Source organism: Salvelinus namaycush, chromosome 26 (genome assembly GCF_016432855.1).
Source record: "Salvelinus namaycush isolate Seneca chromosome 26, SaNama_1.0, whole genome shotgun sequence".
Classification (NCBI taxonomy): domain Eukaryota; kingdom Metazoa; phylum Chordata; class Actinopteri; order Salmoniformes; family Salmonidae; genus Salvelinus; species Salvelinus namaycush.
In genome coordinates this window covers 1933144-2005232 of record NC_052332.1, presented here as the reverse complement: position 1 = coordinate 2005232, position 72089 = coordinate 1933144, and the positions used below count along the sequence as shown (strand labels likewise).

Below are 72089 nucleotides of genomic sequence, written 5' to 3'. Positions count from 1 at the left end.
GGAATGACAATTTTAGGAACTTTTATTCAAAAGTTATTATTATTTTTCGCTTATTCGATTAATTAAATACTTTGGCAAAACATTTCAGAAATTTCCTTTTGGAACAATATACTAGTATATTCAAGCGCTCCCAAAATAATTGGAATAAAGATTTTAGGAACTCTTTCCCAAAAGTTATTATTAATTTTAACTTTTTCGATTAATTAAATACTTTGGCAAAACATTTCAGAAATTTCCTTTTGGAACAATATACTAGTATATTCAAGCGCTCCCAAAATAATTGGAATAAAGATTTTAGGAACTCTTTCCCAAAAGTTATTATTAATTTTAACTTTTTCGATTAATTAAATACTTTGCCAAAACATTTCAGAAATATCCTTTTGGGACAATATACTAGTATATTCTAGCGCTTCTAAAATAATTGTCAAATTAATTCTAGCCCTTAAGGAATTACCAACAGCACAAGAGGGAAAAATCAGGTCAACTTTCAGCGCGGCGGCTGGACAACGACCTAAGCTTTTTGACTCGGCGGTCACTTTCAACACAGTCTCAATTTAGCGTATCAGTAATTAGTAGCAATCAGTCTCGTGGAACGTTCAATCACTCACATTAATTTGGAGAGTTTCAGGTTTAATACCTTCTACCATTAATCTCGAAATGTCAAGCTCAGACTTATTGCTTCTGCTTCTAGTGGGATGCCATTCCCGCTAGGCCCAGATTTGCTAATACAACTTGAACATACAATAACAATTTAGATTCCTCACGGTAACACCTAGCTGATCAACTATTGCCCGACTATATGAATCTTATAATTATGGATTCCTCACGGTAACCCCTAGCTGATCAACTATGGCCCGACTATATGAATCCTTATAAATATGGATTCCTCACGGTAACCCCTAGCCGATCAACTATGGCCCGACTATATGAATCCTTATAAAGCTTATTCCTCACTGTACATCTAGTCGATCAAATCGACTAGTGCCAGACTATGTGAACAAGTCTTGACCTATTATTACTCAGATATCCTTACACAATGCCTTCGGTTATTTACAGTTTTCACATAAAATTTAACAGTAATCCAATACTCACACTCAGAAACACTGATCTTAATTTGGGTATTTGACTATAATATAATATGCAGATTTCGATTTAAGAGGTTCTGCTTACCTTTTATTTGTCGAGCTCTTTGATCAGTACCCTGAGGCGAGTTGAATCACCGAATTTCTCCTGATTACCAGTCACCCCTCCTTCTCGAATCTTTCTCCAACCCGTCTCCTCTCTCATCACTTTCTATGGACCGAATTCCAAGATTTTAACAAACCATCCTCTGCTACCAAGTTTGTTGATAAAACAGTTACTGGAGACAGGAGATCAAGTTGAGACATAGGACTAGGTGGATATGGTATAATAAGGCAGTTTATTCAAGTGTAAAGATATCTGGCAATTCGTGCAGCACGGCCCCGTTCTGTCTGATTCATATGGAATCGTCGGAGAAGAGGCCGCTAAACATATTGTACAGATTATATATGCGGTAAATGATGTAGGTTGATCTGGTAGTCTGGCCTTCTGATTGGTCGCTCTGGGTCGTGGGTAGTCCTGTTCGGGCCTGATGTCGACGTTCCATTGGCTCTTATCATAGTTCTTTGTCTTGAGTCCCAACCTTGAATATAGTGTGTGTGGGGTTGTTTTAGCAGGGGCCTGTTCATGGGGGAGGGGAGTTGTGTGTGTCTGTGGTTGGTGTCTAATGAGACCAGCATGTGTCCAAGGGAAAGAGGGGGTGTGTGCATTTTGTATAAAAGATAGCTTATGTTGAGAAGTTGTTATAACAAGTTTCCAGTATCTATTACAATTTCTTACACTGATAATATCTTAAAATGTTCATAGTGATGTAGAATACACAACCAAATGAGCTAGATATAAAGATATTAAATGATTCACAAAATTGATGTAAGAATGTGCCCAAAAAGCTGTCTGAATCGCTGATTTCTGAAGATGTCATGATGTCTTCAAACATATAAAATGGATATGTACAAGTGAATAGCCGTGGATATAAGCTGATTAAGATGATATACAATGTTATCCTTTCAACTGTTTTCATAAAATACAGGACTAGAACTTTTAAAATTCCATAATGCCAATATGCTTTAACCTACCATGGTCATGTGTAAATGCGGGCTAATATTTGGGTGCTGAAATCCGTAGTTTTTTATAAAAACGACTTCGGAGCTCCAATCCTCCTGCACTAATCGCCACTCAACTCCATCGTAAATCGTGGAGTTGAGTTGGCTATTTTAACTGAAGAAGCGCAATTCTTTTCGGCACCTGAACAGATAAAATCATTTGTGTACTGGACACTTCATGAGTCGGATTTAGCACATTTTCGATCAGACATACGAGGATGAATATTAAAATATCTATGATTGACATATCATTTAAGGATATCTATTGGAATTCTGATTTTCTTTAGAAATACACATACTTAAATGATCTGGTAATGACTACAGATCAAATCTGACCCTGTGTCAGTGGTTAGGGGTGTAACTTCTGCCATACTTCTCTTTTTCGAAGATAGGGGTGAGGACGAGGTCTCAACAACGAGTCTTCGAAGAAGGATCTTCGCCTCAGAGAGTCCGGCTAACGTTTGGCTATCGTCTGGCTAACATGGTGCTAACGCCACAGAGAGAGAGACAAGCGAGGGGGGGTAGATAGGAGGATAGCTTGAGTAGCATGCGAGACAGTCAGTCAGACAACAACTGCTTTCCCTCTATCATCCCAGAACTGGGTTAGCTAGCCAGGGAGGTAAGAGGCTATCTTGTAAGTGTAATAATAAACTAGAGCTATTCTTCTTTTCTTTCTCTTTTTTTCAGTTTAAATTTTAAAGCAGAGGTTGTTTTTCCACCTCCAGATTTGTGGTGCGGTATTGGTACGGTCTTTTGGCAGCTCTGCGCCTGCCTGCAGTCCTATAGTGCAGAATGCTAGTGTGATGGTGTACTGCAGGAGGCTGCTAAGGGGAGAGTTTGCCTCTCTGCAATATTAATGAGAAAATGGGCCATGCATTTTTAACCATGCACCATCCACCATTGGGGCCCCAGAGTTCTCCCTCTCTCTCTCACTTATTATTTTATTTTGTTTACTCTCTCTCTCTCTCTCTCTCTCTCTCTCTCTCTCTCTCTCTCTCTCTCTCTCTCTCTCTCTCTCTCTCTCTCTCTCTCTCTCTCTCTCTCTACTTATCTTCCTTTCTCTGCGGAACAAAGAATGGAGATGCTGTAAAATATAACTTTTAAATATAGAGATCCCTGGACCCTCCCTGAACCATTTCCCTTTGGTAGAGAGAGAGGGGTCTGGCATGGGGTCTGGCAGGGATCAATTAGCACAAGGAGACCTTGCACCCCACCCCATCCTCTTCTCTGTTTCTTTCCATCTCTTTCCTTCTCTCATTCCCTTGCTTCTCCCACCCCTCTCATTCCCAGCTTTCTGTATCACTCCCTTACTACTCTCTTCCCATCGACTAGCTTCATTATTTTTCTCTCACATTTTGTCCTCTTCTTCGGCCATCAATCCCTTTATTTATCGTCTTCCTCCAATGCCAGTCCAGTCCCAGGTTTAGCTCTTTCATATTCTCTTTCACTCTGTTTTCCTCTGCATATCCTTACTCTGGGGTCTATCTTTCCACCACTCCTCTCTACTTTATCTTAGCCCCCCTTCTCTCTGTCTCTCTCGCTCGCGCTCTCTCCCTCTCTATCTCTCCCTCCCTCCCTCCTTTCCTTTTATGGCCTTTACACAGTCAGTCATCTTCATGACTTTGAACAATCCATTGACTTTAACCTTCCACTGACTTTGGGAGGTAAACTCAGGCGTAGCACATTGCATTCTGTTGACGAGCACACAATTTCAGGAGATTGTTTGTATTGGGTGCATTGGTGTCATTCAGAGATTACATGCAGTCCAATGGTCACTCAAAATTGTTAATACAGACCTTTATGTCGGGAAAGTGACAATATTTGATGTAGTGAATTCCCTACTTCCAGTTCCACGTGGATGATAACAGGCAGCCTACGGTTCTGATGGTTCTATGGGTTCCATGATAACATGACAATAAAACATTTAAAGAATGCTATTGAGGGATGATATGTGAATATTTTGGTTTATGCATGTTCCACCATTTAACTCTGGTAAGTCAACCTAGGTTGAACCAGGGGATAATGACTGCCCCTTCTCATTGATGCCATGGAAGTTCAAGGCCGACCGCAGTACTGCAGGCATTGTTAGCAGAAGACAGGATTCCCCATTACAGTGAATGGAAAATTGCAATCTTCCTGCTCAATCTGCCTGTAAATAAAAAAATATTTGAAGACAATCATGATTTAATTACTTCTAATACACCAGATGTATGTCCTTGCACCGATTATTTTTGAAATCACACACAGAAGAAGTTATTAATAATTTAGTTGCTAATGGCAGCCTGCAGTACCCCTGGTCGGCCTCCAACCTAAGTTACTCAATGAGAGGGGGCAGCATTGAGCTAGCCTGCAACATCACTTCCTGGAGTAGCTCAAACTGCGTGTGTTATGTCTCCATGGGACTACATCTTAACCAACCTCATTTGGTTTCAATGCGCTGTTGAGTCTTCACATAGGAACGAATGGTGTCACGTGATCGATGGCTTTGTCCATTCATTTATACAGTCATCGGGTTGAACATCTTGTTGGCCTGTTAGGGAGAGAAAGATGACAATGAAAAAATACTAGCATGTTTGCCCCATTGTCACTATTTGGATTGTAAGAAAATACAAGAGAGGCTTCCTACACGGACCAGCCGCCACTGAGCTCTACTTAAAAATACATTACAAAAAAACATGAGATCCTTGTAAGTGAAGTTCTATGCATTTAATGCTCAAAGGGTCCAGTCCTACACCCAATAACTGGAAATTGAAACCCACATTAGGACTCTCTCTGTAGCGACCTAGTCTCCTTTTTCTCTCTCTCCCTTCCCCACCCCTATTTTGTCCTCTCTGTCTCCCTGTCTCCTTTTCTTGTCTCCCACTCTCTCCGTCTTCGCCTTCACTTGATTTCTCTCTCCATGATCCTGTCTCCTCCTCTTGTCCACCATTCTCACCCTGACCGTCTCTGTCTCTCTCTCTCTCGTGCGCTCTCTCCATCCCTCTCTTCTCTCTCTCTCTCTGTTTCTCTCCATCCCTCTCCTCTCTCTCTCTCCGCACCTCTCCTCGCTCTCCATCTCTCCCCTTCCCTCTCATTGTTTGGGCTGTAATCAGAGTGTGCTAGGAAGATTAGAGCAGACAGGAGAGTCGAGCACTTGCTCAAGCCATCAGGCAAATCTGGCAGATGCCAATTGGGCTGGACCATTTTTTAGGAGGATGGGCTGATCGACATTGAACAAAAAATATATTATTTATTTGGGGTAGCCCCATAATATTTTTTATAGTAGCCTAGGCTATACCTCTTTCTCGGTTGACATAATCATGTTTCTCTATTGGGCCGATGCAGTGGGGAGCGACCCCCCCAAACAGGATGGGCCAGCCCAGTTAAATTCAAAGTCAAACGTGCCATTAGTTAGCCAGTCTGTTCCTACTGAAGTTGACGCAATGACTAGTAAAAAATGAAAAGGTGGTGCGGAGAACAACAACAAATAAAGCTTTCGAGGTCGGTGCAGCCAAATGTGGGGTACCAAATGAATGGATGATGAGGACCAAGAACGTGATTCTAGGCGCACAGACAGTTCAACCGCAGTAAGACAATGCATTCGAGGTAGAAAACAGAGAGACACACACTGACATATGCTATGTATACTCCGTTCCCTGATGTTTTGCCTGCATATGTTAATTAATAATAGGCCTGATGAATCCTTAGGGTGGGGGGAGGGACATATCAGGCACTGAATTACAATCGATGTTGCCGAGTTAGGCTAGAAAATGTATTAGCAAAATGTAGGCCTACTGAATTTATTATAATTCATTAATTAGCACGACTTGTAAATAATTCATTAGTGATTTATATTTCCTGCAACTTTCTGAAGAAGCAACAGCATGGGTCTTTGTGTGTGTGTGTGTGTGTGTGTGTGTGTGTGTGTGTGTGTGTGTGTGTGTGTGTGTGTGTGTGTGTGTGTGTGTGTGTGTGTGTGTGTGTGTGTGTGTGTGTGTGTGTGTGTGTGCGCGCGCGTGTGTGCAGGCACACATGTTTATCTATCACTTGGTGTTGTCAGTTAGAAAAAGGCTACTAATGATACTGCAAATGTCTTAAGACTAAATAGAATGGCTTTCCCAAAAACATTCTCAAATAACTGTTAACTACAAAGTATGTCTACCTGGCAGAATGATAGGCTATCGTGATTATTACTTGTTTCAATCGGGTGGGGTTTTGTTTTGCAAACTCTGCCATTGCAGTAGCGTACAGAAACATCGCTCGACAACCAGTCCTCTCTCTCTAGGTGAACAATTAAAGGGGATGTCACGCCCTGACCTTAGTTATCTATGTTTTCTTTATTATTTTGGTTAGGTCAGGGTGTGACGAGGGTGGGTATGCTTGTTTTTGTATTGTCTAGGGTTTTTTGTATATCTAGGGGTGTTGGTATGTCTAGGTATATGTAGGTCTATGGTGGCCTGAATTGGTTCCCAATCAGAGGCAGCTGTTTATCGTTGTCTCTGATTGGGGATCATATTTAGGTTGCCATTTTCCCTTTTGGTTTTGTGGGTTCTTGTCTATGTGTAGTTGTCTGTTCAGCACTCTTTGTATAGCTTCACGGTTCGTTTTGTTGTTTTGTTAGTTTTGTTCAGTGTTCATTCTTATAATAAAGAGAATGTACGCATACGAGACGAGAGGGATTTAATCCAGACACCCGACGAGGCCCTCATCTCCGTCATTTGCAGGAGAAAGAGACAGAGATATTGAGGATGAAGGAAGGAGTGGCCGGGAACTTGAATCCAGGGAAATCTAAATCCGTTCTACCTCATTTCTACCAGCATGTTGAATGTGCAACCAGATGGGAAAAAAACTCTAGAGCACCTTTACTCCACACACAGAGACGCGTACTGTACAAAGCTCTCCCTTGCCCTACATTTGGCCAATCAGACCATAATTCTATCCTCCTGATTCTTGATTACAAGCAAAAACTAAAGCAGGAAGCACCATTGATTCGGTCAATAAAAAAGTGGTCAGATGAGGCAGATGCTAAGCTACAAGACTGTTTTGCTAGAACAGACTGGAATATGTTCCGCGATTCTTCCAATGGCAATGAGGAGTACACCACATCAGTCATTGGCTTCATCAATAAGTGCATCGATGACCCCACAGTGACTGTACGTACATACCCCAACCAGAAGCCATGGATTACAGGCAACATCCGCACTGAGATAAAGATTAGAGCTGCCGCTTCCAAGGAGCTTATAAGAAATCCCGCTAATACCTCAGACGAACCATCAAACAGGCAAAGCGTCAATACAGGACTAAGATCAAATCGTACTACACCGGCTCCGATGCTAGTCAGATGTGGCAGGGCTTGCAAACTATAATAGACTACAAAGGGAAGCACAGCCGCGAGCTGCCCAGTGACACGAGCCTACCAGACGAGCTAAATTACTTCTATGCTAGCTTTGAGGCAAGTAACACTGAAACATGCATGTGAGCATCAGCTGTTCCGGACGACTGTGTGATCATGCTCTCCGTAGCCGATGTAAGACCTTTAAACAGATCAACATTCACAAGGCCGCAGGGCCAGATGGATTACCGGGATGTATACTCTGAGCATGCGCTGACCACCTGGCAAAAAAAAAGAAGTAAATAACAAATGACCACCGACCTGTAGCACTCACGTCTGTAGCCATGAAGTGCTTTGAAAGGCTGGTCATGGCTTATATCATCCTAGAAACCCTAGACCCACTCCAATTTGCCGACCGCCCCAACAGATCCACAGATGATGCAATCTCTATTGCACTCCACACTGCCCTTTCCCACCTGGACAAAAGGAACACCTATGTGAGAATGCTATTCATTGACTACAGCTCAGCATTCAACACCATAGTCCCCTCAAAGCTCATTACTAAGCTAAGGACCCTGGGACAAAACATCTCCCTCAACAACTGGATCTTGGAATTCCCGGCGGTCAGCCTCCAGTTGGTAAAGGTAGTTAACAACACGTCTGCCACGTTGATCCTCAACACGGGGGCCTCTCAGGGGTGCGTGCTCAGTCCCTTCCTGTACTCCCTGTTCACTCATGACTGCGTGGCCAGGCACGACTCCAAAACCTTCATTAAGTTTGCTGATGACACGACGGTGGTAGGCCTGATCACCGACAACGATGAGTCAGCCTATAGGGAGGAGATCAGAGACCTGGCCGTCTGGTGTCAGGACAACAACCTCTCCCTCAAGGTGATCAAGACAAAGGAGATGATTGTGGACTACAGGAAAAAGAGGACCAAGCACACCCCCATTCTCATCAATGGGGCTATAGTGGAGCAGGTAGAGAGCTTCAAGTTCCTTGGGGTCCACATCACCAACAAACTATCATGGTCCAAGCACACCAAGACAGTCGTGAAGAGGGCACGATAAAACCTATTACCCCGCAGGAGACTGAAAAGATTTGGCATTGGTCCTCAGATCCTGAAAAATTTCTACAGCTGCACAATCGAGAGCATCCTGACTGGTTGCATCACTGCCTGCTATGGCAACTGCTCGGCCTCCAACCGCAAGGCACTACAGAAGGTAGTGCGTATGGCCCAGTACATCACTGGGGCCAAGCTTCCTGCCATCCAGGACCTCTATACCAGGCGGTGTCAGATACCGGAGCGCCAAGTCTATTTCCAAAAGGCTATTTTTTACTTAACACATATTTTTCTTAAAACTGCATTTTTGGTTAAGGGCTTGTAAGTAAGCTTTTCACTGTAAGGTATTCGGCGCATCTGACAAATAAAATGTGATTTGGATTTGAACAAAACACATTTCATTATCACTAAATATCATTTGAATTTGAAATCATCCAAAGCTTGAAACCCTAGGCCTTATGTATTGTCCATTTTTTGTTGAATTCTGGGTTGAATTGAAACAATACCTGTTGATTACTTTGCAAAAGTTTACAATTGGCTCATTCATCCCCCCCTCCTCTCCCCTGTAACTTTTCCCCAGGTCGTTGCTTTAATTTAGAATGTGTTCTCAGTCAACTTTTTTTAAATATAAAAATATGCTTTATAAGACTAAATAGAATAATTGATGACATATGAGTGATGAAGTATGGTCACATTTATGTTGCTCTGTTAAACCTACCCATTGGAAAGACTTCAATAGCAACAGTGAATCTATTTAGTTTTTAACTGGAAATCTCTCAATAATCATTCTCATGATTCACATTGGTAATAGTCAGTGATCAATATCATAGCTCAGCAGGACTTGGTTAAGTCCCTGGATAGGAGACCAAAGAGTAGCTGTAGAGATATCAATTCTCCAGTACGAGGCTACCAGCAACAGTGTGTGAAAACCTTGTGAAGACTTACAGAAAACGTTTGACCTCTGTCATTGCCAACAAAGGGTATATAACAAAGTATTGAGATAAACTTTTGTTATTGACCAAATACTTATTTTCCACCATAATTTGCAAATAAATTCATTAAAAATCCTACAATGTGATTTTCTGGATTTTCTTTTCTCATTTTGTCTGTCATAGTTGAAGTGTACCTATGATGAAAATTACAGGCCTCTCATCTTTTTAAGTGGCAGAACTTGCACAATTGGTGGCTGACTAAATACTTTTTTGCTGATAGTGGATATAATAGTGAAGATCTGACATTGTTCTAAAGGTACAAATTCAACATATTTTATACAAGGTTTGTCTGTGTTGAAATGTGGTTACCATGATGACATAATCCTGTTATTGAAATTTCATCCTCAGTTTTGAGGAATCCAATGTATTTTTCACAATACGTTGGCAAATGACATTTAAATAACATTGATTCAACCAGTTTGCGTCCAGTAATCACAAGGTGTTTGTAGTGTTATTGTCATAAGGCTGGGATGGGAGAGGACGGGCGGCTGTGGGAGGGTGCTGTTTCCGGTGTGGTACAGCAATAGTGGGCCGGTGTGGCTGAAATTTCAGAGCCTAATTTGGTTCCCAGTCCGCCACTGTGACCTAGAAAACACATATATATAAATATGAGAGAGAGAGAGAGAGAGAGAGAGAGAGAGAGAGCGAGAGAGAGAGAGAGAGAGAGAGAGCGAGAGCGAGAGAGAGAGTGAGAGTGAGAGAGAGAGAGACAGAGAGAGAGAGAGAGATCCAACATAAAGCAGCACATTTCTGAATGTCCTCTACATCAAGGTTGACAACTCCACCGCGTCCCCCTCCCAGAGTGCAAAGAACCTTGGCGGGACCCTGGTAAACACCCTGTCGTTCTCTGCAAACATCAAACCAGTGACTCGTTCATGCTCTACAAAATCCGTAGAGTACGACCTTTCCTCACACAGAAAACGGCGCAGGTCCTAATCCAGGCACTCGTCATATCCGGTCTGGACTACTGCAAGTGTCTGTGGGCTGGGCTCCCCGCTTGTGCCAACAAAACCCTTGCAACTTATCCAGAACACTGCAACTCGTCTGGTGTCAAACCTTCCCAAGTTCTCCCATGTCACCCCGCTCCTCGGTACACTCCACTTGCTTCCAGTCGATGCTCGCATCAACTATACCCAACAGTACACATTTTTATTGTAACCCTGAACAAGCACACCTAGTAGTGTGGTGCCGGAGCAACAACGTCTCCCTCAATGTCAGCAAGACCAAGGAGCTGATGGTGGACTACAGGAAACGGGGCACGCCGCCATCCACATCAACGGGGCGGCAGTGGAGCAGGTAGACAGTTCCTCGGTGTCCAAATCACTAAAGACGTGAAATGGTCCACACATGCACAGTCGTGAAGAAGGCGCGATTATGCCTCTTCCCCCTCGGGAGGTCGAAAAAGTTTAGCATGGTCCCTGAAATCCTCAAAAGGTTCAACAGCTGCACCATTGAGAGCATATTGACTGGTTGCGTCACTGCTTGGTATGGCAATAGCACCGCCCTCGATCGCATGGCGCTGCAGAGGGTTGTGCGGACCGTCCAGTACGTCAATGGGGCCAAGCTCCCTGCCATCCAGAACATTTATATCAGGCGGTGTGAAAAAAATCATCAAATTCTCCAACCACCCAAGCCATAGACTATTTTCTCTGCTGCCGCATGGCAAGAGGTACCGGTGCATCACGTCTGACACCAACTGGCTCTTGAACAGCTTCTAATCCCAAGAAATACAACTGATAAATAGCTAACCAAATAGCTACACGGACTATCTGAGTTAACCTTGTTTCTTTATTGACCCTTTATTTCAATCTTTGCACATTCTCCATGCACATTCGCAGGGCCCTACACACTCACACCTACTGTCACTCCAACACACAAACCCTCACTCCATCATTTGCTCACTCACACATAATATGCACATACATTTATACTGACTCTACAGTACACACCCACACACACACCCACTCACAATGCAAGCTGCTGCTACTCTGTTTATCTTATATCCTGTTGCCTAGTCACCTTACCCCTATACATATCTACCTCCATCACTCCAGTATCCCTTCACATGTAAATGTGGTATTAGAACTGACTTTTTAAATATTTCCACTGTATAGTGTGCTTACTTACGTACTTACTTCATTATATATTTCATATTTCCTATTCTTATTTCTCATGTTTTTTTTTCTCCAGTAATACATTGTTATTGATTATTGCATTGTTGGGTTTTCAGTTTGAAAGATAGGCATTTGACATTAAATTAAAACTTCAAACTGACACACTAAACGACAAGACCTGGGCGCTTGCCTACGGAGCAGCAAGAGGAACTGCCCCTCCCTACCTTCAGGCTATACTCAAACCCTACAACCCAACCAGAGCACTCCGTTCTGCCACCTCTGGTCTCTTGGCCCTCCCACCCCTACCTCCCGCTCAGCACAGTCCAAGCTCTTCTCTGTCCTGGCACCCCAATGGTAGAACCAACTTCCCCCTGAAGCTAGGACAGCCCATCTTACGAAAACATCTGAAACCCTAACCTCCTTAATAAAGAGTATTTTAAATGAAAAAAAAATAAACGTGCACAACTTCTTTATTGAGTAAAAATGTACTTACTACGACTGTGGTATGTGGTTGTCTCATCTAGTTATCTTAAGATGAATGCAAGTCCCTCTGGTTAAGAGCAACTGCTAAATGACTAAAACGTAAAAAGGTAATCTGTAATTCAGTAGACCCTGACTGTAAATCTGACCTAAACTATAAACTAACTTTAGATTGTCCTCCTGGCAATAACACAGAGCTAAACAAATTACAAACTAAATATGTATAGACAAAATACATGATAAATTCTATAAACATTGATCAATTTCAATTCAAGTAAGTGTGAACTATATGCCTACTGAACTTTAGAGTGAGAGCTGTATATATTTATAGAGACACAGAGTGAGAGTGTAAGAACAAAACATGAGAGACAGACGGAGAGAGAGGGACAGAGAGCAAGAGACAGAGAAGGAGTGTGTATGTGAGAGAGAAATGGGTTAGACAAGCACGCTGGTTTGAGGGTGGGGTTGGAGATGGTGTAACACTGTCTGTCTTATTTAATCCTGTAAACACACAGACAAACACAAATTGGACCAGACACCGGTCGTACACACACACGCAACTAAGGCTGGGCTCAGTAGGGTAAAACAAAGCAGATTGACTTCCTCACATAGAAAGCAAATGTTTCCTCTAGATGTAACATGTATAACCGAACCGTTAGAAATAGCACTAAATGAAATCCAATGCAACTCATTTAAAAGTCTTAAGAGCAGAGCAGAAGACACATTTCACTCTGACAGAGCGCCAGAGTTCCACTGTGGAGATGGGAGAACCTTCCAGAAGGACAACCATCACTGCAGTACTTCACCAATCAGAAATGTATGGTGGAGTGGCCAGACGGAAGCAACTCCTCAATAAAAGGCACATGACAGCCTGCTTGGAGTTTGCCAAAAGGCACCTAAAGGACTCTCAGACCATGAGAAACAAGATTCTCTGGTCTGATGAAACCAAGATTAAATGATTTGTCTTGAATGCCAAGAGTCATGTCTGGAAGAAAACCTTGCATCATCCCTACGGTGAAGCATGACAGTGGTAGCATCATGCTGTGGCAATGTTTTTCCATGGCAGGGACTGGGAGACTAGTCAGGATCAAGGGAAAGATAAACGTAGCAAAGTACTGAGAGATCCTTGAAGAAAACCTGCTCCAAAGCACTCAGGACCTCAGACTGGGTCGAAGGTTCACCTTGCAACAGGACAACAACCCTAAGCACACAGCCAAGACAACGCAGGAGTGGCTTCGGAACAAGTCTCTGAATGATCTTGAGTGTCACGCCCTGGCCATAGAGAGGCTTTTATTCTCTATTTTGGTTAGGCCAGGGTGTGACTAGGGTGGGCATTCTAGTTTCTTTATTTCTATGTTTTCTATTTCTATTCTTTGTGTTTGGCCGGGTGTGGTTCTCAATCAGAGGCAGCTGTCTATCGTTGTCTCTGATTGAGAACCATACTTAGGAAGCCCTTTTTTCCACCTGTGTTTGTGGGAAGTTGACTTTGTTTAGGGCACATAGCCTTTAGCTTCACGGTTTGTTTTTGTAGTGTTTATTGTTTTGTTCGGCGTCATTTGTATTAATACAAGGAAAATGCACGCTCACCTTGGTCCTCTTCTTTTAACGGCCGTGACATTGAGTGGCTCACCCATAGCCCAGACTTGAACCCAATCGAACATCTCTAGAGAGACCTGAAAATAGCTGTGCAGCGATGCTCCCCGTCCAATCCGACAAAGCTTGAGAGGATCTGCAGAGAAGAATGGGACAAATTCCCCAAATTGTAAGGACAGACGCTGGGAGATGAAAAGCAAGTACAGGGAGTGAACAATTAATAAACAACAGACAAGAACCAAACAAGGACAGCGTCTGGACAGGGGAAAACACAACGACAATAATGCTGACACAGGGAACAAACTGAGGCACAAACAGATATAGATGGGACAATCAACAAAGTGGTGACAGGTGTGCGTAATGATGGGCAGACTGGCGCGCATGAGCGCCAGAGAGGGGGAGCGGGAGCAGGCGTGACAGTCCCCCCCCCCTCTCTAGGGGCGCCACCCGGCGTCCCACCTGGGAGGGCCTGACGGGCCGGCCGAGGCACTTTTTGGGTTACTACATGATTCCATATGTGTTATATCATAGATGGATTCAATATTATCCTACAATGTAGAAAATAGTAAAAAATAAAGAAAAACCCTTGAATGAGTAAGTGTGTCCAAACTTTGACTGGCACTTTATATGACTAGTATGTATTTTTGTTGTCTCTTGGGGTGTGTTGGTAAATTCACTCTGGAGTGCCAGAATGCTCTCTGGACATTTGTAAATTCAGAGCTTTGTCAGATTGTCCTTTCACTCTCGGAGCGTTCAGAGCGCACACTGGACGCTCTGGCCAAGTAGTAGGGTTTTTTGGAGCGTCCTGGCCTCACAACGGCAGTCAAGTGTCCAAGCTAACTGGCTAACATTAGCTAGCTTGCTTGTTACTTCCAGACACAATGAGAGAACACCTCACTCTGACCATTTTACTCACCCTAACAGAGCTGGTTTGGCTGTTTCCGTGTTATCCAGAGCATTGGTGACTAACTGTGCTGCAACAATTTAATTGCGCTTTTTTGCCGACGTTTACTGGCATCGGCCATAATCAACTGGTTTTGAGAGTTCGTAAATTCTTCAGTTATTCTGAATTTACAAACGTACCCTTGGTGTCAATCCAACTGAGTGTACAAAACATTAAGAACACCTGCTCTTTCCATGACATAGACTGAAAAGGTGAATCCAGGTGAAAGCTATGATCCCTTATTGATGTCAATCAGTGGACTGTATATGAAGCGGAGGAGACAGGTTATGCCTTGAGACAATTGAAACATGGATTGTGTATGTGTACCATTCAGAGGGTGAATGGGCAGGACAAAATATTGAAGTGCCTTTGAAAGGGGCATGGTAGTGGGTGCCAAGCGCATGGGTTTATGTAAAGAATGGCAACGCTGCTGGGTTTTTCACATGTATCAAAAATTGTCCACCACCCAAAGGACGTCCAGCCAACTTGACACAACTGTGGGAAGCACTGAAGTCAACATGGGCCATCAACCCCTCGTAGAGTCCATACCCTGACGAATCGAGGCTGTTCTGAGGACAAAAGGGGGGGGTGCAACTCAATTTTAGGAAGGTGTTCCTGACATTTTTTATAGTCAGTGTATAACTTCATAACTTTTTCCTTTTGAATTTCATGTAATATCTTATGTTCTTCTTGTCTATTACTGTTCTGTACTTTGTCATGTATTTGTACGTTTTATGTGGACCCCACAAAGAGTAGTTGCTTGATGTGCAAGTAGCTAATGAGGATCCTAATAAACTAAATTAAAGTCACGCACTTACCCCTCAAACAGACACACACAGACATTGTTCCATTCATATCTTTCCCCTCCACCAAGCGAACTACTACAAATCCCCCTCTCTCCTCTCCGGTCTCACATTCCTTACCTGTTATTCCCATACCACAGCACCAAGGCCAGGTGCCCCCCCCTCCACTCAAACATGATGTAATCCCATGGTAATGCTGCAGATCAAACAAGCGGCAAGGCACTGCAGACTTGCCCAGACACGCGCCGGAAGACCTGAGACTCTCACACACACACACAGGCGGAAACACAAAGTGCACACACACAAACACACACACACACACTTACACAGGTAGAACACACACACACTTTCAAAGGCAGAACACAAACACACACATCAAATACCCTCTACTCCTGTGGTATACTGTCGTATTTACTGTAGAGTTTTTGCGTACATTACTGTAGTATTTGATGTAGTGTTTTTCTGGACATGTCTGTAGTATATTGTAGTAACACTTGCTGACTGGGGTTAACTAAAGTAGCACATCTACTAGACTATTACTGTTTAACGTAGAGTCGTTTGACGCACCAGTGCGTCAATCTGAGTAGCATAATAAATCAAAAATCCCCATTACAATCGATCAGTTTAAGCTAGAGACATCTGTTATTTTGCATTGGATGCTTCTCAATCCACCGCATCCAATGATGTCCTACTTCCGCATCTTCTATTTGTATTTATTTTGTTATTTAACCTTTATTTAACTAGGCAAGTCAGTTAAGAACAAATTCTTATTTACAATGACGGCCTACCCCGGTCAAACCTGGATTACGCTGGGCCAATTGTGCTCCGCCCTATAGGACTCCCAATCACAGCCGGATGTGATGCAGCCTGGATTTGAACCAGGGACTACAGTGACACGTCTTGCACTGAGATGCAGGGCCTTAGACTGCTGCGCCACTCAGGTGAAAGGTTGCAGAGCTACAGCTGTGTATGTCAGACCATAAGACATCATGACGTCATTTCTACATCTGTAGAAACCGAACGGTACAGTGTTTTTCTGGACATAACTGTAGTATGTATTATCGTTTATCTGAAGCTAAAAGGAACGACCAGTTGGATGGGCCTCGCCATAACCCTCACCTAAACTTCAATCAGTTACAATCTCGTGGCTGTAGAATGCTGTTTGACAGGCTAGGAACCACAGTTTTTGGTCAGTGATCCCCTGTGCTCCCTTATTAGGGGAGGACATGCAGGAAATGTATAAAAGCACCCCGTGGTCATGTTCAGATGAGAGCGTTGTTCTGGGAAGGTCCTTTTGTGTGGTTAGGCTGTATGGTGTTGCTGTTGGTTTATTTCTGTGAGCAACCATTTTGTGACCATGTTGTCTTGAAGAAATGTTTAGGGTGTGGTCAATTGTTCTCAATGGTATGTGTGGAGTTTGACCATCAGTGAGTTTATTCACGTGGCAACATTCAAGGCGTTCATTATGTAAAGCCACTGAAATAAATGTCCTTTTTGTTTTCAGTTTGTTTGGATAGGCTTGCTGGTTTGAGATCCAGGTAGTCCATTGGCAGCACCCTCCAATAAGGTGACAGTCTTAAAGCGGAGTAATATTGTATTTCTAAAATATATTGTTTGTGTAAATGCAGTGCTTAACTGTTCTTTCTTTTATACCATCAGAATTACAGGATTCTTTGTCACTGTTTTGAGTCATCTTGTGAACTTGGTCAGCTGAAATCTCTGTGAATGCCCTGCATTTCAGAAATCCATCTCGTGAAAGTAACAGATCTAAGAAGTCATTTTAGAGTAGTCTTCCTACTGTGTGTTATTTATCTGTCAAACCAGCAAACCTAATCCTCTAAGCTTTAATACATGTTGCTTGTTCTTGATACAATGAGTGCACAAAACATTAGGAACACTTTCCTAATAATGAGTTGCACCCCCTTTTGCCCTCAGAACAACCTCAATTCGTCGGGGCATGGACTCAAAAGCGTTCGACAGGGATGCTGGCCCATGTTGACTCCAAAGCTTCCCACAGTTGTCAAGTTGGGTGGATGTTATTATTTATACACATGGAAAACTGTTGAGCGTGAAAAACCCATCAGCCTTGCAGTTCTTGACGCACTGAAACTGGTGTGCCTGGCATCTACTACCATACCCATTCAAAGGCACTGAAATATTTTGTCTTGCCCATTCACCCTCTAAATGGCACACATACACAATCCATGTCTAAATTCTCTCGAGGCTTAAAAATCCTTCTTTAACCCGTCTCCTCCCCTTCATCTACACTGACTGAAGTGGATTTAACAAGTGACATCAACAAGGGATCAATATTAGGAAGGTGTTTTTAATGTTTTGTATTCCACAGTATACCACAAAATGATATAGTAAGCACTAAAGGGTCGAGGGTGATACTACAGTATGTACTATGGTATTCTACAGTATACTACTCAATATTATAGTAAGCACTACACAATCGAGGGATAGTACAGTGTGTGGCATAGAATTCTCCTGTATACTACAACAGTCTATAGTAAGCATTACACGGTCGAGGGATACTACAGTGCATAGTATTCTCCAGGATACTACACAATTGTAAAGTAAACTACATGATTGAAGGATACCACAGTGTGTAGTATAGTATGTAGAGTATACTATAAAATCCTAATGTAAGTACGCCACATGATCAAGGGATAGCGGCACTTAGCCTAGTGGTTAAGAGCATTGGGCCAGAACTATTTTTTTATTATGTGGGTGACCCCATACTCGTCCTCTTTTGTCATATGAGGAGTGCATACACTCCCCCCTCCACACACGCATGCTCTTACAGCACACACACACAGCAATACATTTCTACTGGCTGGGCAGGCATAGTTGAAGAGTTTCATTCCAAAACGCTATACATACATTTTGTGAAATGTTGGTCAATTTGATTTTATTGTTTAAATAACTTATAAAAAAGATTGGTGTGTTTTTTCACCATTTAATCATGGAATGGGGTCGTTCAGAGAGACAAATAATCATGTTTTGCTGCAAAACGCTGTATATCCGCCTCACTCTAAGAGGAATAAGTAGTACTACTAGGTTTTACACAGTCAAATGTAATAAATAAGTGCATATTTAATACAGAATTGTAGAAATTATACATTTGTGACATTAATATTAATATAAAAATAATAATATAAATAATTAATCAATACAGTAATATGAGATCTGTATGTAAAATATATTATACTTGACATTAGTCATTTAGCAGAGCTACTTACTTAGTGCATACATCTTAAAAGAAAGCTAGGTGAGACAACATATCACAGTCAAATATAAGGAATATGAACATTCCATTCCAGCTAAACAAGTGTTTTGCATCAAATCCCATTTAATACAAAATCTATTGATAAAAGATCTGAGAACGGTAATATTGTACACACACGATGGTACCCATGAGCAATCATTTCTGATGAAAATATAACTGAAAAATTGGTGGATATAGCGTTTTGGAATGAAACATCTGGGAGCAAACACATATACACACACACACACACACACACACACACACACACACACACACACACACACACACACACACACACACACACACACACACACCGGAAGTATGGGTGCTGGGGGTGTGGCCCAGCCTCTGTGGTGAAATGGCAAATACGGCAGCACCCCCATAGAAGACGTAAACATGTGTGATGTTGCATTAAAACAAAAACAAAAATCTGTTGCATTACCGATATAAATGATAATGGGACTGGGGTAGGTGAGAGAAAAAAAACATGGGATATTTATATACTGAACAAAAATATAATCGCAACATAAAGTGTTGTTCCCATGCCTGGTTAAATGAAGGTTAAATAAAAATTAAATAAAAAATGTGTTGCTGAAATAAAAGATCACAGAAAAGTTTGGGGCAGCAGGTAGCCTAGTGGTTAGAGCACTGTGCCAGTAACCAAAAGATGGCTACATCGAATCCCTGACCTGACAAGGTAAAAATCTGTCGTTCTGCCCCTGATCAGGGTAGTTAACCCACTGTTCCTAGGCTGTCATTGTAAATAAGAATGTGTTAACTGACTTGCCTGGTTAAATATATATATTTTTTCTTCCATATGCACAAAAAGCTTATTTCTCTCAAATACATCCCTGTTAGTGAGCATTTCTCCTTTGCCAAGATAATCCATCCATCTGACAGGTGTGGCATATCAAGAAGCTGATTAAACAGCATGACCATTACACAGATGCACCTTGTGCTGTGGATAATAAAAGGCCATTCTAACATGTGCAGTTTTGTCACACAACACAATGCCAAAGATTTGAGGGAATGTGCAATTGGCATGCTGAGTGCAGGGATGTCCACCAGAGCTGTTGCCAGAAAATGTCATGTTCATTTTTCTACCATATGCCGACTTCAACGTCGTTTTGGCAGTATTTCCAACCGGCCTGAAAACCGCAGACCACGTGTAACCACGACAGCCCAGGACCTCCACATCCAGATTCTTCACCTGCGGGATTGTCTGAGACCAGCAACCCGGATAACTGTGGGTTTGTACAACCGAAAAAAATCTGCAAAAACTGTCAGAAACTGTCTCAGGGAAGCTCATCTGCGTGCTCGTCATCCTCACCAGGGTCTTGACCTGACTGCAGTTCGGCGCATAATCTACTTCAGTGGGCAAATGCTCACCTTCGATGGCCACTGGCACGTTGAGAGAAGTGTGCTCTTCACGGATGAATCACGGTTTCAATTGTACCAGGCAGATGGCAGACAGCGTGTACGCCGTTGTGCGTGCGAGCGGTTTGCTGATGTCAACATTGTGGACAGAGTGCTCCATGGTGGTGGTGGGGTTATGGTATGGGCAGACATATGCTACGGACAAAGAACACAATTGCATTTTATCGACGGGAATTTGAATGCACAGAGATTCCGTAATGAGATCCTGAGGCCCATTGTTGTGCCATTCATCCGCCACCATCGGATAATAATGCATGGCCCCATGTCTAAATCACGTCCAAATAACTTAATTAGCCACAGGTGGACTCCAATCAAGAAGTAGTGAAATCTCAAGGATGATCAAAGGAAATTGAAAGCACCTGGGCAAAATGTTGAGCATCATTGCAAAGGGCTGTGAATACTTACAGTACCAGTCCAAAGTTTGGACACACCTACTCATTCAAGGGTTTTTCTTTATTTTTACTATTTTCTACATTGTGGAATAATAGTGAAGACATCAACACTACGAAATAACACATAGAGAATCATGTAGTAACCAAAAAAGTGTTAAACAAATAGTAACCACCCTTTGCCTTGATGACAGCTTTGCACACTCTTGGCATTCTCTCAACCAGCCTCCACAATCCCCCGACCTCAACCAAATTGAGATGGTTTGGGAAGAGTCGGACCGCAGAGTGAAGGAAAAGCAGCCAACAAGTGTACAGCATATGTGGGAAGTCCTTCAAGACTGTTGTAAAAGCATTCCAGGTGAAGCTGGTTGAGAGAATGCCAACAGTGTGCAAAGCTGTCTTCAAGGCAAAGGGTGGCTATTTGAAGAATCTCAAATATAAAATATATTTCGATTTTTTTTGAACACTTTTTTGGTTACTACATGATTCCATATGTGTTATTTCATAGTTTTGATGCATTCACTATTATTCTACAATGTAGAAAATAGTAAAAATAAAGAAAAACTCATGAATGAGTAGGTGTTGTAAAACTTTTGACCGGTAGTGTACAATATGTTTGTCATTGAACAACCCCATGCCATGATTAGATTGTGTTTTTTCACTATCTATTTAATAATTTATTTAAACAATAGAAGCTAATTTAGCAACATTTCTGAAAGTGGATATAAAGCATTTTGGAATTTGTTTTTCCCTCACCGGTGACTTTTTCACAATAGCCCTACAGCTGCCTAGGTGCAAAGCACCACATTAATTTGTCATTAACCAGAACAAGACAGATTAATATAAACTCAATGAACCATGGGAAACTTCTGATGGTGTAGGCCTATGTATGCCATCTAATGATTATTCTGTGGGCACATATTTTTGTTGTAAAAAGGTTGAACATTTAAAATGATTGCAGCATGCCAGATAACAAAAAAACACACTTCTTAACTTGTTTGTAGACTTTTCTACCTTTTTGTGGGAAGTTTCACTCACCAAATGCATGCAAATCGACACACTTTGTAAAAATACTCTAAAAAAAAGTCGGTCTCTCTCTAAAATCAGTGAAAATATTCTTAAAACCTACTTGACACAGAGGTGTGTGTACTGTGCCTTCAGAAAGTAATAACACCCCTTGACTTTTCCACATTTTGTTGTGTTACAGTCTGAATTTAGTCTACATTTTCAGTCGTAGACTAAAGTGATTTTTAGATGTCCACAATAAATGCTTCAGTCCTTCTTCTTTTTCAGTGTGACAAGCCAGTTTGACTAATTGTGACAAGTTGTGAGTTCCAAATTTTACATTCAATGCACTAACAGTAGATTCGGCTCTGACAGACTACACTAAGGCAATGCAGAGCATACAGACTGCATACAGCACAACATTGCCATCTAGTGGTAGCCTTAAAGAATGGATAGGTTGTTATTGTCTATGCTCTCAAAGTATAGCCCTATAGTAGACCCTGGGCTACTTCATGACATTGTGTTCTCAAAATAACTCCTCCCTGGTCATAGCCGTGGGAAGTAGGGGTGCTGACGGTAAAAAATATATGTATATTTTTTCTCACAAAGTAGTGCACTAGGCCTTGACTAGCGGACCAATATAGATGTCTGTACCGGGGGCAAAAACATGTTTTCAGCATCTCTGGTAGTTGTATAATTAAGAACAGTATCTTGCAGGATTCAATAGTTGGAATTGTAAGAGTTGTTGCCCTGTCCCTTTGCTCTGCAATTGTCATTCTAATGGAATCCAGAAAGAACAAAACCCTGTCCTCAAACATTCATATCAAAATGTGCAAAGTCATTGGCAAAGACACAAAACATCCACATGAAATTAAATCTTTTTCTTGATCAAATAACATGGAAAATAACCACTTTTTGTGCAGTATTAATATACCATCCTTACAAACTACTTCATGTAAATGTACTGTAGATCCTGGGTTATGATAGGATAAGACAGTTGTACTATGTTCATAAGGCATTCATAAGTTATATTCTTCAAGAATCAATGTGCATATATTACTAATTGAAATGATCATTGAACAGCAGGAAATCTTGCAGATTGTGGATTTAATTTAGCTAGCCTTGTTGGTTCACAAAATTGCTTCATAGAATATTGACATGACATTGTACATCAAATGGAAGCTAGGAAGGACACAGTTATGTTCTACAACCACAACATTGCCAGAACAGTTCTAAAACGTTCATGAGTTCAATATTAGGTCATAACCTTATTACAACGTTAAGAGAACATTATTGTAGGAACCAGTGGAGGCTCCTCAGAGGAGGAAGGGAAGGACCATCCTCAGTGAATTTTTATGTATTTATAGTGAAACATTAAAGTCATCATTTTAGATAAAACCATAATACATATAGTCACAGCACTCTGTAGGGTAGCACCATCTACGTCTACAACTTAATGTAACCATCATGAAAACAACCGTAATTCACAATAGCGATACACCGAAATAATGTTACTGTAAAGGTTTTGAAAGAACAATGAAGCTTTTCAATGTTTTTTCAATGTCTCTTTGTATTTATAGTTGTTCTTTACAGGTACAGTCTGACAACCAGACCTGGTAAGTAACCGTCCTTGACGGCAGCCTGGTGTCACTTGAAGTAGGTGAAACAGTCTCTTGTTGAGCATTGTCTGGCAGTAGACTGCTTTCTCTTCTTTCAGGAGAGGCAGGCGTAGTGCCTTTTGTTAGGGTAGGCACTGCTTGGAGGTGGCAACGGTTGTGTCGTAGTGTTCCTCCCTTCTGCGTCTCGATGATGTAAGACCTGGGTGTGGTTCTTTCACCTCTTACCACTGCAGGTGGCATCCACTCCTTTTGGTGATAGAGCTTGGAGAGCAAGATCTTTTGTCTTGCTGCTTTTTGTTCTATGTTGCTCTGTCTGTATGCTACGTCTTGTTCCATGCTGCTATTGTCTATATTGTAATTGTTTTTAATAACCTGCCCAGGGACTGCGGTTGAAAATTAGCCGGCTGGCTAAAACCGGCACTTTTACTGAAACGTTGATTAATGTGCACTGTCCCTGTAAAAATAAAATAAACTCAATCTCTCCCAGTAGTAGCAACTGTAAAGGTCTCGACGTTGGTTGTAGTAGAAGGTTTGTTTCCTCTTTACCTTGATGTGTTTTTTGTTGGGCAACTTCAGTTGCAGGTTTCTCTCCAAGGTCGGGAGTGTCGTTCGGATTCTTCTACCCATGAGGATCTCGGCTGGGCTCGCTCCTGTTGTTGTGCACGGGGTTGACCTGTAGCACATGAGAGTAACCAGAGGGTCTTTCTGCTTCAGAATTCGGTCTGCACTGCCCTTTCTGTGTGACCATTACACTGAGGGTTGTGGGGGCTGGAGGTAATGTGCTTATAGTCAAGCTGCTTTGCCATTTCCTGGAACTCGGAACTCGATAATCGGTAACTCTAATGATCTCATCTCTAATGCCGTACCTTACCAAGGTCCGTTTCAGCTTTAGGAAGACGTGTGCTTGAGGTTGTAGGCATACTGTATGTCATGTCTCTATGAACCTTGAGTAGTAGTCTGATGTGATCAGATAGTTCTGTTGCTGTCATACAACGTCAGGACTGGGGAAGTCGTCAGAAGCTCTTTGAGGGGCTGGCACGCTGCCTGCTGTGCGTGATCCCATGTCCACGCCATCTTTGACTTCAGGAGATCATGCAGTGGTGGAAAGGTTGGGGGTATAATTCCCTAGGTAGTTAACCATCCCAAGAGCTCTGTTCAGCTCCTGCATGTTATCTGGTTGGGAAAGCTGCCTGATGGCCTCCACTTTCTCTTGATCAGACCTGACTCCTATATGGTTGAGGTGTTCCAGGAAGTGTAATTGTGTTTGCCTGAGGACACACTTTTCTCTGTTCAACTTTAGTCCGATTGACTCGATCTTCTGCAGGACCCTCTTTAGTCGCTCGTTGTGCTCCTCCATGGTATTTGCATATACAGTACCAAAATATCATAAAGAAAAATGGTAACTCCCTCTAGACCTTGCATTGTCTCCGCGCTCGAGATTCTAAACGACAAGCAGCGGAAACAGTACCTGCCAAAAGGTGTAATGAAGGCTGCCAACTTTCTGCTGTCGCTCTGTAGGGGTATTTGCCAGAACACACTTGCCACATCCAATGATGAGAATACTTTGGCTCCGCTCAGCTTTGCGATTATCTCTTCAGAGGTGGGTATGATGAACCGTTCCCTTTTCACGCTTCATTAAGATTTTTCAAACCCACACATATACACACTAACATTTTTCTTCAGGACAGGCACCATGGGTGCACACCAATCTGTTGGCTGTGACACCTTCTCTTTCACCTTCTGCATCAGTGGCATTGGGACCCTGTGTGCTATGTGCACTGCATATGGCTGTGTGTTCTCTTTCAGTTGTATTTTCACTAGCATCTGCTCTAGTGTCAAACCTTTTATTTCACAGGTATTGCACCAATGAGAAATTGCACTGTCCATTGGTCATCACTCCTATCAGCATTGCTAACGGATCCCAAGAAATAACATCTGGTCATCACTTTCTGTAACACTAACTGATTTTGTGTGACATTCTTTTCCAATGTCCTGTTTTATGACACTGGTTGGATATCGACTTGAAAGCTGGACATCTTTCCTGCTTTTTATGTTGCATTTTCCCACACTGGCTGCATTTTCCTTCTGCACGCTCCGTGTCCCTTGAATCTCTGTTCGCATTGCATTTTGTGTGCCATTTTGCATTCTTGTTATGCCCCTGTGCAATCTCCTGCACAGCCACACAGCTTCTCCCTGCTGGCTTACTTGCATTCTAACCTTCTCTGAATGACGAAATGTCTGTATAGTAGTTGCCAATGTGAGATCTGCCATTAACTGCAGTTTGCGAGACAGTCCTTTATCCAGTATGCCAACTACAATTAGGTCTCAAATATGCTCATCTCTACTCACACCAAAGTCACAATGCCCTGAGAGCTTGTAAAGTGCTCTGATAAATGTCTCTGCCTTTTACCATGCCGCTGCACTCTTTTGTGAAAACAGGCACGTTCGTGAATAACATTCAGTTTGGGAAAAAAAGGTTTTGTTATATGTCCACATGACAATATCAAAGTCCGCTTTCTCGCCCTCTGATGCATGTTGAACGATCTGAAAATGTCCCTCACCTTTACAAGGTGTCGAAAGCATTCCATAGGAATGTTGTCCCATGTTGACTCCAATGCGTCCCACATTTGCGTCTAGTTGGCTAGATGTCCTTTGGGTGGTGGACCATTCTTGTTGAGCATGAAAAACTTGTTGAGCATGAAAAACTCCAGTTTTGACACATAAATCGGTACGCCTGGCACCTACTACCATACCCCGTTTAAAGATTAACAATTAAGATTGAATCCTACTACACCGGCTCTGATGCTCGTCTGATGTGGCAGGGCTTTAAAACTATTACGGACTACAAATGGAAACCCAGACGTGAGCTGTCCAGTGACGCGATTCTATCAGACAAGTTAAATGCCTTTAATGCTCGCTTCGAGGCAAGCAACACTGAAGCATGCACAAGAGCACCAGCTGTTCTGGATGACTGTGTGATAACGCTCTCGGTAGCCAATGTGAGCAAGAACTTTAAACAGATCAACATTCACAAAGTCGCGGGGCCAGATGGATTACCAGGACTCCAAGCACACGCCGGCCAACAGGCAAGTGTCTACACTGACATTTTCAACCTCTCCCTGACTGAGACTGTAATACCTACATGTTTCAAGCAGACAACCATAATGCCTGTGCCCAAGGAAGCGTAGGTAACCTGCCTAAATGATTACCGCCCCGTAGCATTCACGTCGGTAGCCATGAAGTGCTTTGAAAGGCTGGTCATGGCTCACATCAACAGCGTCCTCCCAGATACCCTAGACCCACTCCAATTCGCATACCGCCCCAACAGATCCACAGATGATGCAATCTCAATCGAACTCCACACTGCCCTTTCCCATCTGGACAAAAGGAACACCTATGTGAGAATGCTGTTCATTGACTACAGCTCAGAGTTCAACACCATAGGGCCCACAAAGCTCATCATTAGCTAAGGACCCTGGGACTAAACACCTCCCTCTGCAACTGGATCTTGGACCTCCTGACGGGCCGTCCCCAGATGGTAAGGGTAGGCAACAACACGTTTGCCACGCTGATTCTCAACACTGGGGCCCCTCAGGGGTGTGTACTTAGTCCCCTCCTGTACTCCCTGTTCACCCATGACTGCGTGGCCAAACACGACTCCAACACTATCATTAAGTTTACTGACGACACAACCGTGGTAGGCCTGATCACCGACAACGATGAGACGGCCTATAGGGAGGAGGTCAGAGAACTGGCAGTGTGGTGCCAGGACAACAATCTTTCCCTCAATGTGAGCAAGACAAAGGAGCTGATTGTGGACTACAGGAAAAGGCGGGCCGAACAGGCCCCAATTAACATCAACGGTGCTGTAGTGGAGCGGGTTGAGAGTTTCAAGTTCCTTGGTGTCCACATCACCAACGAACTATAAAAGTCCAAACAACCCAAGACAGTACCGTAATCTACATTCAGTGGGAGAGGATGAGACGGAAAAAGAACATCTGCTTAAAATATTTAGCTTCCTCTTTTAAAATATAATTCGGAGATTGATAGATGGCTCCGTCTTCAATAACGAGTTTCTTCAAATTATTTTTGTTAGCGTTCCTGTGTTGGAGATTCAGGAATAATTTTGTGCATTATTCTCCATATTCCATCCAGTTTGCTTTATTTTTGTAATATATTACATTAGATCGTTCTTGAATAAGTTCCTCAAGTTCTTTTTGTTTTTCCTCTAACTTATTTTGTATTTCTGTAGTATCGTTTTTATTGCTATCTACCTGTACTATTAGTTCATGGATTTACCTTGTTAGTCTTCTCTCTTTAGCCAGAAACTGCTTTTTTATTATTGATGAATATTGAATTGAATGACCTCTGAAGGTACATTTCAAGGTATCCCAAACAATAAGGGGATTTGCTGTACCTATATTATACTGGAAAAATTCAGTTATAAATTATTTTGTCTTAGTTAAAAATAGGTTGTCCTCCAGCAAACTTTGATTACATTCCAATATCCCCGTCCACATGGAAATTCTATTAGAGTTATGTGAAGGCCAATTAGATGATGATCCGATCTCATTCTGTCTCCTATTAAAACTTTCGATGTAACAGAGAAAGAGACCAGAAAGTAGTCAAGACGACTAGCTTGATTAAGTCTCCTCCATGTATATCTCACTAGGTCGGGGTTTTTTAGTCTCCAAATATCCACTATTTCTAATGTGTCCATAATATTTATGATTTCCTTAAGGGCACGGTGATGATAGTTTGTAGAGTGATTTCCTTTACGGTCCGTTGAGGTAGTTAACACTATGTTATAGTCTCCCACCATAACGGTTTGATCATTTGTTGCCTGCAAGTTCAATAAATTGCTGTAAATATTTTCGAAGAATTATTGGTCATCCTGATTTGGACAATATAGATTAATGAGAAAAATCTATTTTTCGTCCACTTTCATATTCAAAAAGATCCACCTTCCTTGCGAATCATTCATGACTATTTGCACATTCAGATCTACATTTTTGTTAATATCATCACACCTTTTGAGTTCTTTGTCCATGACAGAAAATTATTTCACCACCCCATTCCCATTTCCACGCAACTTCATCTAAGGATATAGAGTGAGTTTCCTGTAAACAGTATATGTTATATTCCTTTTCTTTAAGCCACGTAAAGACTGATCTTCTTTTTTTATAATCTGCTAAACCGTTACAATTATAACTGGCTATACTTATTTCACCCCTTACCATAACTAGATACGAATCTCTGTCTAAATTAACCATAATTAGTGCTTGTAAAGTTACTGCCATAAGAGATATTATGACGGTCAAAATTAGAGTTTTCAAATGTCTGATATTTAGAATTCAAGAAATAGTTTCTAGCAATATTTGTTTTATTCCCTTGCCTGTTTGCCTGTGAGCCAATGCCACAGATGTTAGAAAAGACTAGACTAGACCATGCTTAGAGGGAGATGGCAAAGACGTAGGTCTGATTGATCCGTCTGTATTTGTTCAGGCTGGTGATTGGATTGCAGATAGAACCTTATTGCTACAAATTCAAATGGGTTGATACAGATTTTTTAAACTTAATATTAACTTCACAGACATATGAAGAACCATCTTAAAATCTATTCTATGTGACTAACTCATTAAAAAAAAGTCAGGTAGAACCAAGGTCTCGACTTGAGACTTGACATGAAAACACTCGACTCAACTTGACTTGCTCTTAGAATGCATGACTTGGGACTTGACTCTACCCATTCAACTCAGGCCTCGACTTGAGACTCGAACCTTGTGACTTGAGACTTGCATGTGACTCGAATAATAGTGACTTGGTCCCACCTCTGATAATTGCATCTGTACACCTGCACATGTCAATGTCGCATTCTCAGACATTTGGCAGTACTTTGGCAGTATTTTCTAACTCATGTGATGTACAAATAACTTTGCAAACTTGTATCCTCTAAATCGTGAGAGGAAAACAATTTTTGCATGTCAGTAGGTGTTCACCCTTAAACACAAAATGTTTCAATGCATGCACAAATTAAAAATTATACACATTCGGACAGGAGAATTGCCAACTCTGTGTGTGCAGAAAACCTATTTGAGTACACGGGCAGAGCTGTTTCTCTTTGCGCTCAACTACTTGTCTACACACATACAATTATTTTTCAGCGTTATAGATGTACCAACCCTGCTCAGCCAATCAGGGAACCAGTGTATTTGCCAAAAAACATTGGGTAGATTAGACTGCCTAGTTTATTCGACCAATCAAATACATTTTTGCCGTGGTGCGAGACGAGTGCCAAGCTCATCTACTTTAGCCACAACAATTTTCCAAAGTTCGAAAATGGCAGACTACAATCCACAACAACAGATGAGTTCGTTAAAATTCCGAAACCCGCTGGTTTGGCTTAGTACTAATGATTGGAATTGCACAGATTTTTGTATATTGTAAAAGAAGTGGCATATTGCACAACGCTCTCGCAACCTAAACGTTAGAATCTCCATCCATTGTTCCATTCAGAGTTCGTATTCACAAGTGACTGACGTTTTTAAACAGACACAGCCACTGGGTCACTAGCTAGCTAGTACTGTCACAGCAGTCTGACCTGCTAATTATGACAACCCAGATGAAATATTTGTGCTTTAGTCAATGAGCAAGAATTACTGACTATTGGATAGGGCTCATCATCTCATCATCAAAACAACTATATTTATGATCTTTAAATGAATCGAATAATTTCATCCTGCTCATCAAGTGGATTGGATATGACAGATTATGACCATGGCATATGCTTCAATGGTGGATTATTTTTAGTTAGACCAAGCATATCTGAATTTACCAACAGGACATTCTGAAACATCAATTTATGGAGAAGTTGCTGTCAAGACTGCAACAAGTCATCAACCAGTTACCTCTGGACTTAGATTACCTAAAATTCCTGTACAGTCATTAGCTCATCCTCATTGAAAATTTTGCTGATCAGGTTGATCTCCCACAGTAATCACAGATGCACTAAGAGATTTTTTCAATCTGGTAAAACTGAAGTTGAAGCACGCCCCATGCCAACTGTTGATCTGGAGGAAGTTGTTGGGGTCAATGGTGTCCCTAAACTTGGAATTTTTAGGGAAAAGCTGAAGACTTGATGCACATCTGCCAGTTGCAGACACTTTGCAATGCATGGGAGATTCCAAGTTTACCATATTCTGAAGGATTGGAGGAATATGGTTTATCTGTCAGGGGGTCATACAGCAACATTACTGATCAAGAGCAGGACAACATTGTGACAACTGTCAAGACTCAGATGCTTTATGCTGCCCGATCACATGGTCTGAGGACAGTTGGTGTCATTGGGCCTCTATGTCCAGTGGTGAAGGATGAAAGCAGGGTAGGACTTTGCCATTCTGCCGCCGTAGGCGAGACCAAAAAATGCCGCCACCCGTAAAACTAGAATTGTCCCATTAAGCAGAACGGGAAGGAACGGTTCGGAACTGCACCAAAAAAAGACGTCCAAAAGACATCGGCTTGTGCTAACTGGGGTGTAGCGTACCATGTCGCCCGCAATGGAATTTTATGAATGCCCATCCATGTGATAGCCCCATCATGTGGTAGGCCCACCATTTGTAAAACAGGCAATCACATTAGCTTTATTAGTCCTGATTCCTGTGACTAATATCAGCTATAGAACTTTATCAGGAGTTATTGCGAGCCTATTTGCAATGTCTTTACATAACAGGAAATGCAGAAGAATTATATTTTTCACTATGATCAGCTTGTCAAAAATGTACAGATACAAACTTGAAACCACTGATCATGACAATGGGGTGAAACTCCTGGACAACATTTGTGATTGTCCATTTTACTTTGACCGGTCCTGTTTTTAGGATATGTTGTTTGTTAACATGACGGCACAGTTTTTATTTGATGGACACCATTTAGGTTAGGCTATTTGATCAGAGAAACCTGCATGATGTAAAAAGTATCTGTCTCATTACAATATACATTTTATCTCCAGCCTGTAGGCTACAGAAAAGGTCCCATACTCTTTCTACCATTTCCTATATCTGCTACATGATTTATGTTAGATCATTTTTTGGATGGAAAGTTGGTGGAGCACTGCAGAGATGTGTTTCTCCAATATTACCCTGGAGAGGCACGCTGGGAATGAACAAGTAAATATATTTTGCGCCCCTGCCTTTGACAAAGTGGGCACTGCTCATCAGCGCTCACCTAAAAAGCCCATATGCCACTGGTTGAGAGAAACTGTTATTGTTTTTGAGCAGAATTATGTGAGGTTTTATGTGTTGCTGTCAGAGGTGCGTCTTGGTCAGAAAATGCTGCCTTCGTCAATCCGGCTGCCTAATCCTGCCTAATGAGTGGGCTGGCTGTGGATGAAAGCCTCTATGCATCTTGTGGATGCAGTTGGGATCCAGTCCCACATTACACAACTCAGGTGTGTGGTTCGACGCAGTGATTCTCTATGAGGCCCCCTCTCTTTGGTACATATAGATACCAATCATAAACTGATTAGGTATAGTTATTGTAGTTATTATATACCAGTTTCTAGTACATAGTGAACATGTTCACCTGTTTTTGAAATGTATTGTTAAATTCTATGTGTTTTTGTTTGTTTTGTAGGTACAACCTGGTCATTTTTGGGGAAGTTGATGGACTCTCAAGAAAGTTAACCTGTGCTAGATATCCACATCATGACTGTTGTCTGCACAAATGTGTGGTTGGATTGTAGCATCTAATAGACTGTCTAACAAGCTTCTAACGTTAGACAAAGTTATGTGAATTTCCACAACTTCAGGTTTGTCCCTGTTTTGTTCCATTTGCTTCCGTATAAGATGTTATATGTTGCCAATCAGCAATGAGCTAAACTGAGCGAGCTCAACTGTGAATGGTCCTGGCGCACCAAAAGTGTCAAGGGAAGCCAGTTTGGATTTGGTGTCATTCCTATCAAATCCCATTGAGAGCATACGTCATTGACAGAAAAACTTGAATTGCTGCATCTCGTTGTGTTGTTGTCCTCCGGTGGCTAGCTAGCCAGCTAGCTAAAATTGTCCCTTTCCTAAATTAGCCATTGATAGAAATAGGGATTTGGACTTGTGGTTTTACTTAATTCTCCGTACTGGCCAATGATTATAACGGCAATTCTGATCCAACCATTAATTCATACATTGTTGTGCCCCTGGCCTGAGAGGATGGAAGTTCAATATGTAGCTAGATGTAGAAGGCTAATGTTAACTAGCTAAGGTTGCCCATGAATGGAAGTTAGGCTAGTGAGCAAGCATATTTGCCAGGTAGCCTAGGACAACAAAAAATAAAAGCGTGTACTGTATGACAGAGTGATAGACCGTTTCGTCAACATGAAAGAGAGCAGGATGGCATTGCCATTTCTCTACAAGTAGGTTGAGTCAACATGTTTTTTCTACTTGCACGAACGCACACACGCACACACAGAAATCAGAACCATGGACAGCCACCTCATATTTAAATTACGATGATTGGACTAAATTGTTTTTGGTATCTTTAAGTTTCACTGTGTTAGACTAAGCAGAGGTGATTTGATGATGTTGAAATGGTGCTGGAATAGTGAAGGCAGCTCCTGTTTTCTTTGACTTGCGGTAACTCTGTGGTTCTAAATCAATCTCGAAAATGTCGGAAACATTAACTTGCTTGACCATGCTCTAGGTCATGTTACTGTCTGTACATGGGGGGGGGGGGGGTGGCTTCCCCAGTCATTTGGCTTCTCGCACTACTACGGCATACGTAATGCTTATACACTGATTTGTATTCTGACCAATGTAATGGGCGGAGTAATGGGCGGAGTGCAATTCTCCCGTTTTATTCAGAGCTCCATGAAATGACAACATATATTCTGTACATTCTACAGACCCTACTGAGTATTCCCTACAATACTTTTACTGCAGCACCTAGAATAATTTTGGCTCTATAAGCCAATATCGATTCAATTTTAGGGATGCGACAAATGGAACATTTTGCTTAACGTTTAAACAGCCATTTAAAAAAAAATCTGTTTTCTGTTATGTATGACTGCTAGGGCCGGGCAATGACGGTATACAGGTATGAACCCTTTACAGACATAGAATGCAGCTACAGTAACATGTCGATAGTGACAACTGATAACTTTTCAGACAATTCAAAATAGTGCTGCATCACCTTTTCAGATTGGCGTGCTGCTGTGTGTTGTTTTTTATGGCGTTTTTTATGATATGCTAGCTAGAAGTGTTTTATTTCTACAAAATAAATGTCTTGGTAAGTCACGGTATTTAAAAAACTTTAAAGTAATTTTTTAGGAGAGAGTGGTGCTGCCTGCGAGCAGCAGCTAGAGATGATTTGATTGACAGTTCTGGTTGCCTAGTGATGGATTTTAGTCCCGCTTCAGAAACTGCATTCCTTACAGACAAGTAAATGTCCTTTCATATCAGCAGAGAAGGTTTTGTGTGGGCATTTTTAGAAAATGCAGTGTAGCCTATCCTAACAGACAGAGATACTAAATAAGCCTATGTCTGAAAAGCATAATTGATACAGGCTACTGGTAGCCTACTAATTAATATGAGGCAAAAGCGAAGAGTAGGCTTCCCTGTACTCACAAGACTGGCCTGAAGACATCAGTGCTTAAATAGGCTAGGATATTCTACACACAACAGACCGAAGACTGAACACACACTTGCATCATTAGCTAAGAGACAGAGGCATGTCTACACTTGACAGTTCATGCAGCTTTTCTATTCTGATCATAGAGTTCTGATCATGGAATTATGAACGCATCATGCATCTACACCTACATTTAAATGTGTCTACCTTGTCCACAGTGTGTCTGGATTGCCTATACCCGTGCTGTACTCAAATGCCAGTATGAAAATGGTGGAATAGCCAAATATGATAACACAACAACAACTGATGGCAGTAGCTAACTACAGGGATGAAGCAAAAATGTACCATTTTGAATGCAGCACACGACTGCAGAGAGAAGAGAAGAGACAACCAACTTGCTAGTTACAGCATCAGAGCGCGCTCTGGAAAGACAGCGGGGAGTGGAAAAGCAGTTTGCCAGTTACAGCAGCAGTGCGTCCCCCTGAGCGACAACGAAGAGGTAGGTGAGAAGTCTGATGACTGAGACGGAGGTGAGAAGGTGATGAAGCATACTTCATAAGCTATAACCGAAAAACTGGCATTTGGAAAGTTTGAGGTGAGGGAGCAAGTGTGGTGGAACAAGAATTATTGCTAGCTGGATCGTATTCTTCGTTAGCTAGCCACAGAAATTTTGAGCAAGATTAGCTAACTAACGTAAACTCACCCCATTCCGTACAAATGTGCATAACCGCGACATTCAAATGAGGCTACAAAGAAAACTAATGGGACTGTAGCGACTGTGTTGACTTCAAAATCGGGGGTGTGAACTAGGTTTCTATTCAAGCGTTGATCGACATGGTAATGGCTCTATAGTATTGGAGAAAAGTTGAAAAAACTGACCCTCCGTTACATCTTGACGTGTCATGTCATAACGTACAGCACGCATAAAGCAACTATTTCTGTCTTACAATCTCTCTCCACCAGGTGTAGCACTTCTCTCTTCGTTTAAAAACAAGAAATGGACAGTGACGGGGGTAAGGGGGGATACCTAGTCATTTTTTTCATCATCATTGCATGCGATCGTCATTCTCAAAGCCGCTGTTTACTTCTAAGATCACTTTAGCACCGCCCTAAAAACCTGATTCAAATTCGACACAAACCTTCAAATAGGTATGTAATGACACATTATATAAACTCTTTATAGTGTTTTATTTACATTTTAGAGGCGATAAGGTGATAAGTTGGACAGATCGAGTGAAAAAAGCAATTTTCCCACACGACATCTGTCCTTCTCACTATCACGCATTAGTTTCGCTTCCCCACCCGCCATTTTTAAAAAGACCCGACGGGGCTCATTGCCTGCTTGAATTATGCAGAAACGGGCAGTGTTTAGGTCATGTAATTGATTTTGTTGGAAAGGGGAGAAATGGTGCTTTACAATGGTATTGACATTACAGTTGATCTGGAAGTATTACGTGTTTGGGGCGCTGAAATAAGGGCAATTGTACGGACCAAGGCGATGTACGAGTTTACGTGAGTTTACGTTAGCTAGCTGATCAAATAATTTTTTGGTGTGCAAATTAGCTGGCTAACAAAGTCAGACAGCTAGCTTGCTAACGTTACAACATCAGGTGAGCTAACGTTAGCAGCGTTAGCTCGAGGAACCAGTTAGCTATAGTATAAACTTGTATATGACTCCTTGCCGTTCCTCAAGCTATAACGTTAGTTGCTCACCGAACTCTGACTCTGTGTGAAACGTTAACTAATTAGCTAGCTAACGAACTAACTACTATCTATGAACTAATGTTTTCCCTCTATGTGGTTCATTTTCAGAATGAGAGAATTAGGTGTAAATGAGGGGTTGCTTGTTAACAAGTGGATTCAGGGATAAAGTTTAGCTGGAGCTGGGCCTAAGCTGGATTCCTTTATAGAGGTAAAGAGGTAAAGGGAACTTTCCCTATTTCTCACTTGTTCAATAAGGTGGATAAAAAGGGCTATGCCAGGTGTACTCTCTGCCTGAAAGAGAGAAATTATGCCAACAAAGGGTCTAATGCTCTGCTGGCACATTGTAGAACAGATGTACACAGGCAGAAAGTGTACAATGTAATAACAACGTGCAGTGTAGCTCAGATACTGCTCAGGGAGACACCACCAGCACCATTCCACTAGGGGCCAGAGAAGATTAGGGATCAACAGGCTCAGCTTCCCGTGCCCACTATAGACCGCATAGCAAATGCAGTGGTAGGTGTGTTAGGTCAGCAGCATCACTATTTGAGAAGTCAGCATAGCACATGTCAGGCAAACTGTTAGTATAGGTAAAATAAACACTGTTGAGCAATTTAAACAAGATAAAAAAGATGTAGTCTGCCTATTCTTAGTTAATTTCATAATTTGTGTCTTCTAGGCTATGGTCCTTGGTGTGCTAGCAGAGCATTCCCTCCACCTTCGTTTGCTCCAGTAATTGTTGAGCTAGCGCAAAGTCTTGCCATTGACAAGGTGGCTTTGGAGAGGATGAAGCTCTCAACAACCGCGGCATCCTACAAGATGGTCCATGGCCTAGTGCGGACCTTCTCCAAAAGGACCGTCTCAAACCTGAGCAGGTTTCCCTTTTCTTTGAACTTGGATGAGAGCACATCTAACAGCAACAAGAAGGTTGTTCTCATATGTAATTATTGCTTTCTTATATCTATTTGCCATTCTATAGTGTCTATTTGCACTACTTTTCTTGTTTTGATATTCTCTTACCTTACATTGTTGAATAGAAAGCTCAAGGAACAAGCATTTATTTGTCCAGTCAGCATCTGTTTACTGTGCATTTGACAAATAAACCCTGATTTTATTTGAATGTCCTCTCCATGCTGGCAAGTTACTACCATAATGAAACGAGAAAGGTGGTAGTGGAGCACTTGGAGTCCCTGGAGGTCATCAAGGTGAATGCCGTCAGCTTGGAGAGGGCGCTCTCCGACTTCTTCGACCATAACAACATCCCATGGACAAATATGGAGAGTATGATGATGGATTAGCGCCATGAGAGGTAGAAAGACTGGCCTCGAGACAAGGATCTGTCAGACGCACTGTCCAAACCTGCTCGACATTGATGGAGACTCCTGTCATCACATCCACAATGCGGCAAAGAATTTTGCAGATCCCTTCGACCACCACCGTGAGCAGCTTTTCAATGATCTGCACACTGATCATCAGTGGTCTCCAGGTCAAGTAAAAACAAGTGTATTTGAACGTTTGGTATTTACTTCACTCAATGTATGAAATGGACATTCATTTTATTCATCTGAATACTGAATTCATCCAAAATCTATCTTGTTTCTGTGCAATCCTACCTTAAATGATAAAGAACACTGAAGGCTATAAAAAGTATTGATTTAGTTTTTTACAAACTTTTAGCGGCAGTGTATGGAAATACATTATTTCTCAGTCTTTCTTTTTGTCAAGTGATGTATATCAAGGAGATATGCTAGTACCTGAAAATCCCTGCCTCCAATTCTCAGAGGTTTGTGCCCCATCGCTGGCTGTCCACATATGTCAGCATTTCGACACACAGAATTCTGCCGGCTTACAAGGTCCTGTACTACGGGTTCCTGAGCAACAAAGAGAAGGAGTTGTACAAGGACCCACTGGAACACATTTATAAAGAACACCACGTGAGCGAGACGGCACAAGCGCGGATCAAGTCTTTGCATGAGGACCTCAACAGAAAAGGTGAAGGTCATCACTAGTTCTATTTTAAGTTTATCATTGAGTTTGTGTACATCATGGTTACCGACGATGAGCAAAATGTACCTTACTGATTCTGTTTCCACAGGCATGACACAGCAAGGGAAAGACAGAAAGAAAAGAGTGACCAGGAAGTTGTGGCATGAGGGCACTACAACTCAGAGTTTACATGGGTGCACTGGCCATCCTGAAGGGATAAGTCATGGTTTCACAACAGTTTTTTTTTAACATTCACAGGGTAGCCAGACGTTGGTACTTAAGCTCTACGACAAGCAGCTTGAAATGTTCCAACATTTTCTGTCTTGCTTTGTCAAAGCTGAATATCACTTAAGAATCACCCAAGACTATGGTAGAGATGGTACTTCAGGAGAAGATGCTGCTGTCTGCCAGGGAGATGTGTGTGGTGTGGGAAGCAGATGGATTCAGAACCAGGATCCTAATCATGCTGTTGGTACCCTGCAATTTAAATTACATTTAATATGTTGATATCTTTTTTGTCATTGTTTCAAAACATGAAGTAATTGTCAGTTTTGTGGTGTCTATATTTCAGCTGCTGAAGTCTTTCATGGAACAGGTCACCAAGTAACTTTACATGCAGAAGAAGTTGCCCTTGAAAAGTCACACACTGAGGTCACTGTCTGCTCTGGAGCTGATTTTGAGGGGCCACTCGCAGGTAGCGATCAAGTTGAAGAAGCTGAGCGCAATGTTGGGCTACCTCTCACCAGCTAGCAGTGATCTCCACCTGTTTTCTGTTGTTTGGTATGTGTTTATTGGTCAGGGCGTGAGTTTTGGGTGGGCAGTCTATGTTTTCTGTTTCTATGTTGGTTTTGGGTTGCCTGGTATGGCTCTCAATTAGAGGCAGGTGTTTGACGTTTCCTCTGATTGAGAGTCATATTAAGGTAGGTTGTTCTCACTGTTTGTTTGTGGGTGATTGTCGTCCGTGTTCCTGTGTCAGTGTATTCCACATGGGACTGTTTCGTTTGTCCGTTCGTTTAAGGTAGTCTGTTCCTGTTCTTGCGTCCTCTGTCTATATGTAAGTTCGTTTGTTTCAGGTCTGTTGCCTTCGTTTATTGTTTTGTAGTTTGTTCTAGTGTTTTGTCAGTGTTTCGTCTGTTTGTAATAAAGTCAGTATGTATTCATCACCCGCTGCGCCTTGGTCCGTTAATACACCACCAGACGAACGTTACAGAATCACCCACCAAACCCAGATCAAGCAGCGGGTTAACGGACAGCAACGACAGCAGCAGTGGGTCAAGGAGGATTGGACATGGGAAGAGATTCTGGACGGAGAAGGACCCTGGGCAGAGCCAGAGGAGTGTCGCCGTCCCAAGGCGGAGCTGGAGGCATCTAAAGCGGAGAGGCGACGATATGAGGAGGCAGCACGGAAGCAAGGCTGGAAGCCCGCAAGTACAACCCAAACATTTCTTGGGGGGGGGCTAAAGGGTAGTGTGGCGAAGTCAGGTAGGAGACCTGCGCCAACTTCCCGGGCTTACCGTGGAGAGCGAGAGTACGGGCAGACACCGTGTTACGCAGTAGAGCGCACGGTGTCTCCTGTACGTGTGCATAGCCCGGTGCGGGTTATTCCACCTCCCCGCACTGGTAGGGCTAGATTGAGCATTGAGCCAAGTGCCATGAAGCCGGCTCTACATATCTGGCCACCAGTACGTCTCCTTTGGCCGGTTTACATGGCACCAGCCTTACGCATGGTGTCCCCGGTTCGCCTACATAGCCCGGTGCGGGTTATTCCACCTCCCCGCACTGGTCAGGCGACGGGGAGCATACAACCAGGTAAGGTTGGGCAGGTTCAGTGCTCAAGGGAGCCAGTACGCCTACACGGTCCGGTATATCCGGCGCCACCTTCCCGCCCCAGCTCAGTACCACCAGTGCCTACACCACGCACCAGGCTTCCAGTGCGTCTCCAGAGCCCTGTTCCTCCTCCACGCACTCTCCCTGTGGTGCGTGTCTCAAGCTCAGTGCCTCCAGTTTCGGCACCACGCATCAAGCCTCCTGTGCGTCTCCAGAGCCCTGTACACACTGTTCCTTCTCCCCGCACTCGCCCTGAGGTGCGTGCCCTCAGCCCGGTACCTCCAGTTCCGGTACCACGCACCAGTCCTATAGTGCGCATCGAGAGTCCAGTGTGCCCTGTTCCTGCTCCCCGCACTAGCCTTGAGGTGCGTGTCTCCAGTCCGGTACCACCAGTTCCGGCACCACGCACCAGGCCTACTGTGCGCCTCAGCAGGTCAGAGTCGGCTGTCTGCCCAACGCCGCCTGCACTGCTCGTCTGCCCAGCACCGTCTGAGCCATCTGTCTGCCCAGCACCGTCTGAGCCATCTGTCTGCCCAGCACCGTCTGAGCCATCTGTCTGCCCAGCGCTTTCTGAGCCATCCGTCTGCCCAGCGCCTTCTGAGCCATCCGTCTGCCCAGCGCCTTCTGAGCCATCCGTCTGCCCAGCGCCTTCTGAGCCATCCGTCTGCCCAGCGCCTTCTGAGCCATCCGTCTGCCACGAGCCATTAGAGCCGCCCGTCTGTCCCGAGCCATTAGAGCCGTCCGTCAGTCAGGAGCCGCTAGAGCCGTCCGTCAGTCAGGAGCTGCCAGAGCCGCCAGCCAGTCAGGAGCTGCCAGAGCCGCCATCCAGTCAGGAGCTGCCAGAGCCGCCAGCCAGTCAGGAGCTGCCAGAGCCGCCAGCCAGTCAGGAGCTGCCAGAGCCGCCAGCCAGTCAGGAGCTGCCAGAGCCGCCAGCCAGTCAGGAGCTGCCAGAGCTGCCCTACAGTCATGAGCTGCCCTACAGTCATGAGCTGCCCTACAGTCATGAGCTGCCCTACAGTCATGAGCTGCCCTTCAGTCATGAGCTGCCCTCCAGTCATGAGCTGCCCTCCAGTCATGAGCTGCCCTCCAGTCATGAGCTGCCCTCCAGTCATGAGCTGCCCTCCAGTCATGAGCTGCCCTCCAGTCATGAGCTGCCACTCAGTCCGGAGCTGCCACTCAGTCCGGAGCTGCCACCCAGTCCGGAGCTGCCACCCAGTCCGGAGCTGCCACCCAGTCCGGAGCTGCCACTCAGTCCGGAGCTGCCATTAGTACAGAGTTGTCCCTCTGTCCTAAGCTACCTCTCTGTCCGGAGCTACCTCTCTGTCCTGAGCTACCTCTCTGTCCTGAGCTACCTCTCTGTCCTGAGCTACCTCTCTGTCCTGAGCTGTCTCCTCTATGTAGGAGGGGCCTTAGTGAAGGTTCCTGGACCATGGTCGGGGGCGAGGGTCGCCACTCAAAGGACGCTAAGGAGGGGGACAAAGACAGTGGTGGAGTGGTGTCCTCGTCCACCGCCGGAGCCGCCACCGCGGACAGATGCCCACCCAGACCCTCCCCTTGAGTTGTAGGGGTGCGCCCGGAGTTCGCACCTTGAGGGGGGGGGGGTTCTGTCACGTTCCTGACCTGTTTTCTGTTGTTTGGTATGTGTTTATTGGTCAGGGCGTGAGTTTTGGGTGGGCAGTCTATGTTTTCTGTTTCTATGTTGGTTTTGGGTTGCCTGGTATGGCTCTCAATTAGAGGCAGGTGTTTGACGTTTCCTCTGATTGAGAGTCATATTAAGGTAGGTTGTTCTCACTGTTTGTTTGTGGGTGATTGTCGTCCGTGTTCCTGTGTCAGTGTATTCCACATGGGACTGTTTCGTTTGTCCGTTCGTTTAAGGTAGTCTGTTCCTGTTCTTGCGTCCTTCGTCTATATGTAAGTTTGTTTGTTTCAGGTCTGTTGCCTTCGTTTATTGTTTTGTAGTTTGTTCTAGTGTTTTGTCAGTGTTTCGTCTGTTTGTAATAAAGTCAGTATGTATTCATCACCCGCTGCGCCTTGGTCCGTTAATACACCACCAGACGAACGTTACAGCTGGGCTCATGTATTGGCCCAGATACTGAAGTATCCAGCCCTGGGTAATGTGGTGAAAGGTGCCCTCTCCGTCTTTCATGGTACCAGGGTTGAGTCTTTGTTTAGCTTAATGAATGACACCATTGATTCAAGAAGCACCAACATGAACATCTCAACGTTCAATGCAATACAGACTGTGAAGTACACCCTGGAGTCCAGGCAGAAGGCAGCAGTGGAGATTTTTAAACTGGAGGATGCAAGGTTTGGGGAGGTGGACCGAAGGCTTTGCAGAAACATCAGGTCAGCAGGGACAGTAGACAAGACCTAGCGGCAACAGAGTCTGCTGGAAGACCGAAGACGACGTCTCGGTTATGGCTGTCAGCCATCTGGAAGTGCTCAGGAGAGCAAGAGGGCGGCAGCTGAAAGGAGAATAGGGCAAGGCTCAAGCATGGTGCAAAACAACGCAAGGGGGCACTTGTCCAGGCTAAGAAAAAGGAGTAGGGACATCCCCTCTAACCAACCCTCTCCTTTCCTACAGTCCACTCCCTTTGTCAAATAAATCCCAGATTGTTCCTTGCCTAGGACACGGAATGTTTGGTTTTTTAAATGTGATACGCCGTTTGTAACCTAAATTTGTATAGTTTACTGGTCGCCCCTTTTCACACAGACCTAGCCCCGCCCCCTGTCACTCAAGGAGTGCGTTTGTTATTGCTCGACCACAAGACACTTACGTTCAGTCTGCATGGTCATGCAACAATGTTGATGCCAAAGATGCTGTTTCTGCTTCTTTATATGAATCCACAAGCGTTTTATAATTACACTTAGTTTGTCTTTTCTTAGCAAGTATAAAAAAGTGGCGCCCGAGGGGATGGCTGCCGTTTTACGGGATCTAAAACAACTGTGCTATTTTCTGGGTGTTTTCACATTGTAACTTATTTTGTACATAATGTTGCTGCTACTGTCTCTTATGACCGAAAAGAGCTTCTGGATATCAGAACAGCGATTACACACCTTCAAACGAGCTTCAACGCCATACAACTCTCCTTCCGTGGCCTCCAACTGCTTTTAAATGCTAGTAAAACTAAGTGCATGCTCTTCAACCGATCGCTGCCCGTACCTGCCCGCCCTTCCAGCATCACTACTCTGGACGGTTCTGATTTAGAATATGTGGACAACTACAAATACCTAGGTGTCTGGTTAGACTGTAAACTCTCCTTCCAGACTCACATTAAGCATCTCCAATCCAAAATTAAATCTAGAATCGGCTTCCTATTTCGCAACAAAGAATCCTTCAATCATGCTGACAAACATAACCTCGTAAAACTGACTATCCTACCAATCCTTGACTTTGGCGACGTCATTTACAAAATAGCCTCCAACACTCAGACTGCATCCGTTTTGTCACCAAAGCCTCATATACTACCCACCACTGCAACCTGTATGGTCTCGTTGGCTGGCCCTCGCTTCATATTCGTCGCCAAATGGGTTTAAATGTATTTGGCTAAGGTGTATGTTAACTTCCGACTTCAACTGTATATGTGTGTGTATGTATGTATATGTGTGTGTGTGTATGTACTGTATATAAACTCAGCAAAAAAAAGATAATTCTTAAAAATCCAAATAACTTCACAGATCTTCATTGTAAAGGGTTTTAACACTGTTTCCCATGTTTGTTCAATGAACCATAAACAATTAATGAACATGCACCTGTGGAACGGTCGTTAAGACACTAACAGCTTACAGACGGTAGGCAATTAAGGTCACAGTTATGAAAACATAAGACACTAAAGAGGTCTTTCTACTGACTCTGAAAAACACCAAAAGAAAGATTGCCAAGGTCCCTGCTCATCTCTGTGAACGTGCCTTAGGCATGCTGCAAGGAGGCATGAGGACTGCAGATGTGGCCAGGGAAATAAATTGCAATGTTCGTATAGTGAGACGCCTAAGACAGCACAGCGCTACAGGGAGACAGGACGGACAGCTGATCATCCTCGCAGTGGCAGACCACGTGTAACAACACCTGCACAGGATCGGTACATCCGAACATCACACCTGCGGGAAAAGTACAGGATGGCAACAGCAACTGCACAAGTTACACCAGGAACAAACAATCCCTCCATCAGTGCTCAGACTGTCTGCAATAGGCTGAGAGAGGCTGGACTGAGGGCTTCTAATCCTGTTATATGTCACGAATACTACCGAAGGTGACTCCCCTTCCCGTTCGGGTGGCGCTCGGCGGTCGTCGTCGCCGGTCTACTAGCTGCCACCGATCCCTTTTTCCTTTTCGTTTATGTCTGTCTAATTGTTTTCACCTGTTTCTTGTTGGGGTTTTGGGAGGTGTACTATTTAGGTTAGTTTCGCCCGCTAGTGTTTGTGCGGGCTTATTGTGTGTTCATGTTACGTCAGGAGTGGATTATTTGATTGTGGGTTTTTCGCTGTCCAGTTTATTTTAAACAGTTGGTCTGTGGGTTGTGTTTGCGCCTGTGTTTTGGCGTCACCCCTTTTGTACCTGTTCCTGTTTTCACTGTGGACATTAAAGCGTTTTGTTCCCGTAACTTCTGCTCTCTCTGCGCCTGACTCCACACCCATCATTCTCCTGGCGTTACATTATAAGGCAAGTCCTTACCAAACATCACCAGCAACAATGTCGCCTATGGGCACAAACCCACCGTCACTGGACCAGACAGGACTGGCAAAAGTGCTCTTCACTGACGAGTCGCAGTTTTGTCTCACCAGGGGTGATGGTCGGATTCGTGTTTATCGTCGAAGGAATGAGCGTTATACCGAGGCCTGTACTCTGGAGCGGGATCGATTTGGAGGTGGAGGGTCCATCATGGTCTGGGGCGATGTGTCACAGCATCATCGGACTGAGCTTGTTGTCATTGCAGGCAATCTCAATGCTGTGTGTTACAGGGAAGACATCCTCCTCCCTCATGTGGTACCTTCCTGCAGGCTCATCCTGACATGACCCTCCAGCATGACAATGCCACCAGCCATACTGCTCATTCTGTGCGTGATTTCCTGCAAGACAGGAATGTCAGTGTTCTGCCATGGCCAGTGAAGGACCCGGATCTCAATCCCATTGAGCACGTCTGGGACCTCTTAGATTGGAGGGTGAGGGCTAGGGCCATTCCCCCCATAAATCTCTGGGAACTTGCAGGTGCCTTGGTGGAAGAGTGGGATAACAGCTCACAGCAAGAACTGGAAATCTGGTGCAGTCCATGAGGAGAAGACTTACTTAATGCAGCTGGTGGCCACACCAGATACTGACTGTTACTTTTGATTTTGATCCCCCCTTTATTCAGGGACACATTATTCAATTTCTGTTCGTCACATGTCTGTGGAACTTGTTCAGTTTATGTCTCAGTTGTTGAATCTTATGTTCATACAAATATTTACACGTTAAGTTTGCTGAAAATAAACGCAGTTGACAGTGAGAGGACGTTTTATTATTTGCTGAGTTTATATATATATATATATATATATATACACACACTATGTATGTAATATATATATATATAATGTGTGTATAAATGTATATGTATGCATACATACACACATACATTGATTCTTGACGAATATAACTTTTAAATGCCTCATGAGGTTAGTTCAACTGTCACACTTCATGAGAACCAGAAATATAAGCTTGTTTTTCTGTAAATGTAAATGTAAATGTAGCCTCATAACATGGTTAAAACATAAAATGTTTACATCATGGATGGTCAGTCATTGCATCCACAGCGCTGTCTATTCATCTGAGAGTGGTTACATTTCTCCAGGCACATCCCTCAGCTTTTTACCAAAACAGAGGCGGGGCGTCCGTTTTGTTATTGTTTCATCTGTGGATTTGCCCTTTAAACAGCTGCATATTATCAATATATCAAAGTGTCACCAACAAAAAAGTAAACAATAGGCCTATAGCAAATGCAGCATATGACATTCATTTTTCACATGTAAATAGCACTTTTCAGTAGTGCTCAAAGCATGCCATTCCATGATTACAGCATTTATTTTCCAACTCTAATCAATGGGCACAATCAGTCCTCCATGACAACAAAATCATAAACAACAGTAGGGCTGGCTAATAAGTCTTTAGTTTTGGGGTTGTGCTCAGGTAAAACAATTTGGCTAATCTATACTTCCATATTTACTATTCTTGAAGATCAAGGGGTATAACATTTATTGGAATGACTGGAATTCTGATAGACTTTGGTTTTTAATGTAAAGATATAATTTAATCGTATTATTGCATGTAGTAGAAAGGGATGGGTTAGAAGCAGCCTACATAACCAACCCATAAAGTAAAATGTAACATCCATATATGGCCAGCTATGTAAACGTTAACATTGATTTATCCTGCAATAGATGTCGTTCAATTGGTAACATACATTTTTGTCTTCTTCTAATGCCTCTTAAGGGGAAAGTAATCTAAAAGTAATTTAAAGTCAGATTACGTTACTGAGTTTGGGTACTCCAAACGTTACATTACTGATTACAATTTGACAGGTAACTAACGGATTACATTTAGAAAGTACCCTACCCAAACCTGCATACACAGGTATACGCACGTTCACACACATTCTGAGTTCCTGATGAGTCTTCGATTAGGCCAGAGACCCATCCCAGACTCCACATCGGAAAAAAGGGATCAACACTTGAGAAAGCACACTCACTTCTCTCGAACAATAGTTTTTTGGTCAGGACATCAGCTACATTCAGATGGAGCATTGCTCACAGTGCGTCAGAGCTTTTGTAATATTCTTAAGGTGTATCTAACGATGGTATTTTAAGCAACCCCTGAAAACCCTCCAATTTTGATTAATCAGGTGGAGAAACAGTTGGTCGGTTGTCTTGGCGGTAGCATCACATATTTTCCAGGTCAGTATGCCTCTGAACAATATCAAAGAAGTATCGTTATTGACGCAAGACCTGTCAGGGTGTTTAGAAATCGAAGGTGAAGCAATGAAGGTACATATTTGAGGAGTTCATTTTGGAGCTTGCAGTGAGGCTGTTTTCCATTGTGTTTTCTTCTCTGAAGTAAGGCTAAATGAAGAACTCATGAAAACACACAAACAAGTTGGGAAATGTGTCGCCTTCAGTCCTTCATAGTCGGCCATAACAGAGTCACGGGGGGACACGTCTGCTCACTTCCTCCATCCCGATCAATCTCAGAGTCCCTCTCCCTAAACATAGCAGATGTCTGTGCCACTTTAACACACACACACACACACACACCCGCTGTGTTCAGGGAGAGGGACTCCGAGATTGATCGGGCTGGAAGAAGTGTCTCCCCCATCCCGTTGATAGGGCTGACTGTGAAAGACTGAATGCCTCACAATTCCCAACTTGTTATTGTGTCTTCATGAGTTCCTCAATTAGCCACCCCCCTGCAAAGAGACCGGACTGTCCTGAGACTTTCCACGCCACAAATAGTCTCTCTGTCACCAATGCTGCACATAGAGGGCCCAGTACCTTATCCACACATGAAGAGCGCCACTCAAACCAAGGTTTGGAGCATCGGTGAGACTGAACAGCCCTCTTTTCCACATCCCAAACATAACTGTTTACTAACTGGTTTAAGTCAGTTTGTTGGTCCTCACTTCACATCTTGCAAACAGTGTTGAAATCGCTGGTGATAATTCGCTTTGAAGGTGTTTTTTGTTTATTTTGGGGAGGGGGATTCTTGTGCCTGTCACAATAAAATCTGCACATCCTCTGTCTGGTAATACGACTGACCAGACTATGTCTGGCTTGTCAGTCAGTGGTTTCCATGGTAATTTCCCACCCATCTGTTTTTGTTCTTGTATAACTTGGCATTGTGATGTAAAACAGTTTTTTGTAGGGGTGGAACATTTAGATAGAAAACAAGTGGTTGGGATAAAATGTTGAGGGTGTTAAATTGTTTCCTAGGAAACAAATTTGGTCTTTCGTCTGCTGCAACCTTCATCCACAAATACAGTGCCTTCACTGTATACAGTGCCCTTGAATTTTTCTAAATGTTGTTGTTACAGCGTGAATTTAAAATGGAGTAAATTGAGATTGTGTCACTGGCCTACACACAATACCTCAATGTCAAAGTGGATTTATGTTTTTCGAAATGTTTACAAATGAACCAAGACAACATTGAATGTTCCTGAGTGGCCTAATTACAGTGTTTACGAAAATCGGCTCGAAAATCAATGGAAAAAATTTAACATGGCTTTCTAGCCATGGTCAACAGCCAACTTGAAGAATTTTAAAAAGAATGTGCAAATATTGTACAATTCAGGTGTGCAAAGCTCTTAGAGACTTACCCAGAAAGATCCACAGCTGCATTCGCTGCCGAAGTTGATTCTAACATGGATTGACTCAGGGCTGTGAATACTTATGCAAATGAGGTTTTCTGTATTTCAATACATTTGCAAAAATGGCGAAAAACATGTTTTCACTTGGTCTTTAGGTGGTATTGTGTGTAATTGGGGGAGAAAAAAAGATTCAATACATTTTGAAATCAGGCTGTGACACAAAATGTGGAATATGTCAAGGGGTATGAATCATTCTGAAGGCACTGTACATAGACACACCCACACACATGAACACACTAGTATGCAAGCTCAAAAAGAGGTCTACACAAGCACACACACACACACAGGTGTGTGTGATCTAAACCCTCATGTTCATCTCTCAGCTGTGAGGCTAATGAAGAGCATGGTAATGTACAGACTCAACCCCTGCTGACCTAACCTCGTCCCCAGGCTCGCATTTCTGGAGCACAGAGTCAGGCAAGACCTGTGCAACCAAGTGGGACTTGAATGGGATGTGGTTTGAATCGAGGCGGCAAAGGGAGTCCGCTTGCTACAGCTGTATTAGATGGGACTTTGAAAAATGGCGAAAATCACCAATCAAAATAAATGATCTTTCACATTGGACATATTATTTTGGGAAGCCCAATTGATTGAGTTGTGGCATATACATTTTGTGAAAACTATTTGTAAGATGCACACTTTAAGATTTTCTCAAACTCACTTCCTTGCTTAAATCACTTGCACTGCTCGCACTTTGACGTCCCCAATGTAAGGGGGAGGTTCCATGGGTTATGCTAGATGGTGATGGACAAAGATCAGCCAATTAAAACAAGCGGTTGTTTCGTCCGCTCCTGCTTTGACAGAGAGAGAGTCGGCTGGTGGACTAGATGACTGCTGACCTGGACTAGCTGTTACCCTGCTGACCTGGACTAGCTGTTACTCTGTATCGGGTTACCTGTACATGTAGGTAGAGTTATTAAAATGACTATGCATAGATGACAACAGAAAGTAGCAGTGGTGTAAAGAGGGGGTGAGAGGGGGGGCACATCAAATAGTCTGGGTAGCCATTTGACTAGATGTTCAGGAGTCTTATGGCTTGGGGGTAGAAACTGTTTAGAAGCCTCTTGGACCTAGACTGGGAGCTCCGGTACCACTTGCCGTGCGGTAGCAGAGAGAACAGTCTATGACTAGGGTGGCTGGAGTCTTTGACAATTTTCAGGGCCTTCCTCTGACACCGCCTGGTATAGAGGTCCTGGATGGCAGGAAGCTTGGCCCCAGTGATGTACTGGGCCGTTCGCACTACCCTCTGTATTACCTTGTCGGTCGGAGGCCGAGCAGTAGCCATGCCAGGCAGTGATGCAACCAGTCAGGATGCTCTCAATGGTGCAGCTGTAGAACCTTTTGAGGATCTGAAGACCCATGCCAAATCTTTTAAGTCTCCTGAGGGGGGATAGGTTTTGTCGTGCCCTCTTCACGACTGTCTTGGTGTGCTTGGACCATGTTAGTTTGTTGGTGATGTGGACACCAAGGAACTTGAAGCTCTCAACCTTCTCCACTGCAGCCCCGTTGATGAGAACGGGGGTGTACTCGGTCCTTTTCCTGTAGTCCACAATCATCTCCTGATCACTTTGAGAGAGAGTTTGTTGTCCTGGCACCACGTGGCCAGGTCTCTGACCTCCTTCCTATAGGCTGTCTCGTCGTTGTCGGTGATCAAGCCTACCACTGTTGTGTCATCGGTAAATTTAATGATGGTGTTGGAGTCGTGCCTGGCCGTGCAGTCATGAGTGAACAGGGAGTACAGAAAGGGACTGAGCACCCACCCCTGAGGGGTCACTGTGTTGAGGATCAGCGTGGCGGATGTGTTGTTACCTACCCTTACCACCTGGGGGCGGCCCGTCAGGAAGTCCAGGATCCAGTTGCAGAGGGAGGTGTTTGGTCCGCTGAGCTGTAGTCAATGAATAGCATTCTCACATAGGTGTTCCTTTTGTCCAGGTGGGAAAGGGCAGCGTGGAGTGCAATGGAGATTGCATCATCTGTGGATTTGTTGGGGCGGTTTGAAAATTGGAGTGGGTATAGGGTTTCTGGGATAATTGTGTTGATGTGAGCCATGACCAGCCTTTCAAAGCACTTCATGGCAACAGACGTCAGTGCTATGAGTCGGTAGTCGTTTAGGCAGGTTACCTGAGTGTTCTTGGGAACAGGGACTATGGTGGTCTGCTTAAAACATGTTGGTATTATAGACTCGGACAGGGAGAGGTTGAAAATGTCAGTGAAGACACTTGCCAGTTGGTCAGCGCATGCTCGCAGTACACGTTGTGGTAATGCATCTGGCCCTGCGGTCTTGTGAATGTTGACCTGTTTAATACTCACATCATTGACTGCAGAGAGCAATATCACACAGTCTTCCGGAAAAGCTGATGCTCTCATGCATGTTTCAGTGTTATTTGCCTCGAACCGAGCATAGAAGTAGTTTAGCTCGTCTGGTAGGCTCGTGTCACTGGGCAGCTCTCGGCTGTGCTTCCCTTTGTAGTCTAATGGTTTGCAAGCCCTGCCACATCCGACGAGCGTCAGAGCCGGTGTAGTACGATTCGATCTTCGACCTGTATTAACGCTTTGCCTGTTTGATGGTTCATCGGAGGGCATAGCGAGATTTCTTATAAGCTTCCGGGTTAGAGGTTAGAGTGATGTGGTGTACTCCTTAATGCCATGGGAGGAATCCCTGAACATATTCCGGTCTGTGCTAGCAAAATAGTCTTGTAGCTTAGCATCTGCTTCATCCGACCACTTTTTTATTGATCTAGTCACTGGTGCTTCCTGCTTTAATTTTTGCTTGTAAGCAGGAATCAGGAGGATAGAATTATGGTCAGATTTGCCAAATGGAGGGCAAGAGAGAGCTTTGCATGCATCTCTGTGTGTGGAGTATAGGTGGACCAGAGTTCATTTTCCTCTGGTTGCACATTTAACATGCTGATAGTAATTTGTTAAAATGGATTAAAGTTTCCCTACATTAAAGTACCCGGCGACTAGGAGTGCGGCGTCTGGGTGAGCGTTTTCTTGTTTACGTATGGCGGAAAACAGCTTCTTCAATGCTGTTTTAGTGCCAGTCTCAGTCTGTGGTGTTATGATAACAGCTAAATAGAATACAGCTTATCATGAGATGCTCTACCTCAGGCGAGCAATAGCTCGAGACTTCCTTAGATATCATGCACCAGCTGTTTTTACAAAAATACATAGCCCCTTGTCTAACCAGACGCCGCTGTTCTATCCTGCCGGTACATCTTATAACCAGCCAGCTGTATGTTGATGTTGTCGTCGTTCAGCCACTACTCCGTGAAGCGTAAGATGTTACAGTTTTTAATGTCCTCTTAGTAGTTTAATCTTGCGCGTAAATCGTCAATTTTATTGTCCAAAGAGTGCATGCTTGCTAGTAGAATGGAGGGAAGTGGGGGTTTATGCGATCGCCTACGAATTCTCAGAAGGTAGCCCGATCTTCGGCCCCTCTTTCTCCACCTCCACACAGATCACAGGGATCGGGGCCTGTTCCCGAGGAAGCAGTGTATACTTCGTCGAGCTCGTCAGAGTCGTGAAGGGAAAAAGAGGACTCTGCTAGTCCGTGGTGAGTAATCGGAGTCCTGATGTCTAGAAGTTATTTTTGATCATTAGAGACGGTAGCGGCAACATTATGTACAAAATGCCAAGAGTGTGCAAAGCAGTCATCAAGGCAAAGGATGGCTAATTAACACTCTTTTGGTTACTACATGATTCCATTTGTATTATTTAAAAGTTTTGATGTCTTCACTATTATTTTATAATGTAGAAAATAGTAAAAAATAAAGAAAACTCCTTGAATGAATATGTGTACCCAAACTTTTGACAGGTACTGTACTACAACGGTATAATACACTCAAATAGCTTAAATTGTGGCCTAATTTGGTCAATGCATGTACACTGCAACACGTTTATCCTTTTTTGTAACGGAGGCGCTCATTCTCACTGAGCGTGAGGACTCCTCTCTCATAATTTGAGACTTGATCCCAGGCTGAGCACCTCACTGGCCTGAGCTGGAGATACAGTACCGATCAAAAGTTTGGAAACACCAATTCATTCAAGGATTCTTCTTCATTTTTACTATTTTCTACATTCTAGAATAATAGTGAAGACATCAAAACTATGAAATAACACATATGGAATCATGTAGTAACCAATAAAGAAACAAATCAAAATATATTTTATATTTGAGATTCAAAGTAGCCACCCTTTCCCTCGATGACAGCTTTGCACACTCTTGGCATTCTCTCAACCAGCTTCATGAGGTAGTCACCTGGAATGCATTTTAATTAGCAGGTTTGCCCTGTTAAAAGTTAATTTGTGGAATGTATTTCCTTCTTAATGCGTTTGAGCCAATCAGTTGTGTTGTGACAAGGTAGGGGTGGTATATAGAAGATAGCCCTACTTGGTAAAAGACCAAGTCCATATTATGGCAAGAACAGCTCAAATAAGCAAAGAGAAACGACAGTCCATTACTTTAAGACATGAAGGTCAGTCAATCCGGAAAATTTCAAGTGCTCATCAAGTGCAGTCGCAAAACCCCTCAAGCGCTCTGATGAAACTGGGAACCGCCACAGGAAAGGAATACCCAGAGTTACCTCTGCTGCAGAGGATAAGTTCATTAGAGTTAACTGCACCTCATAATGTAGCCCAAATAAATACTTCAGAGTTCAAATAACAGACACATCTCAACATCAACTGTTCAGATGAGACTGCATGAATCAGGCCTTCATGGTCGAAATACTGCAAAGAAACCACTACCAAAGGACATCAATAAGAAGAAGAGACTTGCTTGAGCCAAGAAACACGAGCAATGGACATTAGACCAGTGGAAATCTGTCCTTTGGTCTGATGAGTCCAAATTTGAGATTTTTTGTTCCAACCAACATGTCTTTGTGAGCCGCAGAGTAGGTGACCGGGTGAACTCCACACGTGTGGTTCCCACCATGGAGGTGTGATGGTGCTTTGATGTTGACATTGTCTGTGATTTATTTAGAATTCAAGGCACACTTAAAAACTTCTTATGGCAGCAATCCCGTTAACGGGATCGATATGACAACAGCCAGTGAAAGTGCAGGGAGCCAAATTCAAACAAACGAAATCTCATAATTAAAATTCCTCAAGCATACAAGTTTTTCACACCATTTTAAAGATACACTTCTTGTTAATCCCACCACAGTGTCCGATTTCAAAAAGGCTTTACAGCGAAAGCACCACAAACGATTATGTTAGGTCACCGCAAAATCACAGAAAAACACAGCCACTTTTCCAGCTAAAGACAGGAGTCGCAAAAAGCAGAAATAGAGATAAAATTAATCACTAACCTTTGATGATCTTCATCAGATGACACTCATAGGACTTCATGTTACACAATACATATATGTTTTGTTCGATAAAGTTCATATTTATATCCAAAAACCTCAGTTTACATTGGCGCCATGTTCAGAAATGCCTCCAAAATATCCAGAGAAATTGCAGAGCCACATCAAATAACAGAAATACTCATCATATAAACTATGATGAAAGATACATGTTTTACATAGAATTAAAGATACACTTGTTCTTAATGCAACCGCTGTGTCAGATTTCAAAAAAGCTTTACGGCAAAAGCACAATATTCAATCATCTGAGAACAGCGTTCAGCCACAAAAGGAAGCCATACAGTTACCCGCCAAATTGTGCTGTCAACAAAACTCATAAATAGCATTATACATCTTCACTTACCTTTGCTGATCTTTGTCGGAATGCACTCCCAGGACTTCCAGAAGAAATTTTTGTTTTGTTCGGTAATGTTCATCATTTATGTCCAAATAGCTATTTTTGTTAGCGTGTTTGGTTAACAAATCCAAAGTCAGGAAGCGCGTTCACTAAAAGCAGACGAAATGTCAAAAAAGTTCCGTAACAGTCAGTAGAAAAATGTCAAACGATGTATTGAATCAATCTCTAGGATGTTTTTAAGATAAATCTTCAATAATGTTCCAACCGGAGAATTCCATTGTCTTCAGAAGTGCGATGGAACAGAGCTCCCTCTCATGTGAACGCGCATGGTCAGAGCATGGTCAGCTCATGATAGACCTTACTCATTCCCGTCTCCTTCGGCCCCACTTCACAGTAGAAGCATCTGACAAGGTTCTACAGACTGTTGACATCTAGTGGAAGCCGTAGGAAGTGCAAACTGACCCATATCCCACTGTGTATTCGATAGGCGATGAGTTGAAAACCTACAAACCTCAGATTTCCCACTTCCTGGTTGGATTTTTTTTCTCAGGTTTTTGCCTGCTATATGAGTTCTGTTATACTCACATACATCATTCAAACAGTTTTAGAAACTTCAGAGTGTTTTCTATGCAATACTAATAATAATATGCATATATTAGCAACTGGGACTGAGGAGCAGGCAGTTTACTCTGGGCACCTCTGGGCACCTTTTCATCCAAGCTACTCAATACTGCCCCTGCAGCCATAAGAAGTTTTTAACCAGCATCCCTACCACAGCATTCTGCAGCGATACGCCATCCCATCTGGTTTGCGCTTAGTGGGACTATCATTTGTTTTTCAACTGGACAATGACCCAACACATCTCCAGGCTGTGTAAGGGCTATTTGACCAAGAAGGAGAGTGATGGAGTGTTGCATCAGATGACCTGGCCTCCACAATCACCTGACCTCAACCCAATTGAGATGGTTTAGGATGAGTTGGACCGCAGAGTGAAGGAAAAGCAGCCAACAAGTGCTCAGCATATGTGGGAATTCCTTCAATACTGTTGGAAAAGCATTACAGGTGATTACCTCATAAAGCTGGTTGAGAGAATGCCAAGAGTGTGCAAAGCTGTCAAAGGCAAAAGTTGGCTACTTTGAAGAATCTAAAATCAAACACTTTTTTGGTTACTACATGATTCCATATGTGTTATTTCATAGGTTTGATGTCTTCACTATTATTCTACAATGTAGAAAATATAAAAAAATTAAGAATAACTCTTGAATGAGTAGATGTGTCCAAACTTTTGACTGGTACTGTATGTACCATGTGTGTGTGATGTCCCAATGGTTTTGTTGGAGAGAGGAGCCAGTCTGACAGGCTGTCTACAGCCGCGGTGAGAGGCATTAGTCGGAGGAACCAACATGGCCCTCCAGAAACTCTCTGGAGTGAGATGTGCTGAATTACTTTTCCTGTGTTTCATAAGAGTGACTATCCAAGCTCCGACCGACGTGAGGACTTCCTGCTCAAGTCAAACAAACACTTTTTTGGGACAGTTTTTCGTTAACGTCCCCGTAGGTTTGGAAATGGATATGTTCTTTTGGCTCTGTGTAGACAAGCAGACTTTAACCCCAGGGAACTTTTGTTTTCTTGGAATGTGTTTGTCGGGGGAAAGAGTTTTGGAATGACGTGCGTGTGGGCAATGTGTGTGCGTGCCTAGATGTGTGTTAATGTACATACATACTTGGCCTCATTTCCGATGTCTTTGTAGCCATTGATAGGTGAACATTTATGAGGGTCTACGGTGAGACAAACGGACTGGATAGGTTTTCACCTTACTTATTGCCTGTCATATCAGATCTTTCGAGTGTATTTCTCTCTTTCAGCCCACTCGCCAACACTTTGCCACAATAGAGCACTTTCACTGTAATTTTAGCCTGTCATCTAGAAACAAACAAGGAGCCTCGGTTGGAAAAGGAATTACAAGGGATTTGAGATATCCTCATGCCAATATGGCCATTTTCCTGTTGCTTTACAACCCCCAGCCCTCCTTTCCAAAACACCACCACCCAACCCCCCACCCACATCGGTCTTTGCCTCAACTTTGTCTGACCCTGACACCCTCTGACTTAATTTGTCCAAGCCCTCGTCTCCCTCCCTGCCCTCCTCCACCTGCCCTGTCTAGAGTCTGAGGGCTTGTGATGTCGTCACACAGGAACATCTGGCAGCCTTTATAAAAAGGGGGAGCCACTTGTAAAATCTCTCAATGATATTGCAAAGTGCCTGAGTCAAGTTGAGCTGTGCTGACTACTGCCATCTCCATAGAAACGGACCAAGTTGGACTTGGATTTTCTCCTCAGAAAACACAAAAACAGTGGAGCTCACCTACATCTCCTTTGAATGGATGAGAAGATACAGAGAGATACAATTTCTAAGTAGTGAACAGCTCCTCTGCTTCACATTTATTTGATCACTGCGTATTCCGGATGTAACGGATCTCCTCTTCCTCTTCATCCGAAGAGGAGGAGCATGGATTGAACCAAAACGCAGCTTCTGAAGTTGACATTATTTATTTACAGAAAAGACGAAAACACGAACTTCACTATAAACTAACAAAACAACAAAACGGAGTAGACAAACCTGGACATGCGAACTTACATACAACGCAGAACTCACGAACAGGAAAATGACTACACAAAAGACCGAACGTACAAACAAACCGAGAACAGTCCCGTGTGGCGTAACATACAAACACTGACACAGGAGACAACCACCCCCAAACAAACAGTGAGAACAACCTACCTTAATATGACTCTCAATCAGAGGAAACGTCAAACACCTGCCTCTGATTGAGAGCCATACCAGGCAACCCAAAACCAACATAGAAACAGAAAACATAGACTGCCCACCCAAAACTCACGCCCTGACCAATAAACACATACAAAACAAGAGAAAACAGGTCAGGAACGTGACACCGGAACTGTTCATCCTAAGTGTGAAGAGTGTAGCTGACATATTGGGAGAACTGTGTATAAAAATGTTTCGGGCATCCATGAAAATCATGTTTTCCTTATGGAAAATGATGCGGCAAGCACGCATCTCCTCGCTGTTGTTCCTAACTTGCACCATCATGTTGGTAAGTTTTTTATATGTGTTTTATAAGCGTTTGTGCCTTTACCTCTCTCCATTCAAATTAGTATCTCATGTCGTTACATCATCAGGTTCAACATGCTTCCAGTGGCGGTTCTAGACCATTTCAACTGGGGGGGCCAAGCTGGGGCCAGTTGTACTGTTAGAGGGGCCAGTTACATTAGACGTTATTGTTGTCATATCGTTTTCTTCACTGCATTGCAGGCATTAGCAGGCAAAAGACCATGTTCATAACGTAGATGCATGTGGTACGATACTGTTGTGTTCCGCCTAAAGCCATCCCTCTATAAAATGTGTGGGTTAAATTAAATTAGTTAAATTCCTCGTTGCCACTGTCTAAAAACGGATGTAAAAAAAGAACGATAGGTAAAATTTGTTATGTAAAAATGATTTCATACTCTACATTTAGGGGGGCCACAAGGGGATCCAAAATTGTTGTCACAGGGGAAATTATACAATGCCATCCTTAGTATTTTGTGAGGAAATATTTCAGGCAAATACATTTCAAATGATGCATATTGAATTGTGCATCTATTGACTGAAATAAGACAGGGATCTTTGATTTAATAATTGAGTCAATTTAATTTAAGAGTACAATTTAGAGCTTGTTTGATACTTTTGAGGTTGATGCTCTACACAAGGCCTAGCCAACCCTGTTTCTGGAGAGCTACCATCCTGAAGGTTCTCGCCAACCCTAATCTAGCGCACCTGATTCTAATAATTAGCTGGTTGATAAACTGAATTAGGTAGGTTACTACTGGGGTTGGAGTGAAAACCTTCAGGAGGGTAGCTCTCCAGGAACCGGGTTGGGCAGCTCTGCTCTACACTGTGTCTGTCGCTTCAGGCTGATGTATGACAATCATGCTTTTAAAGGTATCAACAGAAATGTGTACTATCGTAACAAGGTTTGCTTGAGTCCAGTGGCGTTTTTAACATGAGCATATTGGTTTGGCAAAGTCAATCAACAAAAGCTCATATGCATCGAAACCACTACACTAAATACACATTGAATGCACTAATAACAAATCCCAGAAATGAATTTTGAGCCACACATACAGATCTTATAACATTTGGGTTATGATCAGTTTATGACTACTTTCCATAGCTTTAGCTATTATTGCATGGAAGACCACGGGAGTCGAGCATACTGTCACGATCGTCGTAAGAAGCGGACCAAAGCGCAGCGTGGTTTGAATACATTCTTCTATATTTAATGAAGAACACTTAAACAACAAAGAAAAAAACGAATGAGACGAACGTGACCGCTATATAAACACTATGCTAACATGCAACATAACATAGACAATAACCCACAACACAAAACAGGCTACCTAAATATGGTTCCCAATCAGAGACAACGCAAAACACCTGTCTCTGATTGAGAACCATATCAGGCCAAACACATAGAAATAGACAAACCAGACATACAACATAGAATGCCCACTCAGATCACACCCCGACCAAACAAAACATAAAACATACAAAGCAAACTATGGTCAGGGCGTGACACATACGTTTATATAAAGTAAACTAGCTCGTAATCGGTCTGCAATACTATGTGTCTGCCTGCCTGTTACAAAGGGGCCAGGTTAACAATATGTAACGTTTATAACGCTATTCACTTGCTTCATCTATTGCACAGTTACAGTTCAATCAAATATATTTGTAACTAACCCTTCTTTTCTACATGTGGTTCCATGGGTATTACAGTCTGCTATCAAAAATCAACAATGAGACATGTAGCCTACCTCAAAACAGATGTTAGCCACTGCTACATGATCCACCACCAACCACTCGACTTAAATCTTTTTTCCAGCTTGCTTTATTTTAATGGATGGCCATATTTTAAAGTTTAGGTGACTAATGAGAACCGAGATGTTTTATTTCTAACTTTTTCTTCATATTGCGGTTTGAAAATGATCTGCTAGGCGATACAGTCGCTTGCGAAAGTATTCACCTCCCTTGGCATTTTTCCTATTTTGTTGCATTACAACCTGGAATTAAAATTTATTTTTTGGGGGTTTGATTCATTTCATTTAAAGAGCAAGCCTACTACTTAAGATGCAAAATATTTTTAATTGTGAAACAAACAAGAAATAAGACAAAAAAACGTGCATAACTATTCACATCCCCAAAGTCAATACTTTGTAGAGGTCTGGGCTTTGACTAGGCCATTAAAGTGTTGCTTTAGCAGTATGCTTATGGTCATTGTCCTGGTGGAAGGTGAACCTTCATCCCAGTCTCAAATCTCTAGAAGACTGAAACAGGTTTCCCTCAAGAATCTCCGTGTATTTAGCGCCATCCATCATTCTGACCAGTTTCCCAGTCCCTGCCGATGAAAAACATCCTTACAGCATGATGCTGCCACCACCATGCTTCACTATGGGGATGGTGAGAGGTGTTGGGTTTGTGCCAGATATAGCGTTTTCCTTGATGGCCAAAAAGCTCAATTTTAGTCTCATCTGACCAGAGTATCTTATTCCATATGTTTGGGGAGTCTCCCACATGCCCATTGGTGAACACCAAACATGTTTGCTTATTTTTTTCTTTAAGCAATGGCTTTTTTCTGGCCACTCTTCTGTAAAGCCCAGCTCGGTGGAGTGTATGGCTTAAAGTGGTCCTATGGACAGATACTCAAATCTCCGCTGTGGAGCTTTGCAGCTCCTTCAGGGTTATCTTTGGTCTCTTTGTTGCCCTCCTTGCCTGGTCTGTGAATTTTGGTGGGCGGCCCTCTCTTTGCAGGTTTGTTGTGGTGCCATATTCTTTAATTTTTTTAATAATGGATTTAAATGGTGTTCCGTGGGATGTTCAAAGTTTCTGATATTTTTTCTATAACCCAACGCTGATCTGTACTTCTCCACAACTTTGTCCCTGACCTGTTTGGAGAGCTCCTTGGTCTTCAGGGGGTCGCTTGCTTGGTGGTGCCCCTTGCTTTGTGGTGTTGTAAACTCTGGGGCCTTTTAGAACAGGTGTACAGTGGGGCAAAAAAGTATTTAGTCAGCCACCAATTGTGCAAGTTCTCCCACTGAAAAAGATGAGAGAGGCTTGTAATTTTCATCATAGGTACACTTCAACTATGACAGACAAAATTATTTTTAAAAATCCAGAAAATCACATTGTAGGATTTTTTATGAATTTATTTGCAAATTATGGTGGAAAATAAGTATTTGGTCACCTACAAACAAGCAAGATTTCTGGCTCTCACAGACCTGTAACTTCTTCTTTAAGAGGCTCCTCTGTCCTCCACTCGTTACCTGTATTAATGGCACCTGTTTGAACTTGTTATCAGTATAAAAGACACCTGTCCACAACCTCAAACAGTCACACTCCAAACTCCACTATGGCCAAGACCAAAGAGCTGTCAAAGGACACCAGAAACAAAATTGTAGACCTGCACCAGGCTGGGAAGACTGAATCTGCAATAGGTAAGCAGCTTGGTTTGAAGAAATCAACTGTGGGAGCAATTATTAGGAAATGGAAGACATACAAGACCACTGATAATCTCCCTCGATCTGGGGCTCCACGCAAGATCTCACCCCGTGGGGTCAAAATGATCACAAGAACGGTGAGCAAAAATCCCAGAACCACACGGGGGGACCTAATGAATGACCTGCAGAGAGCTGGGACCAAAGTAACAAAGCCTACCATCAGTAACACACTACGCCGCCAGGGACTCAAATCCTGCAGTGCCAGACGTGTCCCCCTGCTTAAGCCAGTACATGTCCAGGCCCGTCTGAAGTTTGCTAGAGAGCATTTGGATGATCCAGAAGAAGATTGGGAGAATGTCATATGGTCAGATGAAACCAAAATATAATTTTTGGTAAAAACTCAACTCGTCGTGTTTGGAGGACAAAGAATGCTGAGTTGCATCCAAAGAACACCATACCTACTGTGAAGCATGGGGGTGGAAACATCATGCTTTGGGGCTGTTTTTCTGCAAAAGGACCAGGACGACTGATCCGTGTAAAGGAAAGAATGAATGGGGCCATGTATCGTGAGATTTTGAGTGAAAACCTCCTTCCATCAGCAAGGGCATTGAAGATGAAACGTGGCTGGGTCTTTCAGCATGACAATGATCCCAAACACACCGCCCGGGCAACGAAGGAGTGGCTTCGTAAGAAGCATTTCAAGGTCCTGGAGTGGCCTAGCCAGTCTCCAGATCTCAACCCCATAGAACATCTTTGGAGGGAGTTGAAAGTCTGTGTTGCCCAGCAACAGCCCCAAAACATCACTGCTCTAGAGGAGATCTGCATGGAGGAATGGGCCAAAATACCAGCAACAGTGTGTGAAAACCTTGTGAAGACTTACAGAAAACGTTTGACCTCTGTCATTGCCAACAAAGGGTATATAACAAAGTATTGAGATAAACTTTTGTTATTGACCAAATACTTATTTTCCACCATAATTTGCAAATAAATTCATTAAAAATCCTACAATGTGATTTTCTGGATTTTTTTTCTCATTTTGTCTGTCATAGTTGAAGTGTACCTATGATGAAAATTACATGCCTCTCTCATCTTTTTAAGTGGGAGAACTTGCACAATTGGTGGCTGACTAAATACTTTTTTGCCCCACTGTATATATACTGAGATCATGTGACAGATCATGTGACACTTAGATTGCACACAGGTGGACTTTATTTAACTAATTATGTGACTTCTGAAGGTAATTGGTTGCACCAGATCTTATTTAGGGACTTCGTAGCAAAGGGGGTGAATACATATGCATGCACCACTTTTCTGTTTTAAAATCCTCAATCTCAACAAAATAACCAATAATGGCCATGCGAAAACATTTTAAATACATTTTAAAAAAAATATACCTTATCAACTGTGAGACCTTACATAGACAGGTGTGTGCCTTTCCAAATCATGTCCAATCAATTTACTTTTCCACAGGTGGACTCCAATCAAGTTGTAGAAACATCTCAAGGACGATCAATGGAAACAGGATGCACCTGAGCTCAATTTCGAGTCTCAAAGCAAAGGGTCTGAATAGTTAGATAGTTAGTTATATAATCTACATTGTCATTATGGGGAATTGTGAGTAGATTGATGAGTTAAAAAACTATGTAATACATTTTAGAATAAGGCTGTAACCTAACAAAATGTGGAAAAAGTCAAGAGGTCTGAATACTTTCTGAAGGCTGTATCCTGTCCTAAGCTTGTTATCCCTAGGTTTTCCCTGGCTAAACTAGCTGAACCATGCTAGTTTTCATCCTCATTGTCAAACTTCATAAATACTGCACCCTCAGTTTCAAAACTCATTTGCTAGTTATACAATCATGTAACTAAGTCATTTGCTCGAAATAAATTCACATATATTGTTTTGTTTGAAAGTCATGACTGGTTTGAGCCGTCTGTTGTGTCATAAGACAACGGTGGCGAAGGATATCGTTGCTACTTAACGTGGATCCAAGTTCAGTTTTGAGTTCCACCGGCATCATTGGTGTAGGGTTAGCTGGACATTTGGTCTTGGAAATGTGACAACGGGCAGCCTATACCCGCTTGGCTCGATGGGATATGTAGTGATTTTGCCAACACAGCCAGATATGTACAGTCTTGTACCCTTAACCTTTTTTTAAACTGACTATCGTGTGATTAAATTGGACTTCATTAGTATAATGAGCAATCTAGGAATGCCACAAGTTAATTGACACAAGAAAACTTGAGGAAATACCAACTCTACAGAGTGCCAATGGCTACAATGAATGTCTAAATTACTTCCGGACATGAAGGGCCCACAGAGTTCCTCCTCACCACTCTGAAATATCAGTCCAATCAAAGTTTCCAGGCATAAGACATAGATTTTTCTTTGGCCAATGACAATGAGCCTTCTTGGGCGGGCACTTCTACTTTAAATCAATTGAGCACTGAAGAGGGGCTTTTTCTGGCTAGCTCTCCCAACAGGTGCTACAGTGTCCCCATGAGTGACAGCACCCTGAGCCAATCACACGCAACCAGAGAAGATCAACGATGCCTACGCTCTGTACTTTTTCTGCCCCTCTACCACAGAAAGCACCAAACGAGAATGAAACAGCTGAATTTTGGAGCTGCCTTACTCAACGAAAATTTCAAGATAAAAAATTTGGAAAAGTTGGAACATTTACCAAAACAACAATACACTGGGAAGGCGATCATGTACGCTTTATTAGTTGAAGCTATTTTTACTGATGATATATTGATATACATGAAAAAACAGAATTTCCCCCACGTGACGAATCGACACTGCTTGTGTAGAACAGGCTGCCAGATTGGATGAAAGCATTGTTCTAAATTATATGACCTCTTTTTGTACAATCACAGTTTAAACAATTAGGATACTAGGATACACATTCAGATCATATGGAGAGGAATTCCTGCTCAGTGTTAGGTTCATATAAGCAGCTCAAATCAGCTATTTAAAATAAGCGTTTTACTTGTGGATAACCAAGAGGGCTTTAGTAGTATTTGGGGGGTTAAATCTCTGAGTAAACTTATTCAAGGTATACACTTTATTCCCCAAAATATTTCCTCACGCATTGCACAAACCCTCCTCTGCGGGGGCTTTTAACACCAAATGGATGCCCATCCCCAGTGCCCTGCTGTGCCCACACGCACACCAACTCTCAATCCTCACTCTTTGTTTCCCAGGTGCAGGGTGGATGCCCGCGGCAGTGCTCGGGCCCCGCCTCACCGCCTTCATGCCCACCGGGCGTCAACTGGGTGACCGACTCCTGTGGCTGCTGTAAGGTGTGCACCAAACAGTACAACCAGGACTGTAGCCCCAGCCAACCATGCGACCACATCAAGGGCCTGCACTGCCACTTAGGGCTTGGAGGTGACCCAGAGACAGGCCTGTGTCGAGGTAAGGGCATGGACATCGACATCGACATGACCTCGGGTTAAGGAGGGTGGGACTAGACACATTTATGCTGTAATTGACATTTCCTATCCACCTTCTAATTGGCACTGATAATTCTATTGACAATGCTAAGACTAATGAATATAAGTATATGTACAAAAGCAACAATGACTGTACAACAATGATTTAGCCTCGTCGTTATAACCTTGTGCCTATGTTGTATTGCTCCTGTCCCAGCTGAGGCCATGGGTCGTCCCTGTGAGCTGAATGACCGGGTCTACCAGCACGGGGAGGACTTCCAGCCCAGCTGCCAGCACCAGTGCAGCTGCATGGACGGAGTGGTGGGCTGCATGCCCGTGTGCCCCCAGCCAGGTACCCTTGCCAGACTGGCGCTGCTCCCGGCCCCGGCTGGCCAGGTTGCCCAACCGCTGCTGCGAGGAGTGGCTCTTTGACGATGACAACCAAAAAGGTTGACTATGCTCCACCGCCCTTCCCACCCCAGCACCCTGATCTGGACAGCAATGAGCTGCTCATGGCTCCCACTCCATGGGACTCAAGTGCTGAGGCCCCATATCAAGGTACACAATGATGCCCACTTTTTGATGTACTATACATTTGTAATGTTTTGTATCACTCAGATGAGAATGGTGTTCCTCATGCTCCATGTTTGGCCCTCTCTTCTTACAGAGTGGATCTCCTCCCCACATTCCCATACCTTATTTTCCTCAACCTGCTTCCTGCAAACCACTGACTGGTCGCCTTGGTCAGCCACCTGTGGGTTGGGCATTTTCAGCCGAGTAACCAATAGCAATGCTGAGTGTCGGTTGGTCAAAGAGACATGACTGTGCCAGATCCGGCAGTGTGATCTTGGCCCCACCCCTTCTTTCAAGTTAAGGCATGGACAATGTGTGAATGAACGGACACGCTTTTTCAATGACAAGAAACACAATAGTCCGAGAACAACAAATAAATGTACCACTAGACAGGTAGTAATTGTACCATGTGTAATTCACAGCTATCCTCATGGTAGGGTGTATGTATTCTGACCTTCCTACAGAAAGGGAAGAAGTGCCAACGCACAATATGCCCTCGTAAGCCTGTCCGGATCACGTTTGCCAGCTGCTCTACGGCGCGCCGGTATTGTCCTCGTTCCTGTGGCTCATGTGCTGACAGCCGTTGCTGCACTCCTTCTCTGACGCGCACAGTGTGCCTTCGCTTTCTCTGCCCCGGCGGCCGGCAGGACTTTACCAGCAGTGTTATGTGGATCCAGTGCTGCCGCTGCAGTCAGAGCTGCCAAAGTCGAGGGCTTGACTCCCCAGACTCCCTCAGTCTCCCCAACGACATTCATACATTCAATCACTGAGCCCTACGCCTAAACCCTAGCACTTGCCAACATTCTCTCCCCAAGAACTTGCCCTTTCTCGACTCAAAGGTTCACCTTTGCCCTAATCTCAGGCTCCTTCCCTCGTTCCAATAACTTTTCCTGTTCCCTAACCCCGGGGTTTACCGCTGCAGAAGCCTCTTTACCCAAGGACTCACCCTTGCTTTGTCTCCAGTCCGTGTTCCTTTGCATCAGCCCTCACTCCTGCCCTCGCCCCATACTGAAGGCTCCATCAGCTGGGGGATGGACACTGATATGATGTACTGTTTTACTCTTACAGCTGTCTTTTTGTGTACCCGACACTTTCTCTCTCTCATTCCCTGACTGTCTGGAGTGGGTGGTACCTCCCAATAATTCCACACCCCAAAAAAAGCACCTCCATCTAACTTCAGCGATGGACTGACTGACTTTTAAAGACAGTTCGGGGTGATTGTGTTTTATATTGGAATGGTGAATTTTACACTGTGGGACTTTGTACTCATGACTACCAAAGGAAGATGAGAAAAGTTAGACTAAATATTATACAGGCATGTTTCTGTATGGAATCTCACTGAGACATGCTGTATGTTTACGTAGCATGAACATTCCCTTCTGACAAAGTTATCTTTATAACCTTTGACCATTTTCACTTGTCTTTTATGCCTTTGTTCAGTAAGTGACATATCTGTGGCCAATAGAGATCGTTTGTGCAAGAATGCACACTATCAACGGACCTATGAAATTTGATGGGCAACAATTGAAATGCACAGGTGTTCATGGTTTACACTTGGAAATATGAAACATTAGGTTTATAACAGATGCTTTAAAATGGACCTTTGTAAGTTATTCATGATTTATTATTGTACTGATGACTTGTAAATATGTATTTACATACTTTGTATAGTTAGGCATTGTTGATTTGTCATTAAGTTAAACTAGCTGAACATTTTGTTAAGTTACAGGCGTATTCTAAAATGGATTCAATAATTTTTTTCTCAATCTACACACAATACCCCATCATGACGAAGCGAAAATAGTTTTTTAAAAATGTTTGCAAATAAAAAATGTTTTTTTAAAGAAATCGCTAATTTACATAACTTTGGGGCGGTAGGTAGCCTAGTGGTTAGAGCGTAGGGCCAGTAACCGAAAGGTGGCTGGATCGAATCCCCGAGTTGACAAGGTAAAAATCTGTCGTTCTGCCCCGAACAAGGCAGTTAACCCACTGTTCCCCACTAGGCCGTCATTGTAAATAGGAATTTGTTCTTAACTGACTTGCCTAGTTAAATAAAAAGGTTCAATTAAAACATTTAATTTAAAAAACTATTCAGACCCTTTGCTATGAGACTCGAAATTGAGCTTAGGTGCATCCTGTTTCAATGGATCATCATTGAGATGTTTCTTCAACATGATTGAGTCCACCTCTGATAAATGCAATTGATTGGACATGATTTGGAAAGGCACACACCTGTCTATATACAGTTGAAGTCAGAAGTTTACATACACTTAGGTTGGAGTCATTAAAACTCGTTTTTCAACCACTCCACATATTTCTTGTTAATAAACTATAGTTTTGGCAAGTCGGTTAAGACATCTACTTTGTGCATGACACAAGTAATTTTTCCAACAATTGTTTACAGACAGATTATTTCACTTATTATTCACTGTATCACAATTCCAGTGGGTCAGAAGTTTACAAACACTAAGTTGACTGTGCCTTTAAAAAATAAAAAAAATCCAGGAAATTATGTCATGGCTTTAGAAGCTTCTGATAGGCTAATTGACATCATTTGAGTCAATTGGAGGTGTACCTGTGGATGTATTTCAAAGCCTACCTTCAAACTCAGTGCCTCTTGGCTTGACATCATGGGAAAATCAAAAGAAATCAGCCAAGACCTCAGAAAACAAATTGTGGGCCTCCACAAGTCTGGTTCATCCTTGGGAGCAATTTCCAAATGCCTGAAGGTACCACATTCATCTGTAGAAACAATAGGTCTCAATTATAAACACCATGGGACCACGCAGCTGTCATACCACTCAGGAAGGAGAAGCTTTCTGTCTCCTAGAGAAGAACGTACTTCGGTGCAAAAAGTGCCAATCAATCCCAGAACAACAGGAAAAGACCTTGTGAAGATGCTGGAGGAAACAGGTACAAAAGTGTCTATATCCACAGTAAAACGAGTCCTATATCGACATAACCTGAAAGGCCGCTCAGCAAGGAAGAAGCCACTGCTCCAAAACCGCCATGAAAAAGACAGACTACGGTTTGCAACTGCACATGGGGAAAAATATCGTACTTTTTGGAGAAATGTCCTCTGGTCTGATGAAACAAAAATAGAACTGTTTGGCCATAATGACCATTGTGATGTTTGGAGGATAAAGGGGGAGGCTTGCAAGCCGAAGTACACCATCCCAACCATGAAGGACGGGGGTGGCAGCATCATGTTGTGGAGCTGCTTTGCTGCAGGAGGGACTGGTGTACTTGCCAAAATAGATGGCATCGTGAGGGAAGGAAATTATGCGGATATATTGAAGCATCTCAAGACATGTCAGGAAGTTAAAGCTTGGTCGCAAATGGGTCATCCAAATGGACAATGACCCCAAGCATACTTCCAAAGTTGTGGCAAAATGGCCATGGTATTAGAGTGACCATCACAATGCCCTGACCTCAATCCTATAGAAAATGTGTTGGCAGAACTGAAAAAGCGTGAGCGAGCAAGGAGGCCTACAAACCTGACTCAGTTACACCAGCTCTGTCAGGAGGAATGGGCCAAAATTCACCCAACTTATTGTGGGAAGCTTGTGGGAGGCTACCCGAAACGTTTGACCCAAGTTAAACAATTTTAAGGCAATGCTACCAAATACTAATTGAGTGTATGTAAACTTCTGACCTACTGGGAATGTGATGAAAGAAATATATCATTCTCTCTACTATTATTCTGACATTTCACATTCTTAAAATAAAGTGGTGATCCTAACTGACCTAAGACAGGGAATTTTTACTAGGATTAAATGTCAGGAATTGTGAAAAAACGGAGGTTAAATGTATTTGGCTAAGGTGTATGTAAACTTTAAACATCAACTGTAAGGTCCCACAGTTGACAGTGCATGCCAGAGCAAAAACCAAGCCATGAGGTCTAAGGAATTGTCCGTAGATCTGGGGAATTGTACCAGAAAATGTGTGCAGCATTGAAGGTCCCCAAGAACACAGTGGCCTCCATCATTCTTGAAACATAAGTTTGGAACCACCAGGACTATTCCTAGAGCTGGCCACCCGGACAAACTGAGCAATCATGAGAGAAGGGCCCTGGTCAGGGAGGATGACCAAGAATCCGATGGTCACTCTAACAGAGCTCTAGAGTTCCTCTGTGGAGATGGGAGAATCTTCCAAAAGGACAACCATCTCTGCAGTTCTCCACCAATCATGTCTTTATGTTAGAGTGGCCAGACGGAAGCCACTCCTCAGTAAAAGGCACATGACCGCCCACTTGGAGTTTGTCAAAAGGCACCTAAAGACTCTCAGACCACGAGAAACAAGATTCTCTGGTCTGATGAAACCAAGATTGAACTTGTTGGCCTGAATGCCAAGCGTCACGTCTGGAGGAAAACTGGCACTATCCCTACGGTGAAGCATGGTGGTGGCAGCATCATGCTGTGGGGATGTTTTTCAGTGACTAGTTAAGATCAAGGGAAAGATGAATGGAGCAAAGTACAAAGAGATCCTTGTTGAAAACTTGCTCCTGAGAGCTTAGGACCTCAGACTGGGGGAGGTTCACCTTCAAACAGCACATTTACCCTAAGCACACAGCCAAGACAACGCAGGAGTGGCTTCGGGACAAGTCTCTGAATGACCTTGAGTGGCCCAGCCAGATTTGAACCCGATCGAATATTTCAGAGACCTGAAAAAAGCTGTGCACCAACACTCCCCATCCAACCTGACAGAGCTTGAGAGGATAGGAGAAACTACTGTGGGAGCTGAATCAGAATTAGTTAGGTAACATAGATAAATAAGATGTTTTATTTACATAATATGCTTATGTGAGATACTTGTCATTAGAATGTCTCCTTTTGGACTATACTGTTGGCAGTTGCACTTTTCCCTTCTCAGCTAGGGAAAAGTCACTTGGGGCCCAGAGAGGGGAGAGGTCAGGCTTGTCTTCATATGTGAATGTATCTGTTAAACCTTGTCCAGTACGAGGTGAGTAATCGCTGTTCTGATATCCAGAAGCTCTAGTCGGTCATAAGAGATGGTGGCAGAAACATTATGTACAAAATAAATTACAAATAATGCGAAAAAACACACACAATAGCACAATTGTTTTTTGAGCAACATGATGATGTGGCATGCTACACTTGGCATCTTTAAAGTCCTTTAATTCATTGCTACCCATCCCGGATCCGGGATTTCTGTCATTAAAAACCCTGACTAGCATAGCGTAGCCTAGCGCCAGAGGGTAATCATAAAATATAATTTCATGAAATCACAAGTGGAATATTGCAAAACACAGCTTAGCCTTTTGTTAATCCATCTGTCGTCTCAGATTTTGAAATGATGCTTTACAGCGAAAGCAATACATGCATTTGTGTAAATGTAACGATCGCTCGACAAAACAATAAGAACAGCTAGCGTCAGGTAACTCGGTAACAACATCCAGCAAAGCAATCAAATGGATCGTTTACCTTAGTTGATTTTCGGTTGGTTTCACTCACGAGACTCCCAGTTAGACAGCAAATGTTCCTTTTGTTCCATAAAGATATGTTTTATATCCAAATACCTCAGTTTGTTTGATGCGTCATGACCAGGAATCCACCAGAAAAAGCGTTTGCGACAACGGCGAAAAAAATTCCAAATGATATCCATAATGTCCACATAAACATGTCAAACGTTGTTTCTGATCCAACTTCATTGTGTTTTTCACATATCTATTCGATAATAAATCAACCGGGACAGTTGGCTTCTCACTAGAGCGAGAGAAACAATGGCTACCTTTCAGATTTACGCAAGATTGGAGAACCCCCACCTGTCCACTTACCCAATGTGCTCTTGCAAGCTCATCCTTCAAAATAAAGGCCTGAAACTACGTCTAAAAGCTGTTGACACCTTAGGGAAGACATAGAAAAAGAGGTCTTATTGATGAGACTTCACATATGCAATAGGAAGGCATTGGAACACAGAGCTCTCAAAATTAGTGCCACTTCCTGCTTGAAATTTTCTCAGGTTTTCACCTGCAATAAAAGTTCTGTTTAACTCACAGACAAAATTCTTACAGTTTTGGAAACTTCAGAGTGTTTTCTATCCTAATCTGACTATTATATGCATATTCTAGTTTTGGGGGATGAGAAATAGGCAGTTTAAAATGGGTACGCATATATTGCCATATGTTTAAATTGCGCCCCCTATCAAGAAGAAGATATTTTGTAAACATCATTGCTGACATGCAACATATTTTGGGACTACCAAGAGTGGACTAATTAAAAAATAACAAAATATGGTTCAAATTTTATCGTGATATGACTTGTGAAATAATCAATCAATCAAATGTATTTATAAAGCCCGTCTTACATCAGCCGATGTCACAAAGTCCTGTACAGAAACCCAGCCTAAAACCCCAAACAGCAAGCAATGCAGGTGTAGAAGCACGGTGGCTAGGAAAAACTCCCTAGAAAGGCCAGAACCTAGGAAAAACCTAGAGAAGAACCAGGCTCTGAGGGGTGGCCAGTCCTCTTCTGGCTGTGCCGGATGGAGATAACAGAACATGCCAAGATGTTCAAACGTTCATAGATGACCAGCAGAGTCAGATAATAATAATCACAGTGGTTGTAGAGGGTGCAACAGGACAGCTCAGGAGTAAATGTCAGTTGGCTTTTCATAGCCAATTGTTCAGAGTTAGAAACAGCAGGTGCGGTAGAGAGAGAGTCCAAAACAGCAGGTCCGGGACAAGGTAGGACGTCCAGTGAACAGTTCAGGGTTCCATAGCTGCAGGCAGAACAGTTGAAACTGGAGCAGCAGCATGACCAGGTGGACTGGGGACAGCAAGGAGTCATCAGGCCAGGTAGTCCTGATCCTAGATACTGGAGGCTGAGACCGGAGCAGTCGGGAGACACTGAGACACATTGCCCTGTCCGACAATAACCCAGAACAGGGCCAAACAGGCAGGATATAACCCTACCCACTTTGCCAAAGCACAGCCCCCACACCACTAGAGGGATATCTTCAACCACCAACCTACTAGCCTGAGACAAGGCCGAGTATAGCCCACGAAGATCTCCCCTACGGCACGAACCCGAGGGGGGGGGGGAATATCACGTCAGTGACTGAACCCACTCAAGTGACGCATGGAAAAGCACCAGTAAGCCAGTGACTCAGCCCCCTTAATAGGTTTAGAGGCATAGAATCCCAGTGGAGAAAGGGAACCGGCCAGGCAGAGACAGCAAAGGCGGTTCGTTGCTCCAGTGCCTTTCCGTTCACCTTCACACCCCTGGGCCAGACTACACTCAATCATAGGACCTACTGAAGTCATGAGTCTCTATAGGGGAAAGCCCTGCCTCCAGCTGTTTGCTTAGAAATTCTAGGGACAGTAAGGAGGCCTGCGTCTTGTGACCGTAGTGTAGGTATGTACGGCAGGACCGAAACGATAAGAAAGAAATACCAAAACTGTTTCAGTTTACTCTAAAAATACAGTTGGCACTTGGAATATACTGTTGTTTGCTATGACAATGACTGTATTCAGACAAATTCCCCATTTAATCAGTCTTCCTTGTTAAGCATGTGTTACATTTCTTGCCGAAACAGTAATTAATAGAATATATGGCAGAAAGCAAACATAAATGCTGGATGTCAATAGTGTTGGCTTAGCATCATCATTTTTTTATTTAACCTTTATTTAACTAGGCAAGACAGTTAAGAACAAATTCTTATTTTCAATGACGGCCTAGGAACAGTGGGTTAACTGCCTTGTTCAAGGGCAGAACGACAGATTTGTACCTTGTCAGCTCGGGGATTCGAACTTGCAACCTTTCGGTTTAATTTATTTATTTATTTCACCTTTATTTAACCAGGTAGGCAAGTTGAGAACAAGTTCTCATTCACAATTGCGACCAGGCCAAGATAAAGCAAAGCAGTTAAACACAAACAACAACACAGAGTTACATATGGAGTAAAACAAACATACAGTCAATAATACAGTAGAAAAATAAGTCTATATACAATGTAAGCAAATGAGGTGATATAAGGGAGGTAAAGGCAAAAAAAAGGCCATGGTGGCGAAGTAAATACAATACAGCAAGTAAAACGCTCTACCACTAGGCTACCCTGCCGCCCCACATC

The 72089-nt window shown here is 43.1% G+C and overlaps 1 pseudogene; it reads left to right on the top strand.

Annotated features, from left to right (window-relative positions):
• The first annotated feature begins 36826 nt into the window (after positions 1-36826).
• Positions 36827-64768, top strand: LOC120021836 (annotated as a pseudogene).
• Positions 64769-72089: the final 7321 nt, after the last annotated feature.